General features: G+C 31.0%; 3 protein-coding genes across 3 annotated transcripts in view; all 3 read right to left on the reverse strand.

Annotated features, from left to right (window-relative positions):
* Positions 1–6,714: 6,714 nt before the first annotated feature.
* LOC139523487 (nephrin-like) lies at positions 6,715–50,292 on the reverse strand. Its single transcript, XM_071317549.1, has 10 exons — positions 50,170–50,292; positions 47,445–47,777; positions 45,800–46,069; positions 27,411–27,662; positions 18,160–18,441; positions 16,309–16,638; positions 15,542–15,835; positions 12,492–12,611; positions 12,043–12,092; positions 6,715–9,588 (listed from the first exon to the last, which is right to left on the reverse strand). The coding sequence occupies exons 1-10, from the start codon at positions 50,177–50,179 to the stop codon at positions 9,505–9,507; spliced, it is 2,025 nt and encodes a 674-aa protein (XP_071173650.1). The 5' UTR covers positions 50,180–50,292; the 3' UTR covers positions 6,715–9,504.
* A 1,663-nt stretch (positions 50,293–51,955) lies between these two features.
* On the reverse strand, positions 51,956–52,594 carry LOC139525050 (SCAN domain-containing protein 3-like). Its single transcript, XM_071320227.1, has one exon. The coding sequence runs from the start codon at positions 52,592–52,594 to the stop codon at positions 51,956–51,958; it is 639 nt and encodes a 212-aa protein (XP_071176328.1).
* An 8,681-nt stretch (positions 52,595–61,275) lies between these two features.
* LOC139523488 (neural cell adhesion molecule 1-like) overlaps positions 61,276–72,089 on the reverse strand; it is a 35,670-nt gene continuing 24,856 nt past the window's right edge. The window contains exons 4-7 of the mRNA XM_071317550.1: positions 68,382–68,684; positions 64,312–64,431; positions 62,799–62,848; positions 61,276–61,711 (exon numbers count right to left, since the gene is read on the reverse strand). Of these exons, the coding sequence (XP_071173651.1) occupies positions 61,601–61,711; positions 62,799–62,848; positions 64,312–64,431; positions 68,382–68,684 (584 nt within the window). The 3' untranslated portion in view covers positions 61,276–61,600. The remainder of the gene's footprint in view (positions 61,712–62,798; positions 62,849–64,311; positions 64,432–68,381; positions 68,685–72,089) is intronic.

Consider the following 72,089-nt stretch of genomic DNA (forward strand, 5'->3'; position numbering starts at 1 on the left):
AAATAGGTTAGGAGGTGCTTAAGTCGATACAAAACAAGATTGTTGTTTGTGACTTCTCTGCAAAGCACAATTCATTAAAGAGTAACTGTAAAGTGTGGTCAGCTCAGAATTGGAATTGAGTTGTTTCTCAGATGACTAAATGACAAAATAACAGTCACATGTGTCCTGAAATATTATTGATCATTATTAACCCTTTCCTTTTAATGCATTTTAGACCTTTACTTATCGAAAATACATTATCGAAGTTTAAATGAATACAGCATTCGCATCAATGGTCATACACATGTCATGTTGGTCCCAAATGAAAGATAATTGGTAAAATATTTCAAAAAGTTAAGTTTGAAGATAATTCGTCTTTTTTTGGTCACGTGGTATATTTCTAAAAGTCACGTGACTGTTGGAGAAAAAGTGAAAAAATACAAAATCCTTGGGCAAAATGTCGTGCAGAGACATATTGGTGGGCTAATAGGGTCATGTTTTGGTGAAAACACAATGCCTCGAGTCTGTTGAAGCCATATAAGTTATCATAATGGTATAAATAGACGCATAACGTGCTATAGGCCTTGAAATATCAATGTCCGTAACATTCAAAATAATTGAGTTTAGACGCTCTTTTTGTCCGATTTCAAACTTGGACCCTAGTAATTTGTCTAATTCGTTTTCAATCAATCAGCAACCTAAACTTTGTTTTTACAAGGAAAAATTCATTGAATTACCAATGCTAGCTTGATCTGGGACACTCTTGACCGAGCCGGATGGAGCAAAGGGGGTAAAAAAGGGTTGGGGGCAATTTTGCCCATACATTCTTTTAAAAAAAAATCGTTTCCTATTTGAAATTGAAAGTAAAGTTAAGTTACATTTAATATAGGAAATTATTTTTCCAACTCCGGCAGTGGGATTCGAACTCTCAATCTTAGCACCTTGGGATAGATCAGCGTACCCTTCGCCACTGGCATTGTAGTGAATTTATTGAAATTTAAGTACTTAAGTCTAATACTTCGGAAGAAATTAAAAATAAAAAAAAATGATATAAAAATTCTCACCCAGTTTCTTTACTTTTTGGAATTATGTGTTCAGATGATAATTTTTTGTTGCCAAATGCATGATTTTTACGCAAATCTAGGAGGAATTCACTCTTTAAACTGTCATTTTATCACTGAAATATACATGTTTCTTTATTCAAACAAAAGTGTTTTCAACTTTAGTAAACCGCAACACTTACGAAACCATGTTTTGTTACATCTATTTCAACTTTGCAAAAAAAAAATCAGAATATTTTAGCGGTTTTTGTCTCTTTTCTCATAATATCTTTAAGAAATGACTTCAGATTTTTAGCGTATTTCAAGTTTGTGATTGCGCTGCTACACTAAAAATTACATTTGCAACTAGTGTACAAGTTAGAACTATTAGTTTCATACTATTCTTCAAAAACTCACTGCACAGTTATTGAAAAAAGTCATTAATCCTCTTAAAAGAGCAGTTTCTTTGCACTTCTTTTTGAGAATATTCCTCAAAATTTGAAGAAAAATAAATGGTTTTTACAGAAAAATTACACATCAGTAAGGGGCGACTTGTTTATTAACTAATAATGATAGAGGTTTGATGCACATTAAATCGCATTGCTGGTTATCTGAGGATTAATTTGAGCCCTTAACCTCATCTGTACGATTGAACAAGTCTAAATGTCCCAAAAAAATCTTGGTTTCACCGGTAAGCTGTACCGGTGTGAAAGGGAGAGGGTTAAGGGATGTGTGTGAGAAGATTCTGCTAGAGCCTTAGTGAAATTTACTAAAAGAATACATCGTGAATCCTTATTTATAGATTTCCAATTCAATAGTAAAATTCAAATGAAATTTTTATTATTATTTTTCAACCCCCCTTTTTCGTTCTTTATTTTATTAACTTGAATTGTGTGATACATGTATAGTGCAAAATAACTGATAAGATGAACTTTGAAAATCCCAATTGCCATGCATTTTTGAATGTAAAATTTTATCTATTTAAAATATTCTTATTTATTATAACTAGTTTAAATGTTTATACCAAATAGCTACTTTCTGCTGATAACTTTTTCATCCTTACAAAAAGTCATGAAACTGATTATTCTTTTGTCTATGTTATATACACCTGAAATTATATTTCATATTCTGCACAAAAACAATGTTATTTAAGTGTACACCAGTTTTATCACAAAGGAGGCAGAAAAATTATCACTGTAGCTAGCAAGATATTTGAACCGACCCAAACTGTGTAATGTTTATATTACTGATAAAACTACAAATTTGACAAAATATCATTTAATGAATAATGACAGCCACTTAGGTTTTATGTTGTTTTTGTCTAAACAATAGTTTTGTAAAACTGTTCAATTTGAGGGCTGTGTGTAGGAGTGTATACACATTATCAAATACTTAGTTGCGTGGGCACTAATCACCTACTGCTGTAATATTTTGGATACCATTAGGTACATGGTATGTTCAATTATACATTATGAGCGGAAACAGGTTCTTAACGAACTAAGCATTGACATTCACCTTGAATATGCATTTTTTTGAGAAATAGAACGACTGTAATGAAATCTTAATTACGTCTATTTCAACTGTCATCGAATTGATATCTTATCGTATCACTGTTTTTGTATAGCACCTGATTTCACTCCCAGTTTTTAGTGCAGTTCGTGTTGTTTCTTATTTATTATTTATAACTGTTGAGGTAAATGTCCTTTGTTTTTATGCGTCTTTGTTTACTTCTTGGTTTTGATTGTTATTGTCTTATAAGGTAAGATATTTAAAGATATTTTTATTCCAATTAATGAGCCCATGAAAGCAATTGTTTAAATAATTGACAAAATAAATTTGGTAATAGTTATTATATAGATATGAAGATTATAACGATCTTAATTCTAAAATCTGAGATCACAAGCAGGCTATAACAATAAGCATCCAATCACATCACTTCTAACTTGACTTCCACCACCTCCCAAGGGTCCTTCAATCAAAGACCATAACAGTTACTACTAAACGACATATTCTTAAAGCAATTTCTGTTGACCTAAATTTTGCAACAAGAAACATAAAATTCAGCCTTCAAGTAGATCCTTGAAACGAGTCCTAAATAATTATATGGCCATAATACAAATGTATAAAGTGCAAGTTTTCATTAAATCCAGAATCGTATCTCCTGAACGGTAAATGTGTCAACAAACCAACATACCAAAATTCGGAAAGATGGCACGAAATAAAATCAACTCATCCGCCTTTCATCTCCATCTTCCGATGAGAAATTCATTAAAAAATTGAGAAGTTTTAATTCTTATGAGGCAGAATCATAGAAGACCTTATCAAGAAAATTTAATATAACATAGATAAGCTACTAGTATAACATTTACTCTTTGCTATGCAGATGACGCCCTTGCATTGAAGAATTAAACGTGTGGCGACTATGTTAACTACATCTCCATGAACTTAAAATAAAGTATACCAAAGGTACTAATTCGATTTTTGTTACCTCTATCTTGACTTCAAATGATATCAATAAAATGGTGCACGTATTCAAACTCGAGCAACTGTATCTGCAAGTCAGCAAAATGATATATGTATACATATAAATGATTACCTATGCCGTATTTTTGGAATGTTTGGTTCTCATTGCTCTTCAACTTTATACTTGTTTGACTTTATTACCGTTTTGATCTGAGCGTCACTTGTGAGTCTTATGTAGACGAAATGCGCGTCTTGCGGATTAAATTATAAGCCTGATACCTTTGATAACTATATGCTACAACAATATTCGGATGATAAAATCGATTCAATTAATATTAATCAAAAAGACCTGAAAATGAATGGAATGTATAACATGTATAAAGAAAGCTCCGGATAAAGGAAATTTCCACTTAACCATTACTAACTGTTTTACTCGAATTATCTTTTAAGAAATGATATGTTTTGTTGTGATCATTCCCTTTTTTGTAATAAAATCAAATGGCTTGTGCTGTTTTGACATACAGTCTTTACAGAGAAAACAGAAATTGTTTATAGTTTTGTACAAAAGAGTTTTTTCTCTACATGTCTCACCAATGGGGATTTCAACTTTAGTATACTGCAACACTTACGAAACCATGTTTTGTTACATCTATTTCAAATTTGCAAAAAAAAAAAAAAATCAGAATATTTTAGCGGTTTTTGTCTCTTTTCTCATAATACCTTTAAGAAATGCCTTCAGATTTTAAGCGTATTTCAAGTTTGTGATTGCGCTGCTACACTAAAAATTACATTTGCAACTAGTGTACAAGTTAGAACTATTAGTTTAATACTATTCTTCAAAAACTCACTGCACAGTTATTAAAAAATGTCATTAATCCTCTTAAAAGAGCAGTTTTCTTTGCACTTCTTTTTGAGAATATTCCTCAAAATTTGAAGAAAAATAAATGTTTTTACAGAAAAATTACAAATCAGTAAGGGGCGACTTGTTTATTCACTAATAATGATAGAGGTTTGATGCACATTAAATCGCATTGCTGGTTATCTGAGGATTAATTTGAGCCCTTAACCTCATCTGTACGTCAGCAAATGGCGATTAAACAAGTCTAAATGTCCCAAAAAAATCTTGGTTTCACCGGTAAGCTGTACCGGTGTGAAAAAGAGAGGGTTAAGGGATGTGTGTGAGGAGATTCTGCTAGAGCCTTAGTGAAATTTACTAAAAGAATACATCGTGAATCCTTATTTATAGATTTCCAATTCAATAGTAAAATTTAAATGAAATTTTTATTTTTATTTTTCAACCCCCCTTTTTTGTTCTTTATTTTATTAACTTGAATTGTGTGATACATGTATAGTGCAAAATAACTGATAAGATGAACTTTGAAAATCCCAATTGTCATGCATTTTTGAATGTAAAATTTTATCTATTTAAAATGTTCTTATTTATTATAACTAGTTTAAATGTTTATACCAAATAGCTACTTTTTGCTGATAACTTTTTCATCCTTACAAAAAGTCATGAAACTGTTTATTCTTTTATCTATGTTATAAACACCTGAAATTGTATTTCATATTCTGCACAAAAACAATGCCATTTAAGTGTACACCAGTTTTATCACAAAGGAGGCAGAAATTATCACTGTAGCTAGCAAGATATTTGAACTGACCCAAACTGTGTAATGTTTATAATTTTACTGATAATACTACAAATTTGACAAAATATCATTTAATGAATATTGACAGCCCCTTAGGTTTTATGTTGTTTTTATCTAAACAGTAGTTTTGTAAAACTGTTCAATTTGAGGGCTGTGTGTAGGAGTGTATACACATTATCAAATACTTAGTTGCGTGGGCACTAATCACCTACGGCTATAATATTTTGGATACCATTAGGTACATGGTATGTTCAATTATACATTATGAGCGGAAACAGGTTCTTAACGAACTAAGCATTGACATTCACCTTGAATATGCATTATTTTGAGAAATAGGACGACTGTAATGAAATCTTAATTACGTCTATTTCTGCTGTCATCAAATTGATATCTTATCGTATCACTGTTTTTGTATAGCACCTGATTTCACTCCCAGTTTTTAGTGGAGTTCGTGTTGTTTCTTATTTCTTATTTATATCTGTTGATGTAAATGTCCTTTGTTTTTATGAGTCTTTGTTTACTTCTTGGTTTTGATTGTTATTGTCTTATAAGATAAGATATTTGAAGATATTTTTATTCCAATTAATGAGCCCATGAAAGCAATTGTTTAAATAATTGACAAAATAAATTTGGTAATAGTTATTATATAGATATGAAGATTATAACGATCTTAATTCTAAAATCTGAGATCACAAGCAGGCTATAACAATAAGCATGAATGCATTCCTTTACTATCTTATATTTTCCTGGTTTAATTACCAAAAACTTTTTACTGATAATTGATAAAAATTCTAATTAATAAGATAAAACGTGCAATAGAAGTGATGATTGCAATAATCTGAGTGATTGTTTAATCTGCAGAAGGATTCTACTTACCACATTCATGTAGTTCTTTATTACCTTTGTATTGGTAAAAAATAAGTTAAAATTCATTTGTAACATATGATAAATTGTAAAATTATGTTCAGTAGTTGTCGTTTGTTGATGGGATTGATAAGTCTTTCTCGTTTCTTCATTTTTATATAGTATAGACCGTTGGTTTTCCCGTTTAAATGGTTTTACATTAGTAATTTTTGGGGCCATTTATAGCTTGCTGTTCGGTGTGAGCCAATGTTTCGTGTTGAAGATCTTAATTTGCTCTATAATGGTTTACTTTTACAAGTTGTGACCTAGAAGGCGAGTTGTTCATGTATCACAATTTCTTATATCTATTATAAACTTAAAATGTATTCTTAGTGTGATTACTCTTTCCTTATGGACTATGTGTTGGTCATAGAGTGTAAGAGTTTGATCAAAATAGGAATATTCAAATAAATACGTTCTATTTTCGGAACACACTGTTTCTATATTTACTGTGCTGGTGTGTAGATGGAGTGGTAGTAATTATTCTTCCAGGAAACAGTTATGTATGATATCAGTAGTACTTATTTTACTGTTTGTATAGAAAATGAGTTAAATTTTTATCATTAGAATTTTCAAACAGAGCTTCGTTTGTGGTATCGATGCCCTGCATCATTGTACATCTAATTTTTGAAAATTTGGAAGCCTTTTTGAATTATTTTTAAGAAAATATTTCAATGCGTTTAAAAATGTTTATTGTAAATATACACACTGATGTTATTCATTTATATAATAAAAACAATATATTGGACCCTTACATCCAATCACACCGCTTCTAACTTGACTTCCTCCACCTCCCATGGGTACACAAAAGGCCAACATAAATCTTGGAAGATATTGTACTACATATTCTTATATTGCCATATAAACATATATCTTCAGAAACAACTATCAAAATAAGGGATGATCCGTATTCAAAATACTTCACATGCAAAGTTATTTCGAATTAAAATTAAGCTGGTGATCATCAATAATGTAATAATCCCGACATGGAGTCATGAGATAACCTAAAAAAATTGTCTAATTGAAACTATTATGACAATTCAAAAACAAAGTCATGGCTTTTGGACAATCTCAATTTCAACTTTTATTTCATTTCAAATGCAAACGTATACTCTTTTGATAGGTTGTTGTCTCTTTGACAAAATCCCCATTACCATTCTTAATTTTAAATGTATAGTAAAGCGATTGCTTTACCGACGGCATCGTGACACAATTTGGGTTGCATTAACCAAATAAATATTTTCTTCATAACCCTTCGGAAATTGTAATAGTGTTACCATGCACTTAGCACTAAAACAATTATAACTTCACAGCTTAATGACAATTTAAACACCTTCTTACTACACCTTTCAATTATCAAACAACAGAAATTAGCATTACCCATTCGATTTGGGAAAAAGCGTTGTGTATATATATTGTTTTTATTTAAAAAGGAGGTGACAAAAATTGTCATATGTCCTTCAATCAAAGACCATAACTACTAAACGACATATTCTTAAAGCAATTTCTGTTGACCTAAATTTTGCAACAAGAAACAAAATATTAAGACTTCAAGTAGATCCTTGAAATGAGTCCTAAATAATTATATGGCCATAATACAAATGTATAAAGTGCTAGTTTTCATTAAATCCAGAATCGTATCTCCTGAACGGTAAATGTGTCAACAAACCAACATACCGAAATTCGGAAAGATGGCACGAAAACAAAAAATCCATCAACTCATCCGCCTTTTATCTCCATCTTTCGATGAGAAATTCATTAAAAAATTGAGAAGTTTTAATTCTTATGAGGCAGAATCATAGAAGACCTTATCAAGAAAATTTAATATAACATAGATTAGCTACTAGTATAACATTTACTCTTTGCTATGCAGATGACGCCCTTGCATTGAAGAATTTAACGTGTGGCGACTATGTTAACTACATCTCCATGAACTTAAAATAAAGTATACCAAAGGTACTAATTCGATTTTTTTTACCTCTATCTTGACTTCAAATGATATCTGCAAGTCAGCAAAATGATATATGTATACATATAAATGATTACCTATGCCGTATTTTTGGAATGTTTGGTTCTCATTGCTCTTCAACTTTATACTTGTTTGACTTTATTACCGTTTTGATCTGAGCGTCACTTGTGAGTCTTATGTAGACGAAATACGCGTCTTGCGGATTAAATTATAAGCCTGGTACCTTTGATAACTATATGCTACAACAATATTCGGATGATAAAATCGATTCAATTAATATTAATCAAAAAGACCTGAAAATGAATGGAATGTATAACATGTATAAAGAAAGCTCCGGATAAAGGAAATTTCCACTTAATCATTACTAACTGTTTTACTCGAATTATCTTTTAAGAAATGATATGTTTTGTTGTGATCATTCCCTTTTTTGTAATAAAATCAAATGGCTTGTGTTGTTTTGACATACAGTCTTTACAGAGAAAACAGAAATTGTTTATAGTTTTGTACGAAAGAGTTTTTTCTCTACATGTCTCACCAATGGGGATCAAGCAATTCAGTTGGAACGACAAATATACTACAAAAAGTACATTGGAAGATACCAAGACCTTGTTGATAAACATTCCGTATCAACTTCCCAAACAGAACACAATGATCTTGCAATAAAGATTCTAGGTACTGACGTTGATCATCATCTTAATTGCGTGTTATAGTGGTCTTTTATTTGTCCGTGTTTTTCATACTTTAACTGTTTAAACAATGTTTGGTGATGTCAAATTGACGTGGCCCCTATCATTGAGTTATTGGCCTTTGGTAAATCTTTGTGTCCTGATCTATCATTCTTTCTGGTGTGTTTTAACTATATACATTTTTGTTTTTTCTGGCTATATATATTTGTTTGCTTTAATGGTGATATATAACACAATGTTGACTTATGTTCCCTTATTTTTGACATGTTTACCTATTATATATGTTTGTTTTGTACATACATTGTCAATATGATTGATTATTTTTCGACTGTATTACATGTAAATGTTTAGCTAGCAAAAAAAAAAACAGGATTAAGCCAACATTTTCTAAACAAACAAAAAAAACGATATTTTTGTCATTGAGCTTTTTAACGAACTTTGAAAATCAAAAGTTCCAAAAATAAATGCATTTTCAAGATAAAGCTTTCTATGTATGAGAAAAAACAATGTTTAGTATTGTGAATGATATTAAATATCTAGAAACAATATATTTACTTAAAATAATGTACATACACAAAATGAATTAATGATCTTTTGTTTCAAGATTAAATGTACCTTTTAGAAATAAACTCCCTCGGACTTATTATGGTTCACAGATGAGGAGGACGCAGTACAATCAGCAGTAAAAACATACAATCTATAGAGAACTAAGATTTTACATAAAATAAATTATGTCTTTGTATTTGAGTACTAGAAGTAGTCTTTGGCATCTTTAAATTTGTTCAAGGAATTTAGTTTCAATCCTTTTACTGTTATGCAGGAGATGAAGTGATTATGATGAAGCGTTGTCCGTTATCTGCAGGATTTAATACCACCTCTTCATAAACTGAGTGCTGCTGAAAAAACATGAATATGACAAATTACAAAATATTTATTAAGGGAACAATGAAACACATATTATCTTAATTACTCAAATCTCTCAATTTGAAAGTTAATATTAACAAAGTAAGTTTGCCATCCATTGTTTTAGAAAATTAAAGGCACAGACGCTAAAATGTCTCGGCTGGTTAGCTTATCTTACTTGAACTTATGTCGAAAGTCGTTAATATGAAGTATTTCTACAAACTATAACATACACTAAAAATTATCAATAATCATTTAATATCAGATGAACCCTTTAATACAGAAATGTTTACCTCATACCATACACCACATATTATTATCTGGTTACTAATAAAATCATAGAAACAGAATTAGCTAAATAAGCAAACGGAACATTTCCAAATGAACAATAAAAAGAGATCTAGGTCCTCTTGATTATGTATACTCCAGAAAGCATGTACACTATGCAATTATTCCATAAAACAAATATAGCTGACGTATTGCATATAGTATCTATAAGCAGACGTTGATCACATATCCATGAAAATGAGGTCAGGGTCAGTTGAAACCTGCCAGTCGGACATGTAGTATGGGTGATCATTACATATATTAAATATAACGGTAGATGGTGATAGTATCGGAAAAGGACTTGACAACGAAAACTAAACACTTGATCATTGATTCATGGAATAAGATAGAGATCAAGTGAACTAAATATGTAGGACTCTCGGATTCATTAACCAAATAAAGTTATCATGTTACACATATCTAATGATAGTTCACAGGAAAAACAAAACAATAATCTTTTCAAGCTAAGTCATGAACATGGTGTTAGTACAATTGACATTTCACAGACGGAGCACCTGAGATTACATTATATGTATATACATGTACATATATCAATACATGAAATTATTGCTTTACTTTAAATAGTAACTGATTGTAAAATGACTCAACTAAAAGAAAGGAAATCATTTGATAAAATAAAATGTTCAAGAATTATGTTCACATATTGTTAAATATTTTTCGTTTCACATATATAACTTGTTAGAAATTACAGTAAATTTGAACCAAAAATTAGGTATTCTCTGAAGATAGCAATAGTTGATAGAAGGTAGCTAACTGGATTTTATTTCTGCTATGTAGAATTGCAGTTCAATACCGAAAACAATAATATAACTAGTGTGTACATGTAATTATGATATCAAGGCGTATTACAACAAAAGGATAATGGGTATCCATCTGTGACACAAAAACAGTACATGCACAGTTTAAAAACACATAAAGCAAAGGAACAGCGCTTTTATTTCTGTTCTTTATCTTAAAGTGACAGCAAGGTCGTCAACACAGAGCACATCTTTTAGTTGATATCCATTCAAAAAAAGTTTCCTTTAAAGCTTGTCTAACTTGCGCTAAGCCTCAATTAAACAAAACGTTTGCCAACAGGTCGTTTTTTATGATAATGGTTTTGTATGTTCCTTATCGTTAATGTCCCCCTTTATGTTGACACAGATGATAGGCGCTTACATCTCAATTGATACGTTCGGGCGTTCATGTTCGCGTATAGACTTTTTTTAAGAGGGACATATACTCGACACAAAATGTACTCCAGCATGTTAAAGAAATAACATAAATAATATATACTGTTCCTATCATAAAATGTTAACCTATTCAATACGTATGTGACTGAATTTAGAAGCTTTTTTTTGAATTTGTGTAATTTGTAAATTTCGCGATTGAAATATTGACTGAAGGAAAATTAACAAGGTGGTTGAAGGTTGTTGATGCATATATAACAGGATAGCATTTTGTATAAATGTGTCAACGATAACGTTTTCGCTGTGGCTAGCTAGAGTTCATTTGATGTTCATTTATAGGTTTTATTTAATAACTTTATTTTTGGATAATTACATGGATGTCCAAGATTTGAACATTGGAAATGCATGTTTATCATGGTTGTAACTGTAAGAGATTTAAAAATCGGAATGCATATTTTGTATGAAAGGCCGAGATTTAAAAATCGGATGTATATTCTACATGGATGTTCAATCTTTCAACATTGTAAGTATGAATGAGCAGTATTTGATTATTGGAATGTGTGTTTAACATGGTTGTCAGAATTTAAAAGATCGGAATTTCTACATGGATTAATGAGATTTGAACACCAGACAACTACTGTTGCCAACTGTTTTACAACATATTCGGGACGAACATATAGGAATGGGATAATCTAGAGCAATCGCGCGATGCGTATTTTATTTTCTTTGGATTAAGGTTTCTTAAATTCTTAAATCTTCGTTTGGCTAGAAATCTTTGATGCAATGAGTTTGGTATACACATTGCATTTGTAAAGTAATCGGGTATTGTTTTCTGCAAGTAACATTTTCTTTACTTTTTGAAAATACTTTGAAAGTAAAAAAAAGAATAAATAAATCAAATAAAAAAGAAATAAATCAAATTTAACCTACTCGACAAAAATCGGCGCGTTTGCTGTTCTTTGTCTCTTTCTTGTTTTGTCCTACAAAATAAATATTGTAATGAATCTAATTAATCATCATTATGTATGCTGCAAATAATCAATTACATCCTAAACTAGTTGACATTTCGTAAATCAAGAATGCCATGTTGGTATATGCACCACCCTAACAGAATAGATATAGTAGGTAACGATGTAAAATTCGTGTACAGAAAAGGATGCGATAGGGTTAGAACAGGCAACAAAAAATCTTTTAAAAAAAATGGGATTTCTGATTTGAAAACAAATTGTTCCTTCCTAATATATTCCTTCTTAGGAGAGTTTTTTTTCACGAGAACATAAACGTTTGTTCTTACAATAAATTTTCTTTAAAAAGTGCACATGTAGAAAATTTCAACTACTTAACAAACAAATCACATATCTATACATGTAGATAGTTACCTGCATACACGATTTTTTTAAATCGTGCGTAGAAAGCAGACACCAACAATATTATAATTGTGCAGCAAAAGCAGGTGGAAATGTAAGCCACTAGATTAATTGAATACGATTGCCTTGTAGCTACAAAAATAAATAATGACAAAAACAATTATAAAAAAATAAATTAAAGAATAACTAACCGAAAAATTCAATAAGAAAGTGTCCAAACAACACATTATTTAACGAATCCTTTGATTAGTTATTCTTTTTAGTAATTTGGCATATGGCTTGATCACATATGAAATTGAAGTAGAAAAAACATTTTCTTATCATTCACAATTTGTTTTGATCCGATTTTATCGACTTCTTGTCACGCCTATTGTTGTATGACGAAGAGAGAAATAACAACGTGTATTTCACATGTGAAGTTATCGGTTTGTATTTCACTTGGAGATCATTGTAATCAACAGTGAATCATAATATACATTGATGTTTAAACAGAAATAATCTCTATCTGAACATGCTAATGTTACATATAAAAAAGAACATTTTTCATTATTGAATTATCTTTCTTTGTTCAGTTGCATGTCGACGAAGAAATTTTCGTAGCCGACAATGTTACACTGGCTATCAAAAACACAAATAATAAGGTCATAACGTTATTGAATATATGTAGGACTCTAATCGATGGTGGGGTCCAGATCTATGGCACGTATGACGCCACAAACGCCATTCTACTGAATCTAGTTTTTGTGTTCTCCAAATCTATGGCAGATTTTTAAATTGCATTATAATCCAGGCCAAGGGTAAATTATAGCGTCATAATTGAAAATCGTCATATGGAATTACCCAGGACTCAAAAACTAATACATTTGAAATACTTTCTGCTTTCTTTCTTTCTTTATGGTTTATACAAACATGTGACCTTTTATCTAGGGAAGGGTCAATATGATCTGCATCGTCCATATCCCACGATGGATAAAGCAACGCTGTTTAGAAGAAAATCTTGCAAGAAAGTAATTATAGTTAATATTGTTGCTACGGTTTGATAAGTATATACAATTAGGGATGAAACCACAGGATACCAATTTGATTGAAATAGCATCAGTTAAAAGAGATTAATCATCACCCAAAGAAATATCATATAAAAAGGCAAACGGTTAAAATCTGTTCATTTACACTGCAGTTTGGTTTGTTAAAAAAAAATCTTTTTTGAATAGTTAAAAATCAAAACAAGACGCTTAATAGTTCCATGCGTCCGATGCGTTGTTTTCAATTTAAATTCAACAAGAACGCTCAAAGCGGAATATTTGAAAGCCGATGATGTATAAGGACGGAACAGGAAAAGAGCTGTTTGACCAAAAAGTACGTAAACAGTAGCCAAATTTATCTAGAATCAACTTTGCCTGAGTAACTTGAAACCTTAGTTTTCTTATAATGACTGGGTAAAACAGTTTTCATGCAGAGTAAGAAATTCTTATTTATGTTATCCTGTAGGCACATCATTCACTCGTAGAGTTTGTTTCAGTGTAATCCATTTCCTCACTTAGGAATCCTTATAGCTGCCTTTCCGATTCGGTTTACCATAATGAAAGTCCATTTCACAAATGGTTATAGATATGAACCCATTACAGACCTTTATATGTTTTCTTACTAAGGTTTTGTTTGTAAACTGGGACGGGTGCCGAATTCAGATCATGCCATAAATTTCAAATCTAGAAAATCCGCCATAGAATAGGTTTAGAAAGTAGTACATATTCAAGCCAAAATAGTTCCTACGCATAGCTGTATATTTGTCAATAAGTCAAATATTCGGGTAGTATTGGTATTAAATTCAAAGCTAGGGGCTTTTTTATCACTGTAGAAGTTTATCAAATTATAATAGAAAGGCACATTTACCCTGTTTTTCAGATCTGAAGTGCAGGTTTTTGTACTATCCAACTTCCGGGAACCTGTACTCTAATTTTTAATTAAATGTATGTTGATTTTTTTACCTCTTGTCAGGACATTGTATAGTTTTGACATGAATTGACTGCCATTTTATTTGAACTTTAGACAAAGAAGCCATTCATGCTTGAAATTGCAGAATTCAACATAGAATGCAAAAGGGCTATAAATTAATGGTTTTGTACCTATTGAAAAATTGCCATAATTTTGGATTTACACACATCTTTCATAAATTTGTTATGACATGATATGTCCCAAAGTTACATTTCATACAGAAAACATGTTTGCACGGAGAACCCTCTTCTTTAGTTGTTCACAATAAATACAAGTATGGGTAACAATTATGACCCTTATTACAAATCTAATAGGCAGATATAAACACTTCATGTTTTAACTATATATAATAAATCTATAAATGATGACGCCTCTATTGGATTCGCGATACAAGGTAACAAAATTATATACAAATGTCATGACCTTAATAATCATTTATTTGGACCTTGGTTAATAAAGTACCTATGGAATATATATATATATATATATATATATATATATATATATATATATATATATATATATATATATATATATAACTCGTCTAAACATCAACCCAACAATGTTAGATCTGTAAATTTGCTTTCGCAAATTTTTTGTTCTTCCCTCGCCGGGATTCGAACCCATGCTACTGTGATATCGTGACACCAAATCGCCTGCACTGCAGCCGTCCCGCTAGACCACACGACCACCTGGGCTCTCATTAAAAGAGCTTTCGGTGGGCATGTGTTACCTTTCCACGTCAGTTTTTTAATCTAGCGGCGTACTACAGTACATGATATATAAGGCATGAAGATGTTATTGTTACAGATCAGCTAAATTATCTATAGTAAAGGATCCTACAAATTAATGTGAGATACAGTCACAGAAAATAATTATATTCATAAGTACGTCTGAGTCAGTGACAACCCTACAACAGATGTATCCATCGGATCGCCATCAATGATGGTGATACATGGCTGTGTACATAATGTATATACAACTCGTCTAAACATCAACCCAACAATGTTAGATGCGTATGTGTTTCAAATATGATAAATACTAAGTACAAAGCATATATAAACACTTACATATTGCATGTGATTCAAGTGTTTGAATTGTCACATTGTCTGTATTATCACTCTTTCCTATGACATTTAGAGCATACATGTAAACTAAATACTTCATATTTTCTAGGAGACCTTGAACCTTTTTGTGGCGTTCATTAGATAAAATTGCAATTGTTGTCCAGTTTTGATCCATTATTGAACGATAGTTTATGGTAAAACTTTGAGGATATCTACCATTGAATCCTGCATTCCAAGTGACTTCAAAACTAACTAGTAATGGTTTAACGGTTAAATTGCTCGGTTTATCGGGTACAGCTTTAAAATATGACACATTATATTAGTAATTGCAACCATTAAAAATTAAACAATAAGGAAGTCTTAAAGTATGTTCTTATATTTTTTTCTTTGGAAATAGTGAAGATTAAATTCCTTAATAAATTTAAATTTTAAATTATCTATAATAGATGTCTTTTCGTCATGATAAGAAATCTCGTCGTATGAATTCCTGCTATTGGCTTTGAATATACTAGTTAAACCTACTGTATGAGGATGGGTGTATCTTACTTACGCCAAAATAGTATTTTCAATGCAGAATGATAGTTTTCCATAATTTCGAAGGGGTTCTCTCAGTGATTTGACTAAACATGTACTATGTTTTTGAAAAGCATACTTAATGCAGGGTTTTTCATTTAACGAAATTTTTGGTGTAAAAATGATTGGAACAAATTTAAGTTAAATAAAAATTCATCGATATGCAAACTAAATATAATATATATCAAAATACTCACTGCCTTTTAGTAAGTCATTTGAACAACTTGAATTTCCGTGCTTATTGGACAAATAAACTGTGTAAACAGTATCAAAGTCTGTGTATGTTAGATTATATATTAGCAGACCTACAGTTAATGTTGTTAGATTTACTAATACCCCGTGTATTTTAACGGGTGTACTTGTTTGATTTATCTGATATTTGTATTTTGAAGAACCCTTCAACTGGAAATGACCTTTCTGCCATGTATAATTTACAGGTGTTCTGCTATACACAATAAATGTAATCGTAACCGGTTCTGTTCTTTCCCTAATCTCTGTGTTATTTTGAGGAATACAATAGGGCTTTCCTACAAATATAGAAAACAAACATACAAAAATACACATTAAACTGTTTTTTTTTAAATTACTGCCACTTTGTTTTACAAAACCAATGAAACATTCTCCGTAAGACTTCTATCATTTGATATGTTCTTGTGATTGAACTTCTCTCCTTTGATTGTAGATTGAAAGTACTTAAATACATTTACGGAAAAGGCATGTCTTTAAAATAACTAAGTTGTTTTTGAAAATTTCTTTTTGCGTTAATTTTCAAAATGTGTATGTCATTCTGATAAATTGCCTTACTGTGTAATATTTACCAATCAATTATTAGGTTTTTTAAATTCTTTGGCTGAAAATTCCAAAAACTGATGGGTTGATAGTTATTTGTCCTTAAAAGCTACATTTGTGTATTCTACAATGATTTTCTATAAATATAGACCGATCTTTAAAAACCTCATCTTGTATTCACATGTTTTTTATCTGACATTTTCAGGAAATTTTGTTTTTAATCTAGCAGTTATGCCCTTATATACACAGTTTTAGACATAAAAAAATGGAATTTTTCAAAATCATTTGTACAGGAACAGATGGTAAATTACGTGTAAAACTTACCTTATGCAGACAAGTTGTTGATGAGAATTACGAATTCCAAATATTTTTTTAGGCCTTGCCATTATCAGTTTCTTTTTGACTAATGAGTTTGAGTGACCTTTTCGCACCTTTTGGCCTCTTTTCTATATAAATAGGTAGCATAGCGGTATTATTGATTATGTCTGGGAAAATCAATATATAATCAGGATCAAACTGGCATTATTACGAAATTGCTAGACGGAATATTTCCCAATTCATTGAATGTAAACATTCATCAGGTAAATATATTTATACGAATATGTACAAATTGTACTATTAAGTTTAAACGCAAGAAGTTCGAAGAAGAGCTTTAGAATGAACATCGTCTCATCTAATTTGAACAACAGTGAAATATAATAGATATATTATGATATTCAGGTTTCAGACAGGTTGAATAAAATGGCGTTTAATTAAATTGTTTTTTTTTGGGGGGGGGGGGTATATTGCACTCATGGACGCAATAACTGTCACATAGAAGATAGCGTACATGGTTTATTATTTTAAATGAAAGAAGTATATCAAACTCTTAAGTTTATATGTAACACGGTAGTATTTGCATTTCAGAATTAAGCTTGCTCTTATGTGTACCCTACTTAAGTAAAATTGAATGTATTTGAACAGTGTGATTGGACAAAATACAGTATCAACAGAACATACTTTCCAAAACTGAAGGATGAATCAGGTGTAGAAAAATATGAAACAATTGTACATACAGGTGAAAATGAATTTTTGAAAAGTATAGTAAAAGAACTTCAGTTCAGTGTTTATGTAGAATATTTGGCAGTGTTAGAAAGTTGTGCAAATTCTAAAATTGCCAACATTATCCACTATGGCCATGAAATACTGCCGTGCCCCCTATAGCCTTATGTTGAAAGAGTACTTGTTTAATCAAACGCTTGGTAACGTATAAGTATTACCAGGAAAATAAACATCTTTAAATCCAAGTTGCATTGTAATGTTATGTACATCGGGAATGCCATTGCTGACTTTACAAACGTAAAGGCCATCAAATGTGTAGACTGGATTATTATCATCATCATTGAAATCAAACTTAAGTAAATTTATTGCATTGTTTATCGACCTGAAACTATCTATCGACATATGTTCCCAGTTTGAAAACGTGTAATTATTCGGAAATCCAGTGGCATTACAAAGAAGTGAAGAATTTGGAAGTAGTTCGACATGCACTTCAGGGGCATCTGCAAATACAAATTATAAAACTTGCATAAACTTATAACATTTGTTTGAATCTGCTAATGTTATAACAGTTATATCAATTTAAACATGAACTAACAATATGAACATTTGTTATTATCGGTTTATAAAAGATCGCTTTATTTCATTAGTAATGTATAATAAAAAATAAGATATTTTTCTTCCGGAAGACGATGTTGTGGAATTGAAAATTGCGTCACAAAATGCGTAAAGTTTGCAATCGTTCTAAAATCCACCTTGACTGGGTTTTTTTTTTTTTTGGGGGGGGGGGGGTAATATTTTCGTCGTTTTCGTTTGTTTTCTCGGGCGTTGTCAGTTTACCTTCGACTAATGAGTAAAACATATCTTTTTATATCGTCATCTTATCTATGACTGGATTAAAAGCTTGCATGACTATCCGATTAACGTGCCTCAGTTACAGAATATATAAATTTCTCACAACGCAACAAAGTCTATTTTCATACGAAAAGTATTTTTTTTATCTTGACCGCCTTTTAGGAAACATCTACCTGATAACGAAAGAACAGGAACCAGTATCACAAAAACCTATATCAAGTTTCATTTAAGAGAAAGCTGACGAACGCTTTGCGAGAACATTATGATGATGCCATCCTCCGGGGGGTTATTTTTACAATTTTTCGGCTATCTAAGAAAACAATTTCGGATAGTGAGTTGAGATAGCGCTCTTACCACCTTTGATGTTTTTAGATAATAGTAGAATTCGCGGCAAAATCGGTAGTAATATTTATTTATGCCTTTGATAGACAACACTCGAAAAAAATACTCAGATTGATAACTGATATTTGTTGTTTATTCCTATGTTATATTTTTACACCACTGTCCGAGGTTACTGGAGGGTTGTCGCCTACAAACATATTTATCGCACCACTTTCAATGTGTGCCTATCCTAGACCTAATTGAGTGGTAATAGTTGGTTCATTCCTGTTGTTTGTTTCGTAATTTGTTTTGTTATGAATTTGGTCGTAATTTTAATCAATTTTGTTGCATATTTTTCATGTTGAGGTCTTTTCTAGCTGAATCTACGAAATGTTTCTTTTCATTGATGAAGGCTGTGCGGTTGCTTATAATTAATTATATCAACTTCATTTGAACTTTGATAGAAAATTGACTCATTACCAAACAAACCATATTTATTGATATGTATGTATAAGAACATTTAACAACATGGAATAAATCAAAATGGCAGAAGGTGGTGCTCTAACAAGAGAACAAGGGACAATTTGTCTTCCCATTTGTAAATTGTACTGTTTTTAACGGTAAAACACCTTTGGTATTGTTTTGCATGGGTAATATATTCCAACTCGTACAGTGTGCCCGTGTCTGTAGTGACGTTCTTGATTTTTTTAAGGTTATTAATGTATTAATCATGTTAATGGTTAATTATCAAGTCCTGGGTTTCGTTACTACAAATTGAATTCAAAACCTGTACTAAATGTGTCCCTGTAGAATGCTTATTTCAAACGGAGTAACATAACTTTTACGGTGAAGATGTTTCCCGAGCCCAGCAATTGAAATAACAGACTTTTAATCTAAACGTTTCCTATTCATCAAATGTAATCAACTCTTTGAATATTGTTTTCTTTTTTTTATTGGTATACATATTAATGTTGTTAACAGTAAATTGAAATTATGCTTAGTATTATTGTTATACACTGTGACATATGCACTGTTGTGTTCTATAATCTATTGGGTATCTATACTTTGGCATTGTGCCAGGTCATGTGTATCCCTGAATGTTAATGACGTCTTTACACATCATGCATTTGATGGTCGCTGTGTAGTGATTAATCATTTATTTAATGAATGGCTATTATTTCTTTGAATTTATTGAACCATAAAATTAATTTTTGACTCTTCAAATTGAATAATCCGCGAAGCGGATTATGTAAAAAGTGAAGAGTCAAAAATTAATTTTATGGTTAAAATTAATTTTTGACTCTTCAAATTGAATAATCCGCGAAGCGGATTATGTAAAAAGTGAAGAGTCAAAAATTAATTTTATGGGTCAATAAATTCAAAATAAATTATTGCCATTTATTATAAATAAATTTTCTATCAAAAAAAAGGCTCAAAGAACTTTTTATATTACTTATATTAACAATAACAACGTACGTACACACATGTTGGCGTATGAATACACAACGTCAGAGTGGGCGTGTCGCCATAAAAATTGACAAAATTGAAAATAAAACTAATACTCTTTACCAATCAGTAGAAAGTAAATACACCAAATTTATTTATTTAGTCTAAGACACATGATTTGTTTTATCATTTGTTATTGGCTTTGAACTAGTTTCAGTAACTGAGAGCACTTTCAAATCTGTACGTTGTGTCTATTTTGTTGTTATGGGTGTATAAATACGACAACCACTGAACATCAGTTTCCTGACTTAGGACAGGTGCATACAAATGCAACGGGTTTAACCGTTTTAATAGGTACCAACATCCATTTTTACCTGAAACAACAGTGTAACATCACAACATAGAAAGACAAAAATATAAAATATCAATTGAAATGGCTTAACCTAACGACATGTTAAGGGCATACGATACAGTTTTGATCCCGTATTTACATTTTGATAAAAATTTCCATATAGACTATTTTTTTACCTGATTAAATCAAATATGTAATAAAAAATATACCTTCATGTGCTACTTTTTGAGTAAAATGAGGTCGAAATTTTGTATATTTGCTCAAATTTCGGATTTGTGGCCGTATTTCCCCTTTCAAAAGAAAGACATAACTTTTTTGTTTTAAAATATAAACACAATAAACCTATTTCTCGTATCAAACATAAACTAAAAGAACTAGCCAAGGAATTTGTTTTTGTCCCGGCAGATAAAGCTGCTAATAATATTATTATTGTTTGACGTAAATTTTACATTGAGGTTCTGAAAAAGGAAATCACCAATTCACCAACATTCCAACTGACTCCATTTTCAGAAAACGAAATATGTAACAAACATAAACTTTTAGCCACCGCTTTACAAGCAGAGCCAAATTCAATGAAAGTCCCAACTATGTATTGGCTTCCGAAGCTACACAAAACCCCTTACAAATATAGATTTATTTCGTCTTCAAGCCATTGTTCAACTACTAAATTGTCTATTCTTTTTACCAGCATACTTGGTACAATTAAAAACCTGACAATAAATTGTTCAAATAAGGCCTTCGAAAATAGTGGAATAAATTACTTTTGGAGTGTCAAGAACTCGTTGGAAGTACTTGATAAATTGCATGCATATATTGGTGATTTTGAATCTGTTCAAAGTTTTGATTTTTCTACCCTGTATACCACATTGCCTCACATTCTCATTAAGAAAAAATTCACACACCTAATTAAATGGGCATTCAAAAAATCAGAATGTGAATATATATGTTCAAACTCTTTTAGGTCATTTTTTAGTAGCAATAACAAAAAAACTATGTTAATTGGACATGCTTTGATACTATAAGTATGCCCTTGAATTTTTACTAGATAACATTTTTGTTCGCTTTGGTGATTCCGTATATCCTCAGATTATCGGAATTCCAATGGGGACTAACTGTGCACCACTTATTGCGGACCTGTTTTTGTATTGTTATGAGTTACAATTTATGACAAAAATAAGCAAAGACCCATCGAAACAACATCTGATAAACAAATTTAATAATACTTTTAGATATTTGGATGATATTTTGGCTCTCAATAATGACGACTTCAGTATGTATATTAATGAAATTTATCCTGTTGAACTTACTTTAAATAAAGCTAATACTAACAATGACCACTGCCCTTTTCTCGATCTTGATATCTATATCACTAATGGAAAGCTGAATACTAAAATTTATGATAAAAGGGATGATTTTTCATTTCCTATCGTTAATTATCCGTTTTTAGATGGTGACGTTCCCTTGTCACCATCTTACGGTGTTTATATATCTCAACTTGTACGATTCGCTCGTGTATGTAACAATGTTTTAGATTTTAACGAGAGAAATTTATGTATTACTGAAAAATTATTACACCAGGGTTTTCGATATCACAAACTAGTCAAAACATTTACTAAATTTTATCATCGGTATAAAGACATCATTCGTAAATATAGCTCAACATGCAGATTTCTAATACGTTCAGGTATTTCACATCCAATTTTTTATGGTAATATTCTTTATAAAGCACAAAGGTGTCAGTATTCACCTCAGAAACTTACAAAACCTTTGAATAGACTTATTAAGAAGGGATATAATTAAGATACTGTTGTCAAGTCATTAAAGATTGCATATTTTGGCGTTAATATTGAGTCACTGATAAGGTCTTTGCATCGGAACTAAACACATTTATTCTAAAAACAGTTGTTGGCATGACACGGGTTATGTTCTTCTCATATATGTAATGATGGTATGATACTAAACCCCTAACGGGAAGGATTGTGCCTGATGTTCATATGATGAAATCATAATCTTTCAGTCAGTTTAATTGAAGTCTGGAGCTGGCATGTCAGTTAACTGCTAGTAGTCTGTTGTTATTTATGTATTATTGTCATTTTGTTTATTTTCTTTGGTTACATCTTCTGACATCAGACTCGGATTTCTCTTGAACTGAATTTTAATGTGCGTATTGTTAGGCGTTTACTTTACTACATTGGTTAGAGGTATAGGGGGAGGGTTGAGATCTCACAAACATGTTTAACCCCGCCGCATTTTTGCGCCTGTCCCAAGTCAGGAGCCTCTGGTCTTTGTTAGTCTTGTATTATTTTAATTTTAGTTTCTTGTGTACAATTTGGAAATTAGTATGGCGTTCATTATCACTGGACTAGTATATATTTGTTTAGGGGCCAGCTGAAGGACGCCTCCGGGTGCGGGAATTTCTCGCTACATTGAAGACCTGTTGGTGACCCTCTGCTGTTGTTTTTTTATTTTGTCGGGTTGTTGTCTCTTTGACACATTCCCATTTCCATTCTCAATTTTACAAATTGTTTTTTGTTAAATAATTTTTTTTTCTGTATTTTATAAGATTCTTAAAAATTTACACATTTTTTATTCAGAAATACCTCGTATTTATCAAATGTTCATGAATGTAGAAAAAAACATCATTTTTGGCTGTATATTTATCAACTTTATAAAAATTGCACTATTTACGTTTTCATGAAAATTGGCACACATAATCTTCTCGCGTGAACAAACCAAATGGCATTTTAAAAAAGAGGGGTCCATGAACTCGTTTTCAAGTTAGATAAGTTTGAATGCAGAAAATCAGTCCAAAACTGAATCTGTTCCCAATAAGTCATAGTTTGACGTCGCGAAAATAACAATTTACGTCAGCAACGTCATTACCTCCCCTGTAACTGTATCGTATACCCTTAACACGGTCAAGTGAACATACACTGAACGAATAAATTTGATCGATGACACAATGTAAATACAAAATCAATAAAATCGGGAGTGAGATGTTAAACAATATCACCAAGACAACCATAACCTTGCATAAAATGCCACCAGATAAAATAAAGTACATAAGTAAATGAAAACAATGTTGTTTTAAGTTATACAGTAATAGAGAATAGAATTAATTATTACATGTACTAGATAAATAATTTTGTTATTCATAGTACGAGAACAGAAGTGAAAATTAAAGTAATACCAAGAACTTATCAAAGTACATGTTGTAGGTGTAAATTAAAAATAAAGAGACGACATATAACACTAAAAAGTAAACATTAAATAACGAAATAGAATTTCAAATTGTATCAACAGGTCAAAAATAGGTCGCCGTGCGGCCTTCATTAATGAGCAAAGCCGCAAAGTCAGTTATAGAAGACCCCGAAATGACATATGAAAAACAATTCAAACGGGAAAACTAACGGCCTAAAATCAACTAAAACACGTCGCGGTATTTTCACGTCATTACCAGTCAAAGAGGACAAGGCACCACCCGCAAAGTAAATAGGGATTAATATAAGTTGCAATAACTTGTTTCACAATCCACTATAAATAAATATGTCTAAGCTAAAGAGGACTGTGCAATGCTATACACAAAGGTATTGAAAGGCAGTTGGGAAGTAAGAGGTTAACCTCTATATAGAAATCAACGTGGAAGTTTTAATTTGCTGATGACAAAATCGATATTTGTGCCAAATTCAAAGATCCAATGACAACATTGGTAAATTAACCTTTACTAATTAGTTTCGAGGTTCGATGAGTTCACATAGTGATTTCCGCGTAATTAGTTCAATATTACCGTAACATTTATGTGATGTGAAAAAACGTTTTTAATAAGTTTTCTACTGGTACAGTCTAATTTACTAATCAAGTCCTTGTATCTACGAAAGAGTTTGGTAAACAATTAAACTTGATACGCCCGTTGCTCTTTTAACTTGTCTTTTATGCTTTAAATGAATTTAAACTTGTCTTTTATGCTTTAAATGAATTTATATGATCAACTAGAAATATATATAGAAATCAAAAGGGATGTTACATTAATATATTCACCAAAGTTTCATAAAATCCCCCTTTTTTAAGTATAAAAATTCATTACTTAAGAAAACGTAAAATCTAAAATTTATAAAAATGGAAAGGGAACTCATGTCAATAGATATAAACAATTTATCAAAGTTGCATAAAATTTTGTGAAAGTGTTAGTTATTGTCCCAAAATTGGAAAATCCTCCCTTTTTTAATTCATAACACGGAAATGTAAAATCTAAAATTTATAAAAATTGAAAGGGAGCTTGCATCAATAAATATAAACAATTCACCAAAGTTTCATGGACATTGGTGAAAGCCTTTTTGAGTTATTATCCGAAGTGTTGAAAATCCCCCTTTTTTATGAATAAAGCCCCATAAATCCAAAACTTAAAATCTGAAATTTATAAAAATTAAAAGGGAGCTTACACCAGTAGATATAAACAATTCACCAAAGTTTCATGGACATTGGTGAAAGCCTTTTTGAGTTATTGTCCGAAGTGTTGAAAATCCCCTTTTTTTATGAATAAAGCCCCATAAATTCAAAACTTAAAATCTGAAATTTATAAAAATTGAAAGGGAGCTTACATCAATAGATATAAACAATTCACCAAAGTTTCATGAACATTGGTGAAAGCCTTTTTGAGTTATTGTCCGAAGTGTTGAAAATCCCCCCTTTTTTTATGAATAAAGCCCCATAAATCCAAATCTTAAAATCTGAAATTAAAAAAAAAACGAAAGGGAGCTTACGTCAATAGATATAAACAATTCACTTAAGTTTCATCGAAATTGGTGAAAGTGTTTTTGAGTTATTGTCCGAAGTGTGGACGACGGATGGACGGACGGACAACGGTATACCATAATACGTCCCGTCTAAAAGACGGGCGTATAAAAATTATATATGTCAACAGAATTAAAAGGACCATCAAGGTTGCACTTTGTAAATACAGCTGTTTCTCAAACCACGCCTCTTTTGGGGAGATTTAGAATATTCATAGATAACTAATTTTGATACATACTGGTTCCGAGTTCTGATCTGTTGGTTGTATCTCATAGACACATAACTTGGGAATATTACCAGTAAATATACATGTGAATATTGTTATATTGAAATTTGTGGTATCCCTACGAAGTCGAGGTAAGGGTAGTTAAGACATTTAGTGTACGTTTAAACTCGGGGTTCGGGGCCTATAAACGTTGAAAATATGCCGCACAGCCCTATATTTTGACCTTTGACCTTTCAAAAAAATAGAAGGGCAAATGAACTTTAAATTTAAGGATATGATTTTTTCAAAACTTGATAATAAAATTGGTACAGTTTTAGTCGTACAGGGAGTTCCTATGGGAAAATGCATTGTCAATATTTACAGAAATGCAACCTTAAAAGCAGGTATTTTGTTTTAAAGCTTCATTGCAAGAGTTAATAACGAGCTATTATGTGTATGTAAGGGTTTAGGGTTTTATTGTTCGCTTCAGTGTTCCTATTCTTTTGTTCGTTTGTTTTCCTCTTATATTTCATGTGTTTCCTCGGATTTGGTTTGTGACCCATGTTTTTTTTTTTCTCTATATCGATTTATGACCTTTGAACACCGGGATACTACGGTTGCCTTCGTTTATTATTTGCATCAATTAAGAAATAGTTGATGCAAGCTACACTTTATTGTAGTTTTAACATGGGTATGCATTATATTATATACGTGATTATTTTTACCCTAGCGATAGACTACAACAAAGTATAGATTGCATCAATTATTTCGATTTTGATAAGTACAAGAAAGGTAATTTCTATGTCCGATCTGATTAAGTGTAGAAGGCTCTTCCGTGACTCTCCCTTTTTTGTTTGTAAACAAGCAAACGACTGGCAATGTGATTTTTCATGAGGAAGGAGTTTTGAACAGCCAGCATTAACGGATGTCGTGTCTAGGTCAAATATGTCAATTTCTAATTGCTCATTACAGTCATGATAAATGAATTAGTAACAACATTAGCATCATTTGAGAGTTTGGAAATGAAATTAAATGCATGCCAAATTGATAAAATTCAATATTATGCAGTATAGTAGTCAATATACGCATACGTAAACAAATAATATTGGATTTAGAGCATGGGTTTATCCACAAAGAGAAAGAAGCAAGTCATATTAGAATGAACGACAATGGGTTTGACAAGACGTTGACAATGTGATTATATTATAAACTATAACATGTATAATATAAAAAAAATATTATGATATCGGTTTTTGAAATATGAAGAATTATTTTTCAAACCTCGAAAATTCGAATAAAACTTTTACCGTTGCTTTAAACTAAATGTTCTAATGATAAAGCAACGTGAAATAAGACCAAATAGTAAATTTCATACTTGGTATCGTTTCTTTTTTTTATCCTATTACAAAAGTCATCATAATGTATCTAATGGTAAATTAATCGTTTCTTTTGTTGACTAGTGTAAAGTTGCAAAAGACAAAATTTAAGAGATAAAGACTTACACTGGACACTTAGCTTTATTTCATCAACACCATATCCAATTGCATTTTTGACCTTGCACTGATAGACTCCATCTTCTCTTCTTGATATATTATGTATGTAATATTCAAAGTCACGTTGTATGATTATGTCATTGTGTGTCCATATAATAACACTTGGAGCTGGGTTAGATTCATATACACAGGTTAGTCTAACTTGATCAGATTCTCTCAACAATGAAGATTGGATCATATTTACTTTCATTTTAGGCGAATCTGAAATAAGCATTTCTATTTTACCAAAACTATTTGAGAACTTGAGAAAGAGGGCGAATTCTAAATATTTAATGGTATTATTTCAGCAGTGTATACTAAGGTTCCCTTTCTTCAAATTATATGATGTAGCATGAAATGAATTTAGAATCGTCTACTCTACGTCAATAGAAATTGATTTTTGATTTTTAGGGACGACACCGTTAACAAAAGTGTTTTTTATTCATACTATGTTATCAAGTATTACAATTAGCTTTTACAGTTTGCAAGGGTGGTATTGAAGATGAATTTCATTTCTTTATTGAAAGTTAAGCGTTAAAATTTAATACAAATATACTCCAGTGTAATTTAACTATTTTAATTTTGGAAATACCACTTCCCCCACTTTAGTAGCAATATACCAACTTCACCTGCATACAGGATATACATTCTCAAATTTATTCGGTATTCGAAAGCTTGCAGTTCCTACTCAAGACTGTTTTTAACGTCACCAGAGTCTGAACAGAAAGTTGATGAATCAATTTGAAAATAAAATATTTTGTCCAATGAAATACATAAAGGCATATATAAAAACTCCGTCAGAAAAAAAAAACATAATGTTTTTTATGCTTTCCTCCTTCAACCCAAACAAACAACGAGAGGTTTACCTTTCACTTGAATGAATCGGCGAGTATCTCATGTATTTAACATTTATTGGACCATTTGGGCAATGCATAAATGAAAAGAGAAACAAGAAGTTGAATTGCAATATTTTTACTTATTCAGAGTAAAAATGTTTCTCATACAAAAATAAACAATATATAATATATACATATACATTTCCAACAAGATAATAACAGAGACATATAATGTATTATATGTCTCTGATAATAATGAATGCAAAACATAAAACGATAATAAAATAATACAGAATACAATAGCTTGGCCTAGGAAGGGGTCAACTAAGCCAAGCCATATAAAGATATAAAATGATAAATGTAACACATGCTACATAAGCATACAAAAAAGAAGATGGTAGCCAACAAACTTAATAAACTGGCGCTGTCTTGAGTTTAATGGATGTGACATCTTTAAATTATATAGAGAACGTTTGAGGGTAGATGGTCTAGTAACCAATTGCCAAACTGGCGACAGAATTGCGATAGTCGCGCCACTTAGTAAACCCTTACCTAGAACACTACTTATAGGCAAATACAAAGCTTTAGTTTTACATCAAGGGCAAGACAATCATACAGGACAATATGAAATATCTTGCAATAAATGCCTTCAGAAGGGACACAAATATGCACAATGTCCTAACGATTGGGTGTGTCGTCAATGCCATAAAGAGGGACACCGGCAGGCAGAGTGTGATTCTCCTCTTAGTGAAGTTGATGATACACATGACCAAAATTCTGATGGCGATGAAACTGGAGTAGATAATCAAGAGCCACAATCCAAATCTGTACCGCAACCAGACGAAAACACAGTCAGCCAAATATCTATGATTCCACTAGAAAAAAAACAAACATCCACAAACATAAATACCAGTGTAGACGAAAGTGAAAAAGAAAAAAAAACAACTGCAGAAGAGACACTAGGTGAAAAAAATAAAGGGCCTAAAAAGAAAGTCGGGATAAGAAACCCAAGAAAAAATGCACCACAAGGAGGTATTAGCCAATATTTCCATGGAACACCTGGTACTGTACACCCTGAAAATCATACGCCTACAAATAAGACCGACAAAAGAAATGCGACGACCCCCACAGATGAATACCAAAAACGTACAGGTCCTGCACAAAAGACAAGTAAAAAGTAGTGCAAGACTGTATCATATTATAGTTGTATCAAAATTTATGCATTATAATATTTAAAAAACAAATGTACAAAATGTATATAATTTTTATTATTTTTATTATAATTATTGAAAAAAAACAAAAACATGAATGTGATGTGATTACAGATTGCATACATCCAAAAAGAAATGACAAATTGAAAGTCAAAGAAATGTTTGTTGTGAAAAAGGAAATTATTCCTATATGGTATATATATGCTATAAAAAGCACAATAGAATCTTCTTTTTCTGACAGAATCATAATTCTTAATATGAAGTTGATAATTAATCATTTTTTCCAATACTTATTATTCCTTGTGAAAATAATTAAAATATTCACTGAAAACGCATTTGTTATCAAATGTGATAGCACGTATCGCAAATCTTCGCTATGTGCAAGATGTATAGCAAGGGAAAGTCCAATTCTATTTTTAGCCAACCACTGGCCATATATAGTAACACGTGTTCACACAGTTCTAGTATTCCAATGTAAATCCATGAATAATACGTGCAGATTTAAAGTTTCCAAAACACATGGATTACGTATTTTTACACATCCACTATCACATAAATTTTCTACCAGGTCAATTAAGAACTGCATGTGGCATTTAAATTCCTCACAGGTGAAATTGGGTCAACCTATTTTTAAAGGCAAGGTCGAACACCGACTGAAAATAGACAATAAAACAACAATTAGTACAATGTCACAATATTATGAGATACACATCAATAGCATAGTTTACAGTTTGTATATGGATTGCTTACATAATGAAATATGTTTTATTAAATTAACAAGTATATGTAGAAGGTGTATAATATATGGATTTACAAAAATGCTTATTGACTTTGAATATATTATTATTATGTTGTTAACATTAGATTTGGGTAAACATTGCATTATTATTAAAACACTTATGACAAATAATGAGTGAAACTGTACATATATGTTCATTGAATTGTCAGGGACTAGGATCAAAAGATAAAAGACAAAGACTTCATATGTGGATGAAGCATCAACATTGTAATATTTTATTTATACAAGAAAGCCATTTCACTGTTAATTTAGAGAAAGATTTGAATGAAGAATTCAAAGGTGATATATATAATAGCTATGGTAATTCACAATCAAGAGGGGTGTCAATTTATATTAATGAGCAAATAGAATATAAATTTATTGATAAATTTCAAGATAAAGAAGGGAGAATAATTTTGCTTAATGTAGAAATTAAAGATAGCATTTATACTTTAGTGAATATTTATGCTCCAAATTTACCAAAGAACAGAAATGTTTTTTTCAAAAAAGTAAAGGATATGATATCAGAGAATAGCTTAGGGATGGTAATTGTTGGTGGAGATATGAATGATACACTATCAATTATTGACAGAAAAAAATACAGCGCAAATAAAAAAACACAAAAACCAGTTAACAGTTTAAAAAATCTAATTAAAACACTAAAGTTGATAGACATTTGGAGAGAGACACATAGTAACAATACACAATTTACATGGAGACGCAAAAACAATATAAATGAAGCCTCTCGCATAGATCTCTTTCTTATATGCCCAGAAATAAGATCACATATATACTCAGCAGATATAAGACCTGCACTTATATCTCACACAGACCACCAAGCTATATCACTAAAGTTGAAAGGGAGATCACAATTAAAAGGGAAAGGATATTTTAAAATTAATAACAGCATTTTGGATAATATTGAATATAAAAACATAATAAATGGCCTAATTCATAAATATAAAAACAATCCAAAACTTACCAAAAATATTGGACACCATTGGGACTTATTCAAAATTGAGGTCAAAGAATACACCATTGAATACTGTAAAAGAAAAGCAAAACAGAATATAAGTGAAATACATGTATTGGAAAATAAAATTAAAAAATTAAATGAAAACATTAATAAACATTGTAAAGATGAGGTAATAAAGCATTTTCATGAAGAATTAATTAACAATGAGAATAAATTAAAGAAGATATATGAAATAAAAACAAAAGGAGCTCAAATCAGGTCACGAATTCAATGGGTAGAAGAAGGGGAAAAAAATACTAAATTCTTTTTAGGTTTAGAAAAAGCTAGACAAACAAGAAAAACTATAACTGCACTAAGAGATAAAGAAGGAGTGATACAAACTGACTCATCCAAAATTTTACAATTAGAGACAGAATTCTATAAAGATATTTATAAAAGTACAAATCCAGATATAAAATCTATAAATGATTATATTAATGATACAAATATTGATCATAAATTAACAACAAAAGAGAGTGATATTATGGAAGGAAAATTAACTATAGATGAATGTACAGATTCACTATTTAAGATGAAATTGAACAAAGCACCTGGAATTGATGGTTTAAGCGTAGAATTTTATAGAACATTTTGGGAAGAATTAAAAGAATTCATTGTATCCACATTTAATTTTTCATATAAAAAAGGGGAGTTAACAACTTCTCAGAAATTAGGAGTTATCTCTCTTATCCATAAAAAAAATGATCCACTGAGTTTAGATAACTATAGACCAATTACTTTATTAAATATTGATACAAAATTAATAGCATATTCATTAGCTCAGCGCATTAAAAATGTCTTACCAAAAATTATCCATGAAGATCAAAATGGGTATGTTAAAAATAGATATATAGGTTATAATATTAGACAGATCCAGGATATAATTGATTATGCAGAAAAATTTAATATAGAAGGAGCATTATTATTTTTAGACTTTTCAAAAGCATTCGACTCTTTAGAATGGGATTTCATGTTCTCAGCATTAAAAAAATTTGGCTTTCAAGATTCTATGCTCAAATGGATAAAAACTATGTATACAGATATTAAAAGCTCAGTGATCAATAATGGGTGGATATCTGAACCCCTCAACATTTTTCGAGGGATTAGACAAGGATGTCCGTGCAGTGCTTTAATTTTCGTTATTGCTGTCGAGATATTAGCATGTAGAATAAGACAAGACAATAATATTAAAGGATTTGAAATCAAAATAGATGGGAAAACACATTCTTTAAAAATCAGTCAACTTGCAGATGACACCACACTTTTTTTAAAAACAAAACAAGACATTTCAAAAGTATTAAACATGATTGAAATTTTTGGCACTTTGTCAGGGCTTAAATTAAACAGATCAAAAACAGAAGGAATTTGGTTAGGAAAACACAAACATTGCAAAGAAAAATATGAAAATATCAACTTTACAAACAAACCAGTGAAATGTTTAGGAATTTTTTTCGGTTGTAACAAAAATGAATGCCAAAAACTAAATGCAGAAAAACAAATAGAAAAGTCTGAAAAGATCATAAAAAATTGGGAGAAAAGACATTTAACAATGATCGGTAAAATAACAGTTATCAAATCATTGATCATACCAAACATTACCTTTTTAGCGTCTGTTTCACATATTGAAAAAGAATATATTGTTAAATTTAAAAAAATTATCTATAATTTTTTATGGAAAAGCAAAAGAGAAAAGGTTAAACGCACAGTACTAAGTTTTTGTGAACTAGATGGGGGTTTAAAAATGATTAATATAGATAAATATATAGAATCTATCAAAATTGGGTGGATCAAAAGGTTAATTAATGGAGATTTAAAAAATTGGAAAATTATTCCACTTTTTTATTTTAATAAGTTTGGAAAAGATTTCCTTATCTTTCACATGAATATTGATAACACTGACTCTATTCCAGAGTTAAAGGAGCTGCCAAAATTTTATTTCAACATTGTAAAAGCATGGATAAATAATAAAAAAGTACAACAGCCAAAAAACTTTAGATCTATACGTCAAGAAGTTATTTGGGGAAATCGTTTCTTAAAGATAAAAAATAAATGCCTTTTATTCCAAAACTGGATAAATAGTAATTTTATCTTTATTAATGACATCATTGATGAAAATGGTAATATAGAAGAAAATTTTATTTTACAAAAGCTTAAAATAAAAAGTAACTGGATGTCAGAATTTTACCAATTAAAGAAAGCTTTTCCAAGAGAATGGTTAAAGATTTTAAAACAGGAAAACTCAAAGAAAACTAAAGTAAAAACGCCCTATGCAATACATATTATTGATAATTGCAATAAAAAAGAAAAATTAGAAAATGTAGATACCAGAAAAATTTATAATATATTAATTGAGAATGAAATTGAAATACCTGTTGGTTTTTATAAATGGAAGACAAAGCTTAACCTTGTATACATTAAGAGTCTTTCATGTAATATGTTAAAGTTTGTTCATTATTTTTTAAAAGATAATAAATACAAAGTGTTCCGTTGGAAATTGCTACACTTTATTTTACCTTGTAAAGTTTTATTGAAAAAGTGGAAGATATGCGATATTTCAAATTGTCATTATTGCAACACCACAGAGGATTATGATCACATGTTTCTAACATGTCACTATCTTGATAATTTCTGGAGAAAAGTAAAAACACTCTTAGAAAAACTGAATATTAATAATAATATTCTAACATTAAAAAATTTAGTTTGGGGTTATAAAATAAATGATGAACAATACTATGAAATTAATTATTTGATTACAATTATAATGTTTTGTATATACAAGGCAAACTATATGTCTGAACAGAAAACAAAATCTTTAGATGTATATACTGTATTTAAAACAGAATTCATGTACAGCTACAAAATGCAGGCAACTAGTAAACATACTAAGAATAAATGTCTACTTGATAAAGTTGTCAAATTGTTGTAATAATTTTTATGTTTGCAAATGTATAATCTAGCAAAAAATAAGAATAGAAAAAGATAAATAATTTAAAATGTCCAGATCAGGAACTGATTTCGAGAAATAATTTCACCTTTCACCGATAAGCGTGGAGATAACGGTATTGCTCTCCACTTTTTTATCGTTAAAAAAATGGGGAAAAAATTAATTACATTCTATTTTTATCAGAATCGATACACATATATTGTAATATTTGTTCATACATACCTGTGAATTGCTTATATTAATCATAAATCATTATTAAAACTGGTATTTCCAAACCAGGAAGAGATATCAATTCAATAATAGGAAACCGATAACGGCAAGTGTGAATTATTTCCGGAAACTTTTTATTTCTAAACAGACTAGATATACATATTGATAAATTAGAATTTCATATATAATTATTTATTTTACGGTTGAAAATGAATTATATACACTATAGTCTAGATAAATTGTACTTTATCATTGTTACACAGAGAGAAATGATATTAAAATGCAGATACTCTTCACTAGGAGGCTGGACTAGTGGAGTCAATTGTTAACAGCAAGCAATATATTGTTGAATAAAAAAAAAAAAAAAAAAAAACTGGCGTTATTACCAAAATACATTTGTAATCGACCAAAAATATATATGAACATCTAACCAATATCTTAAATAAAAAGCTAAAGGTGTTGAAAAGGGGAAGGAGGATGGGAAAGTTTATAAAATCTCAAAATAAAAATCTTGTTTACAAAACTATCGATCTGTAGATAAGCAAGAAAGTGTAATAAGATACATAGTGAAGAAACTAACCAATGGGCATCCAGTCAAAAGAGCGTAATGCAGGGGTTCCCCAAAGGATTATGAAAATAATCAAAAAGAAATGAATTAATGGTTTTCGTCGTTTGCATAAAATAAGTTATTAAAATAACTTGCCTTTATGCTTTCCTCCTTCAACCCAAACAAACAACGAGAGGTTTACCTTTCACTTGAATGAATCGGCGAGTATCTCATGTATTTAACATTTATTGGACCATTTGGGCAATGCATAAATGAAAAGAGAAACAAGAAGTTGAATTGCAATATTTTTACTTATTCAGAGTAAAAATGTTTCTCATACAAAAATAAACAATATATAATATATACATATACATTTCCAACAAGATAATAACAGAGACATATAATGTATTATATGTCTCTGATAATAATGAATGCAAAACATAAAACGATAATAAAATAATACAGAATACAATAGCTTGACCTAGGAAGGGGTCAACTAAGCCACCAGGAAAGATGCAATAAAATAAATCTTTCCTACCCCACAAAGGCCAAGCACTTGGCAAAATTCAGAACTGTTCGTCATATTTGATGTTTAACAAGCTATTAATGCCTTCACAAGATGTTCAATTTCTCATATTAGCTATATTAGTTCAAGCTATCTTTGTAACTAACAGTGAAAATACTGAATGTGATTAAGAATATTTGAAAAACCTATAAATAAGTTGCAGTACAGTACCAGCCCAAGCAAGTTCTGCAAAATAACAATGAGACAATGTCCTTGTCAACAATCTTTTCAGTGATTATATATATATATTACAATATCAAACTTCAATAAAAGACTGTTTTTACCTAAACAAAACAACTAAATGAGCAAGACATATAAGCAAATATCTGAATGAGAGATTAAATCAAGCATTCATTTTGTAATAATGACTTAACGGCCCAAGCAGTTAAGTTTAGGTAAACTAGCATGATATCCTACTACTATGACACATTCATATTTTGTGCACAAAAATAATTTTTATGAAAGGCTTACTTTAAGTAGAACTTTTGAAAACAAAAACAAAAAGTTCTAAAACTAACTACCGGCCCATGCAGGTAATTATATTAGAAATGTCAAAACATTGTCTATTGGAGTCTCTTTTAAAGCATTTTATCATTGCAGCATAACTGTAACTCAGACCAGCATCTCTCAGCTGTACAAATTTTTAAAGCTATATTCCTTATATTTTGATCTATTGTCCATATGAAACATGTATGATCAAATATATGTGTTATGTATATCTGAAAATGAAATTCTTCTTACCAAAATATGGTTTATAAGAAAAGGTTCATTTTAAAAAATGTATGCAAACATCAAATTCTGTTGACCAAATACAGGGTTTATATTGAATGCATAACTGAGCATCAACTTTATTTGACCAAATACATGTTCTATGAAAAGTAAAGTCTATCAATAAATATATGGTATTTTATTGGAGTTCATCTATTAACTAAATACATGTCTTTTGATCTAAAAACAACATCTATTGAACAAAATCAACAAATACATGGTTTACATCAAATTTATATGTACAATGTATATTATTACTATATATCTAAAAATCATATTGTATTGATGTTTACATATAAAATATAAATACTATTTAACAAATACATTGTCTACATAAATTGTACACTCTTTAAATAAAAAAATGGTTTACATAAAATGTATAGATATCTTAAATTCATTTTCTATTAAACAAAACATGATTCAATAAAAAGGTCATGCTTGTATCGAAACATCATAATATATTGAACAAATGCAATGTCTACCTAAAATGTATATATCTAAAAATCATATTCTAATGAACAATACCAGGTTAAAGTAAACTGGTCATGTTTAATTTTAAAAATCATATTCTATACACAAATGTTAGGTCACATAAACTTAATATACATTTAATCATATTCTATTGAACAAAAAATACATACACATAATTTATATAACTTAAAATTATATTCTATTGGCCAAAATAAGGTCTAAAAGTTATATATATTGACCAAATTAAGGGTCTGTTATTAACTCTATCGACCAAATACTTGTACATGGTCTTAGAGTAATATACATGATATATATTGACCAAAATCATGATTTGTTACCAACAGCTTTTGACCAAATACATGGTCTGTAAATAATATATAAACCAAATACATGATCTGTTATCAACATCTATTAACCAAATACATGATCTCTGTAACACATACTTAATGACCAAATACATGGTCTGTTACAAATATCTTATGACCAAAACCATGGTCGTATGTGACATATAATGACCTAAATCATGGTTTGTTACATCATTCAAATGACCAAAAGCATGGTCTATACATAACATATAATGACCAAATACATTGTATGTTACTAAAATTTATTGACCAAAACCATGTTCTACGTAACATATAATGACCAAAACCATGATCTGTTACTATAATATATAATATAAATGACACAAAACCATGGTCTAAACTAAACAATTAATGACCAAAACCATGGTCTGTTACTAATATCTATTGACCAAATACATGGTCTAAAAGTAATATCTATTGACCAAATACATGGTCTAAAAGTAATATCTATTGACCAAAACCATGGTCTACGTAACATATAATGACCAAATATATAGTCTGTTACTATAATAATATCAAACGACCAAAACCATGGTCTCTACGTAACATATAATGACCAAATACATGGTCTGTTTCTATAATAATATCAAATGACCAAAACCATGGTCTACGTAACATATAATGACCAAATACATGGTCTGTTACTATAATAATATCAAATGACCAAAACCATGGTCTACGTAACATATAATGACCAAATACATGGTCTGTTACTATAATATAAATTATAAAACGACCAAAACCATGGTCTACGTAACATATAATGACCAAATACATGGTCTGTGACTATAATAATATCAAATGACCAAACCCATGGTCTACGTAACATATAATGACCAAATACATGGTCTATTACTATAATAATATCAAACGACCGAAACCATGTCTATGTAACATATAATGATAAAAACTATGGTCTTTTACTAATATCTATTGACCAAAACTATGGTCTATGTAACATATAATGACCATATACATGGTCTTTTACTATAATATACAATACCAATTGACCAAAACCATGGTCTACGTAACATATTATGACAAAAATAAAAAACATGGTCTGTTACTATAATAATATCAAATGACCAAAACCATGGTCTACGTAACATATAATGACCAAATACATGGTCTGTTACTATAATATATAATACCAATTGACCAAAACCATGGTCTACGTAACATATAATGACAAAAATAAAAAACATGGTCTGTTACTATAATAATATCAAATGACCAAAAACATGGTCTACGTAACAATAATGACCAAATACATGGTCTGTTACTATAATATATAATACCAAACAACCAAAACCATTGTCTACGTCACATATAATGACCAAATACATGGTCTGTTACTAATATCTATTGACCAAAACCATGGTCTACGTAATATATAATTACCAAATACATGGTCTGTTACTATAATATAATATCAAACGATCAAAAACTATGGTCTCATGTAACATATAATGACCAAATACATGGTCTGTTACTATAATATACATGTATAATATCAAACGACCAAACCATGGTCTCTACGTAACATATAATGACCAATTACATGGTCTATTACTATAATAATATAAAAAACGACCGAAACCATGTCTATGTAACATATAATGATAAAAACTATGGTTTTTTACTAATATCTATTGACCGAAACTATGGTCTATGTAACATATAATGACCATATACATGGTCTTTTACTATAATATACAATGTATAATATAAAATGACCAAAAACGAAACATACATGTATAATAACAATATTAAAACACACACAGTATTAAATGTATGTATCAAATAAAAAAAAAAAAAAAAAAAAAAAATCTATTTAATAAAGATAGATTCTGTTCATAAAAAGTACATATCTTTATAAATCAATTCATATTCTTTTGAACAAATACATATCATACATAACAATCTTATTCTATTAAACAAAACATAGTCAGTTACCAACCTCATGGACCTAATACATGGTTAATATACTGTATTATAATATACATATACATGTATTGACCAAAACCGTGGTCTGTTACTAACATCTATTGACCAAATACATGGTTTAAAAGTAATATAAATTGGTCTTTTACCAACATGCAACATTGTATTTAGTTTACATAAATTGTATGTATCTAAAAATCAAATTTTAATGAACAAATACATGTATAATGTGTACATCAAATATACATGTATATATATCTAATAATAAATAAAATTCATATTCTATTGAATGAATAAATGATCTAAATAAAAAGTATATACATATTGTATTTATAAAAAATGTTCTTTGAGAATAAATACATTAAATTAAATTGAATAAAATGTATAAATATAAAAATCACATTCTATTGAAAATAAACATGTTCAACCTAATCTACAATGTATATAAATTATATATATCTAACATGCAAAACTAGAATATTCTATTGACATTGTAGTACATGTAAATATAAATTGATTATATCTAAAAATTCTATTCCATCTAGCGATATGTACATGTACATGTATATTATCAACAGTGGGATGAAACACCTATCAATCAATCTTTTATGAACATCAATTTACAAATACAGTGTACATACGCTATATAAATCTATTATGTCTATGAAACAAGTATCATGAGTATATAATATTTAAACAACAAATATTGAACAAGTGCAGCTTTAATTAATATACAATGTTTATCTAAATTAAATATATATGCCAATTTATGTTCTATAAAGGAATATATATATATGAACATGATGAACATGGTCTAAATAGATACAGTGTTTAATTAAACATCAACTGATTAACTAAATATTTTGTTTTTAAAAAATTATGTTTTTAAAATTCAAATATATAAACCTTATTAAACAAATACATTTAACATGTTTAACATAACAACACATGTATGAACCATTGATGCTTCTTCAATAAAATAACCCAAATATACAGTAAGTGTCCCTGTAGTTTTATTCATTCTTTTTAACCAAATATATTGTATGACAATACATGTACATGTATATACATTTTGTATAGTTAAATTGTATTCTTTTCTCCTTGACTTTTCAATCTGTACTGAATCAGGGGTTGTTCATGAAAATAGCTCTCACACAAACAAAATTTACAAAATTATAATTTATTTTATAAATCTCACATCAAATCTACATGCTTATGCATGTATGTGGTTTTAAGATTGCATCGCACATGCCATTACTTTCATTTTCAAATTGATCACTGATGGTTTAAACTGTATAATGTAGGCTGCATTATTTTGCAACTTGTCCACTGTGCCTCCACCAATACCATTACATTCCCACTAAGTTGCACTGAATTAAAGCCAGGTTTAACATTCAATTATTGGGTAAAGCTTGATGATGAGAACGAACAAACGAAACGTCCTCTGGATAAAGTTTGTACATGTTTAAAATCTACCAATGTCATTACACACTCATCTACATGTACATGTACGTGACGCATAATTCCGGTTAGGTTGTAACTTCAAGTCATTTGTTAAAGCTTGAGTGAGACAGGTAATAAAGCTGTTATTTAGTATCAATACATTCGATAAAACACCAATTTATAGGACGATGAGAAACGAACAGACAACACTCTTTCAAAATAAAGTTGGAATAAATCCACCAATGCCATTTCACACTATATATCTACCACTACGTTGTGCTGAATTAAAGCAAATGTTGTAGCTTTGGGTAATTTGTTAAAGCTTTAGTGAGACGTAAAATCATATTTTTTGTTTCTTGTATTATCCATACCTTACAAAAAATGTCGGTTAATAGAACGACTACTATAGAGCGAACCAACGAAACATCTTCTGAATACAGTTTGTATAAAATCCACCAATGCCATTACATATTATAGCTACGTGACGCGTAATTAAACACAGGTTATAACTTTGGTTCATTTGAAAAAGCTTGAGTGAGACGTGAAATAAAACTGTGTATTAGTATCAAAACATTAGGTACGATGTCAATATATAGGGAAAACGGTAGTATTTAATTTTCCCAGCATTAGGTTGGCCTTTTGTGTACCCAAGGCAGGTGAAGGAAGTCAAATTAGGAGCGCTGTGATTGGATGTAAGGGTACAATATATTTTTTTATTTATCTATGAATAACTGCAGTGTGTATATTTACAATATAAATTTTAAAACCTATTGAAATATTTTCTTGAGAATTATTCGAAAAGACTTGCAAAATTTCATAAATTTGGTGCAAAATGACGGTGGGCATGGATAACATAAACAAGCTCCGTTGGAAGTTGGTCATGATACTATTTGGCTTTAATTTTTAAAACAGAGAAATAGAGTACTAACACAACATATAACTGTTTTATCCAGGTTTTTATCTTAAAAAGTGGTAAATTTAGAAAATGTTAACATTGTCGCCTATGGCAGAATAAATAGTACCGTTTTCCCTATACTGAAGATAGCAAGGGAAATCAAAGTCACTCAAAATTCAATTCTTTTATACTATTTTGAAGCTTTTGATTAGTACATTTGATTTTTATCACAAAGAATAGAAATTTTTCACTGAGAACAATACTGTGTTGAGAAAAGTGCTGAGTCATCATGATAGGTCAAATTGATTGGTAATGATATAAAACTTTATTCTAGGATGTCAATATTAACTATATTGTGTAAAATGCACCATATTATAGTTCTTTTGTATTTGATTTCACCTTTCGCAATGATTTTTTCAATTGGAAACACCAGAATTCAAGTCGCGACAAATATTTTTTACTGAAATGTTTGCCTTTTTTGCTGCGTAATTCCCTAAATGTATAATTTGGGTATTTCTGTAAACATAATCTATTAAAATGGGAAATTGTCTGGTTTAGTTTGTACTGTTTATGGAATTAGGCAATATTTGGTCACATTGAAAGCATTTTCAGTGTTAGAATTGTTCATCTAAGAAAAAAAGAGGCCCACTTGATGCTAAATTTACATAGAATTTATACTCTCCTGTGTAAAGAATTGGTCACATTCTTGATAATGCATGCAGCAAGTATTTCAAAAGTGCTTCATTTTGTATTTTCTTTCTTTTATTATATCAGACATAAATAATTTTTCATTTTCTACTGTTTGAAAGGACTTTTGTTGGAAATTAATACTCCCAAGGGACATAATTCAGCTTTTTCATTGATTAATACAGGCAACAAAGGCAACTTTACAGCTGAGTAGTTTGCATATTTAATGTTTAAAGTGTCTAATATCTTTGTTTTCATCATCTCAAGACAGAATAATAGATTTTATAACAAGCTCTAAAAATTTTAACCACAATATGGCATATACTAAAGCATGGAATGGAGATTAGTATGAAAAATCTTGAATTTGTGCATTTCTTGTAAATATTTGATAAAATGAATACAAATTGAATGGAACTGTCCATTTTATCTGTTTAAATGGAACTCTTTATCATTCTTTTTAAATAAGATCAGATATGATTGGATACAGGTTGTTTATTAAGACTTTTCTGAAAGAAGTATAGAATGGGGTAAACCAGCATGTAGGGGTGGGGACATAAAATGATCTATATTTCTTTAAGTACTGGGGACATACAATTATTTATTATAGTCAAGGTTTTCACAATAGCCCAGTATTGCATTAATAATGTCATAAGAATTCTTTATATCTTTATGTCGCAGTATAGGGAAAACGGTAGTATTTAATTTTCCCAGCATTAGGTTGGCCTTTTGTGTACCCAAGGCAGGTGAAGGAAGTCAAATTAGGAGCGCTGTGATTGGATGTAAGGGTACAATATATTTTTTATTTATCTATGAATAACTGCAGTGTGTATATTTACAATATAAGTTTTAAAACCTATTGAAATATTTTCTAGAGAATTATTCGAAAAGACTTGCAAAATTTCATAAATTTGGTGCAAAATGACGGTGGGCATGGATAACATAAACAAGCTCCGTTGGAAGTTGGTCATGATACTATTTGGCTTTAATTTCTAAAACAGAGTAATAAAGTACTAACACAACATATAACTGTTTTATCCAGGTTTTTATCTTAAAAAGTGGTAAATTTAGAAAATGTTAACATTGTCGCCTATGGCAGAATAAATAGTACCGTTTTCCCTATACTGAAGATAGCAAGGGAAATCAAAGTCACTCAAAATTCAATTCTTTTATACTATTTTGAAGCTTTTGATTAGTACATTTGATTTTTATCACAAAGAATAGAAATTTTTCACTGAGAACAATACTGTGTTGAGAAAAGTGCTGAGTCATCATGATAGGTCAAATTGATTGGTAATGATATAAAACTTTATTCTAGGATGTCAATATTAACTATATTGTGTAAAATGCACCATATTATAGTTCTTTTGTATTTGATTTCACCTTTCGCAATGATTTTTTCAATTGGAAACACCAGAATTCAAGTCGCAACAAATATTTTTTACTGAAATGTTTGCCTTTTTTGCTGCGTAATTCCCTAAATGTATAATTTGGGTATTTCTGTAAACATAATCTATTAAAATGGGAAATTGTCTGGTTTAGTTTGTACTGTTTATGGAATTAGGCAATATTTGGTCACATTGAAAGCATTTTCAGTGTTAGAATTGTTCATCTAAGAAAAAAAGAGGCCCACTTGATGCTAAATTTACATAGAATTTATACTCTCCTGTGTAAAGAATTGGTCACATTCTTGATAATGCATGCAGCAAGTATTTCAAAAGTGCTTCATTTTGTATTTTCTTTCTTTTATTATATCAGACATAAATAATTTTTCATTATCTACTGTTTGAAAGGACTTTTGTTGGAAATTAATACTCCCAAGGGACATAATTCAGCTTTTTCATTGATTAATACAGGCAACAAAGGCAACTTTACAGCTGAGTAGTTTGCATATTTAATGTTTAAAGTGTCTAATATCTTTGTTTTCATCATCTCAAGACAGAATAATAGATTTTATAACAAGCTCTAAAAATTTTAACCACAATATGGCATATACTAAAGCATGGAATGGAGATTAGTATGAAAAATCTTGAATTTGTGCATTTCTTGTAAATTTTTGATAAAATGAATACAAATTGAATGGAACTGTCCATTTTATCTGTTTAAATGGAACTATTTATCATTCTTTTTAAATAAGATCAGATATGATTGGATACAGGTTGTTTATTAAGACTTTTCTGAAAGAAGTAGAGAATGGGGTAAACCAGCATGTAGGGGTGGGGACATAAAATGATCTATATTTCTTTAAGTACTGGGGACATACAATTATTTATTATAGTCAAGGTTTTCACAATAGCCCAGTATTGCATTAATAATGTCATAAGAATTCTTTATATCTTTATGTCACAGTATAGGGAAAACGGTAGTATTTAATTTTCCCAGCATTAGGTTGGCCTTTTGTGTACCCAAGGCAGGTGAAGGAAGTCAAATTAGGAGCGCTGTGATTGGATGTAAGGGTACAATATATTTTTTATTTATCTTTGAATAACTGCAGTGTGTATATTTACAATATAAATTTTAAAACCTATTGAAATATTTTCTAGAGAATTATTCGAAAAAACTTGCAAAATTTCATAAATTTGGTGCAAAATGACGGTGGGCATGGTTAACATAAACAAGCTCCGTTGGAAGTTGGTCATGATACTATTTGGCTTTAATTTCTAAAACAGAGTAATAAAGTACTAACACAACATATAACTGTTTGTTTTATCCAGGTTTTTATCTTAAAAAGTGGTAAATTTAGAAAATGTTAACATTGTCGCCTATGGCAGAATAAATAGTACCGTTTTCCCTTTGGGACGACGAGAACGAACATACAAATCAACTTCCGCATAAAGCTTGAATAAATTCCGACTTACAACAATAGTGTTAAAAGTTCAAAAACTCAAGTGCTTAAAAGATTTATCGTATATATCATCATGATCATTGTTGTGGAATACACTATTACATAATGTTCCTATTATGTGTACGATATGTTTACATATTCATAATCTATGTTCGTGCACATAAAATATCCAAGATGGCGATCGAGAGAGCTGCATCATCACTACATTCGTGCATTCATCAGTTCAAAAGGAATAATATTCACGAACGAATGCTTAAATAAAATTTACCTAGTTCCTTGCTTACACATATTCAAACATTATATCGGTATAAAAGTCCGAATATCTAATGAAAAATTTATAAAATCTCAAAATAAAAATCTTGTTTACAAAACTATCGATTTATAAAATCTCAAAATAAAAATCTTGTTTACAAAACTATCGATCTGTAGATAAGCAAGAAAGTGTAATAAGATACATAGTGAAGAAAATAACCAATGGGCATCCAGTCAAAAGAGCGTAATGCAGGGTATCCCCAAAGGATTATGAAAATAATCAAAAAGAAATGAATTAATGGTTTTCGTCGTTTGCATAAAATAAGTTATTAAAATAACTTGCCTATATATTTAAGTAAACACAATCAGGTTATGATAATTTTTTAGCATGTGATCACATGTATGAATAGGTCAATCAATTTTTAGTTGTTACATTAAACTGTCAATGCAAACGATATAAAAATGTGACTACGTTATAATATTATTTATAAATGTGTGCATTTTTTATATAGACTGAGTCATTTGTATAACTTATAATCACGATGATAATGTGTTGGCTCTTGAAAAACCAAGGTGTAATACTTACATGTAACGTTGAACTGAATGACGCTTTCAAATGACATGTTGATACAATGAACGAGGCCTCTGCATGACTGGTTTTGTCCATTAAGATCCAATGTTAACAATACTGTCAGATTTAAGATATTCGTATCTTTTGCATGTTGAATAGTTCCATTTGAAATCCAAGAAATCGTCTTAAATCCTGGAACATTACTTGGAAACAGGCATGATAGAGTGATAGTACTTCCTTCTGGTCTGGTAATAACTTTGCTTTCATTTGGAATTATAGAAATGTCTACAATATATAAACAAAAAAAAATGCATTCTTTGTTTAAATGACACACCATTAGCTTTATTGCGAATCAAATATAACTTTCCCTCATAGTCATCTCCTCTAGATTGAGGTTTGTAAACTCTCTTTTGCTCTATTTTGAATAAGTACAATATATTGTTATGTAAAGTTTCTGCAGTGGGACCTTTGAATTTCTTCTAAGAGAAATGTATCGCTTATTAATTACAACAAAATGCCTTGGGTGTTTATGATGAGGTAATAAATTTGATTAGCTTGCTTGCAAGCTGAACCGTGAAGTCATTATAAAGTAAGTTATACTACCCTTCTTTCAGAGTAGATTGTTCTGACAGATCGCCAATCTATCTGTCTGAAAGACTAGGCTTCTCCAAGTGGAAGGTTATATACCTAACCTAATAATGACTGCACGGTTCAGCTAGCAAGCAAGGTGACCAAAAATATTACCTTTATTTAGTCCACATTCAAGGCATTTTGCTGTAATTTACCTGAGAAATTTTGTTATCGTCTTAACATATGAAAATACATGTACCTGCTCAAAAACATGCATGTGATATTGTATTATTCAATATCAATAATATATTTCAATCTTGCATACCCACCGTGTTGCAATCCTCGGAATTCGGATCCCTTCGCGGATTTTTGGATCGGAATACTCGATGTATGCGATTTATTGTCTAACTCGACACATCATTATATCGAAAATTGAAATAATAGAATTAGACAAGCATTAGGCGTGCTTTTGTCATCTTATTATTATGATATTTTCTTTGATAAAGTCTAGTCACATGCTGCAAAAAAGTAATAGTTTCTGACGAATGCTATTATTATGATATTTTCTTTTCTAAAGTCTAGTCACATGCTGCAAAAAGCAATAGTTTATGACGAATGCTATATGTACTTGTCAAAATCATTTCGGCACACTTAACGGTTCGGTAGTTATTCATTATATATAAATGTCACGTTTACTTATTTTATGTTCGCAATTGAAACAGAATAGAAGCAGAAAACAATGCTAAATGAGAACATACATTCTATTTATCTATTGTGATCCAGATTTTACTTCCCCATACACTGCTGGATGTCTCGTATAATTCTTTTTTGGATTCGGATCCTATGCAGATTTCGGATCTGGGTACATTATACCCGATGTGTTGCAATTGCTCGAAATTGCCAGTGAATAAGAATGTTATTCTAAAGAACGTATGAAAAATGTTTTCTTTCAGTTGATGGTTTTTTAAACTGTAATCGGTAAATATACATTTGCAAACTACTGTAACAGTTTACAAAATATATGAATCAATTTATTCGTTAATTATTCATAAAGAAAATAGATACTCGGTATAATAAACGACGTACTTACCTTCTAAATGTAAAAGTGTGCAATTTTCAATAGATTTATATTGATAAATATATTCGCAACAATATTTATCTTCGTCAGCCTTCATCAAATTTGATATTTGTAAATTGAACCTATTTCCTCGAAGACCTTCAACAATTTTGAATCGTTTGTCAGATTTATAAATGATGTTACCATCAGACAAGGATACACCTTGAAGTGACCAGCTAGGCACACTGTCAAAATTATGCATGTGACATTCAAGAACAATTGTGCTCCCAACACTAGAAAACACATTCGTAATAGTTCCATTTTTCTTGGCGCATGTGTTACCGTCATTTGCTGCTATCAATACAACTGAAATATTAAAAAAAAACTTTGAAAAGAAATCAGTCAAGCCAAATTCAATTAAAATGAATCCAATGCTTCAAAAGTATATAAAAAATGTAGGTAAGCCCAGGAAAATAAAATTTACGACATTATAGAGGGGGGCAAGGGGTTTAACTGTTATGCTGTTATGGGGAAATTTGATTCTTTGTTATCTGTTATTTTGAAAATATATTTACTGTTAGCTGTTATTGCATAATTCTTTGTTAGCTGTTATTGGGCTTTTAGTTTTTTTGTTATCTGTTATTGTGATAATGTATTTGCTGTTAACTGTTATTGAAAACTGGAATGTTAGCATTTTTTTTTTTGACAGTCAATATTCGGTATAAATTGAAGATCATTGGACATTGGGGTCTACCACTACTAATATGTTTGTCCCGTATTCAGAGAAGGATTCCATTAACATATACCCATCACAGAAGTGAGGTCCATGACAATTCAAGTATATCTTATGATTATCCTTTGTAATAAATTCCATTTTTTATGAATGTGTATTTAGAATTATCTTAATTTTTGTATGAGAATAATGTTCCTTGTTTCCCGTACGAACATATTAAATTAAAACAATTCTTAATATGACATAAAGGAAAACATATGGGCAGGAATATCTGACAAGGATCTGAATTAAGGACTAGGTCCTAACAACCACTCGACCGTTTATATAATATGGTACATACATGTAGACTCAGCTCTGTTATTCTTTTCAAAGCAGAACCAAATGCATTGTACAATGAAAATTCCAACCATGTAATTGAGTCCGAAGCTGCACATAACTCATTACAAACAAAGATTTATTTCGTTTCAAGCCATTGTTTCCCTACTAAACTATGTATTCTACTTACGAGTACACTTGGTACAATCAAAAACCTCAGCTGATAAAAAAATTGTTCAAATAAGGCCTTTGAAAATAGTGGAATAAATTGCTTTTGGAGTGTCAAAATTCGTTCGAAGTACTTGATAAATTGCATGCTTATAATTGGTGCTTTAGATTTTTCTACCCTATATACCACTTTGCCTCATAGTCTTATTAAGAAAAATTCACACACCTCCTTAAATGGTCATTTAGAAAAAGTCAGATTATTCAAACTCTTTTAGGTCATTTTTGTATTAGCAAGAAAGGGAGCTTCAGTCAATATATATAAACAATACACCAACATTTCATGAGAACTGATGAAAGCATTTTTGAGTTATTTTTGAAAACATGAAAACACCACCTTTTTCTAATGAATAAAATCCCTTAACTCAATAATATAAAATCTAAAATTAATAAAAATCGAAAGCAGGGGCGGATCCAGCCATTTTAAAAAAGGGGGGTCCCAACCCAGGATAAAGGGGGGGTCAACTATATGTCCCCATTCAAATGCATTGATCGGCCGAAAAAAAGGGGGGTTCCAACCCACGAACCCCCCCTCTGGATCCGCCACTGGACAGGGAGTTTACAACAACAGATATAAACATTTCAGGTAAGTTTCATGAGAACTGCTGAAAACATTTTTGTGTTAAAGTCTGAAAACTGGAAAATCCCCCCTTTTTAATTAATAAAACTCGGAAGCGTAAAATCTAAAATTTATATAAATTGAAAGTGACCTTATGTTAATAGATATAAACAATTCACCAAAATTCCTTGCTTTGTGAAAGCATTTTTGAGATATTATCAGAAAACTGAAAAAAAACCACCAATTTTATTGAATAAAAACCCATTACCCAGAAACTTAAAATCTAAAATTTATAAAAAAAATTAACAAAAAGGGAGCTCACGTCAATAGATATAAGACCCCATATAAACAATTTTCCGAAGTTTAATGCAAATTGGTTAAAGAGTTTTTGAGTTAATGTCCGACATGTTGACAACAGACGGACAACAGTATACCATAATTACGTTCCGTAACGAGCGCATAAAAAAATATTATAATATATTAGTAGTAATTTAAACACATTCTAGATACATAAATTAATACTAAAAACATAGTCATAGAAAATGGAATGCATTACAAAGGATTATATCCGTAATAAGAAATACTGATTTGTCAAAGACCGAATTATTTTAATATTTCATTTACTGTTATCTGTTTTTGTCCATTTTAATTCCTTGTTATTTGTTATGAGCCAAATGAATTTGCTGTTTTGCTGTATTAAGACCCCCCTTGTCCCCCCATTATACTATAGGTGAATGTAATATGTCCCCACCAAGTAATTCTGCTGCATATCTAGAAATATACATTTTTTAAAATATGTGAAATTAAATTAAGTCCATAATACAAAACGCAATGCTTTATATATTTATAGTCATGTGAAATCTCAAATTAAAAAAACATGATGCATATGTTTTTTATAACAAAATGGATAGTTGTCATTATTAAACTTATGTACATTTACTTTTTTCTGAAGAACATTCTTTGATTTGTCCATATTTAGAAGAAGTTTACTTTTTTTAATGGCATGCTTTAAGGAAGCAATTCGCCGACATATTTTCCGTTTTCAAAGTGACCTAAGCGTGACCATCCTCGTAAAAATCCGGTGATTGAAACAATTTAAAATGTCGTAATCAGCGACAAGAGGGTGATTAGAAAATAAATGAAATTGGTTCATTTATAAACAAATCATAAATCCTTTATTATAGTCTACTTTTATAACGATGAAATTCATGACCTAGAAATCATATAGCAGACATCAGTGTAATGTGTTGCGTAAATTGTTTGTCAATTCATATACACAAAATAAAGAGGGGGCAAGGGTTTTAGCTGTTATGCTGTTATGGGGCATTTTAATTCTTTGTTATCTGTTATTCTGAGCAAATATGTGCTGTTAGCTGTTATTGTCTTATTCTTTGTTATCTGTTATTGTGATAATATATTTGCTGTTAACTGTTAATGAAAATTGGAATGTTAGCATTTTTTGACAGCCAACATTCGGTAGAATTTGAAGATCATTGGACATTGGAGTCTACCACTACTAATATGTTGGTCCCGTATTCGGAGAAGGATTCCATTAATATATATACCCATCACAGAAGTGAGGTCCAGGACAATTCCAGTATATCTATAATCTTATGATTATACTTTGTAATACATTCCATTTGTTTTGGAACATTTATTTAGAATTATCTTATTTTTTTTGTATGAGGATAATATTTCTTGTTTCCCGTACGAACATATTAAATTTGAACAATTCTTAATATGACAAACAGGAAAACATATGGCCAGGAATATCTGACAAGGATCTCAATTAAGGACTAGGTCCTTACAATCAGTTAACCTTTTATATTATATGGTACATAGACTCAGCTCTTTTCAAAGCAGAACCAAATACATTGTACAATTAAAATTCCCACCATGTACTGGGTTCCGACGCTGCACATAACTTATTACAAATAAAGATTTATTTCGTCTTTAAGCCATTGTTCCCCTACTAAACTATGTATTCTACTTACTAGTAGACTTGGTACAATCAAAAACCTGATAAAAAATTGTTCAAATAAGGCCTTTGAAAATAGTGGAATAAATTACTTTTGGAGTGTCAGAATTGGTTCGAGGTACTTGATAAATTGTATGCTTATAATTGGTGCTTTTGATTTGTCTACCCTATATATATGTTACAGTGAATTTGTATAATCAGTGATTATGTAGAATCCCTAAAATTTTCAGGGATTATGTAGAATCACTGGTTAGTTTAGGGATTATATATCATCACTGAAAATTATGTCAGGGATTATGCATAATAACTGAAATGAAGAATTAGTTTCATTTATAAAGAAAATAAATTAAATTAAATAATTTATTCTATAGAATCATATTAATACATAATTATTCACATACATTTTTAAATGTTTAGCACAATATGTTAAAAAATTATATTAAAATGTTAGGCACAATGTAATAAAATGTCAAACACAATGTAATAAAATGATCAGCACAATATAGTAATATATTAAAATGTTAGGCACTATAAACAATATTTTAAAATGTCAGGCACAATATTTAAAAACAATCATTTATTTTTACAAACTAAATTTGGATGGCACCGACTATTGCACTCTTGTCCTGCTTTTCTACATGCACATCTGTTGGTTTCACATCTGTTTTTACCGCAACATCCACATTTTAAAAAACCCTGTCCTTCACATATTGAATCGGATTTTACAGCACGTCTTAAGGAAATAAAATTTTCAGTACACACATCTGAAGGTACCAAAAAAGGGAATCAGCAACCTCGAACTGGGTTCTTGTATATGATCCGAGCAGGATACCATGTTTTGTGGCCAAGCGATATCCTTTTTCAGTCTTTTGATGAACGATGGCCATGATGTTTTTTGTGTCTCCCTTTCCTCTGTCAACATGCGGGATTGGTATCAAAACATTACAACCAATGTCAGCCTCCTCTAAAACTTTGTTCGATCTGTTGATCATTCGTTCTGCCTGTTTTTCTGTACACATAGTTGCATTAGTTCTCTCGGTTTGTATTTCTTGTTCATTTGTACACAAAAAGCACAAAACAGTAACTGTTGTCCCATAACCTTCTTCGCCATTTGCTTTACCACAAATAACACGCACTGTTGATGTACAATTTGAACATGAATGTGCATTTGACGCTGGCTTTTGACAAACAATACATGTGATTTCGTCGCTATCAATTGGAATATTTATATTATTGATTTCCATGCCTTCTTCGTTGTCACGAAATCCTGTGTTGGTAATATCTTTCAGATCATCCTCTGTATTTAAGAGCGAAATTATTTCATCTGGCAAGGAGGATGTTGTTAGGTCAACCTTTGCCTCTACTCCAAACATTGCTTTATACGGTGTGCGTTTAATGCCAGAGTGGTAGCTTAGATTTTTTTGAAATTGGACAAATTTAATTCCAACATGCCAATCTTTAACACCATCCCGCATCCATGTAATTTAAATATCTTTGATATCAGCATTTGCACGTTCGACACTTCCTTGACTTTGAGGGTGTCTTGGCTCCCCGTGAACGATTTTACACTCTGGCCATAAATCTTTTTATTGAGAAATAATACTCGCAGTAAATTCAACACCATTGTCACTTTGTAAAATGTTAGGGGCACCAAAAAGAAGAAATATATCAAGATACGATTCATAACATATGATTTGTTTTGTCAGGCAAGGATAAAACTAAGAAAGATAAAAGTTTGTTCAGGTGTTTGTGCTTCATTTAGACTTGAAAAGAGAATAACGGACGACTATATTAAAGAGTTTGTTTTCATATAATGTATTGAACTTGCGAATATATCTCACCTCACACGTTTTGATCGGGCCAGTGAAACCTAGTTTAATACGGTTTTATTCATTGAAGTTTGCATACATAGTTTTTATTTAAAAAAAAAAACAAACAAATAAAGTAAGATCTATTAATAAATTGGACTGAATAGACAAAACTAATTATTTTGCATTTTAACGTAATGTAGGAAAATGACTAAATTACCAAATCAGAAACAAAAAGAACATTTACCGGATGAATATTGTGAAGGACCTTATGCATCTAAGTCTGTCCGATTAGAAGTTCTGAAACCAGCTGTTTAAAAAGCTAATTGTTGGAAGAGTTTACTTACTGTTTTCTAAGGTCTGATCTTTACGAATCTATTTCATGATTACTGACAGATCAAAAACATCAAGTATATATAGCATGAAGTTATGATTCATTGGTCAGTTATAAATGAGGTCTGTATGGCATTTTGATTGCGTGATTTATTAAATAAGAAATCGTTATTTTGAAAAGTTGACAAAAAAGTATAAGTTTACCCCCTAATTTTATAAAACTATCATTTGGTGTTATTTAGAAGCTATTTTTTTTTTATCTAAAATAAATAATTATATAATGTAACGCCATCAAATCCGTCCGTTTCCATTGCAATTTTGTAACTGTTAATTGTATATATCCGTCTGAGTACTGTTTAACTATCATTCAAGTTGAACATATTTTAAGGGAGCTACCATTTGATTTTTATGGGGGGCTAGGATGAAATTTGAAAAAAAAGGCAGGACAGAAGTTTTGAGTAAAAAAAAGGCAGGATGAGACAATTGCCCCCCAAAAAAGTCAGGACGACAATTTAGGTAAAAAAAAGTCAGGATAAACTAAAAAAAAAAAAAGCAGGACCAAACAGAGTGAAAAATAAAAAGGCAGGACAGAGATTACAGCTAAAAAAATGCAGGACAAAATTTTTATTCCTAGGTCCCCCCCCCCCCCTCCCCCGCACCACCACCCCCGCCATAAAAATCAAATGGTAGCTCCCTTAGACTCGTCCAGTTCAGGGGAATTAGGTTTTTGCAAGTGCTTTTTATACTTTTCATATATTTTTGCCGGTTTGTAAGTCAGTAAAAGTTCAATGATTAAGTTAATATTGACATTAAAAGACCTCCTCACAAAAAGGGCTGTTCAAATCACCTCGCCCTTCGGGCTCGGGGATATGAACACCCCTTTTTGTTCGGAGGTCTTTTAATATCAATATTAAATTATCATTGAACTTTTTCTATTACAAACATGGTATCGTCCGGGTTGATTCTGAAAAAGAATGACCTGTCGTTCTGAGAGCAAATAACTCCTTATAGGTATATAATTAACAATAATAAGTAAAATATCACATTATTCGCAGGAAAATATAAAATCAAATTTGTTTTCTTCACTCATTGAATTAAAACTGTGAACAATACCAGAAATTTCATTAAACATTTTGAACCTAGTTTTATTATTTTCTGAACGTTATGATATGTTGTTTATATGACAATCATTTGAATGACTTATACTTTGTAGTCTTGTCTCAAATTATATTTAAAATGTTATGCTATAACCACATGTATATCGAAAAAAAGCGAAAAGGCGAAATTGCGACATCGGGAAAACGGGAAAACGCGAAATCACGAAATCGCGAAAAAAGGTGATATCGCGAAGTCGAAAACGCGAAACGCGAAGTCGAAAACGTGAAATCGGAAAGAAAAAATATTTCGCCTTTTCACTTTTTCGACTTCTCGATTTTGCGTTTTCGCGTTTTTACCCTATAGAATATGATAGGCGAAAACGCGAAAACGCGAAATGGCCTTAACCGGTCACCATAAATCTGAGATACTAGACAAACAATACAATTTACCTCACACTTTTTTTAGTGATGGATTTATAATCGAATTTTTCTTTGAGTAAAGACCAGTGGCAAATATTTCTGTGTACGATTAATCGATTCGGGAAGACCTTTTCAAATGAATTATGTGTTCTGCAATGATGATGCTTTGAGTCTTGATAAGGGGTTGATAAAGCCTCGTAAATTGTCTTTATAACAAAGGTTAGACAAATATTTCTGTACAGAACTTTAACTTTTAATTATTGTTATAAATATCAATTTTATTCAAAAAACGTTTCTTCCTTAAATATACATGGTTAAAATTGTGTTTTAAATGCCTAGTTTTGTGTACACTTAACCTACACAAGGCCTACATTTACATTGACTATCGACTGCATGTAGACAAAACATGATTTACACTACATGTAAACATTAAGTTTTATCAATGAGAACGTAATTGTGTTTATTTTACATGTGAGTTACACTAACACACCACCGAGTTTTGGTCAATGTGAACACGGCAAGTAATGAGTTACAGATTGAATATAAATGCGTTTTAAAATATTGGCATTGATATCATTCACCACATATAACACTGATACATACATATCTGTGTTTTGTTGTTGCTTTATACATGTTAAATCTAAAAATTGCATAGAAGGATCAGTTGGGAAATGAACTTTAAAGACAAAAACATGATGTTAACTTCCCCTTAATACAGCATAAGACCAGCATGACTACACATGAAGTAAATTGTTGCTAGAAAAAGCAAATAATCCTTTTTATCCTTTATCAGATATCACTGAATTAATAGGAGTACTTCATGGAAGGACAGACATGTTTTTGATATTATTGCAAGATGAAAGTATCAGATTGTATATAGTCTGATATATCGTTGAACGATTTTGTATTCTGTTTCACTCAACCTCTAGAATAAATAGTATTAAAAAAACGTTGAAGCTAAGTTTTGATTGCTGATATAATTGATGTTGTAAAAACACCTACTATATAATTAGGTATCAAATAGAGCGAAGTCAGGTCCATTTCTTTATCATTCATTGAAGTTCCAAAGGTACATATAACAGATATTTTGTGATCAAGGATTGCCTCCTTGGCAAGTGTTGTGGGAGTATATGTTTAGTTTCCAAGTGAATTTTCAAACTCATTTAATTATCAAACAGTTTATGTATTGTGATTGATACACGAAAACGATGTCGTTTGGTGCTTAATCTGCGAACGCAAAACATAATTGGACCTTTGCTTTGCAACATTTAGGGCTGGGCCAGTCATATGTGTACCGTAAATGCTGACCTGTTCTCAACCTGGGAACAGGAGCAGCAGCAGGCTGATGAGTTTTGAGAGGATATTGAGAGGAGAATTCTTGAGGTTTCAGAGGAGGTGGATGCCCTATCTGAGGATTGTGGTGAGGTAAGACACAGGTTGGAGAGTGATGATGAGACTCTGCAGATGTTTGGCGCAAACTTGGAAAGTGAGGGTCGAAATCATTTCACAAAAAATATTTCAGTTGACATTTCCTTAGATTTAAAATGAAAATGCATAAGATAAAAATAATTTGAAAGTCAAACCGAACCTTTGATTTCCTTGTGTTGAGCGATTTTAACAGAAATGATGTGTATTGTGAATTGTGTATTGTTAATCTTATTTGTTTGAAAATTTTAGGTTATATGCTCAAACTTTAATTTTCGCAATCAACATGAAGCTCTACTTATGCCAGTATTTTGTTTGATAGAATTCGACAGTTGAGTGTATGATTTCTTGTTTTTTCCCATGTGTATCGTTTTTTAAATCTGAAAGTTAGTGTGAAACAAAACTAAGTTATGGTTATTGACCAAGCACGTCGGTATATACGATTTAATCTGCACGGCTGTGGTGGCCCTAATTAACCCGAACGACGTAGAAGCATGCTGAATAAATCGTATTTACCGATTTGTTTGGCCAATAACTGTTTTAACACATGACGCAGTCAATTTACATGAACGTTTTAGAAACGTTGCAAAATATGTTGTATTATATATATTATCATCTCTGTAACTATGTTGTTAAGTAAATGAGAATAAAGATCTATCTAGAAATGTTGACGATATTCCGCGATCCAAGGATCCTAGAAAAGTTTCTTCAAGGGTACAGAAAGGGGGAAATACGACTTTGGTAAGTTTTGAATTGACAACTTTTTTAATATTCAGACCTTATATTCTAAAATTGTGATTTAATGGTAGATTTTTTTTTATCATTTCTGTTAAATTTATTCCTAATTTTTATTTAATTAGTGACGATTAAGACTTTGACAAATTATGTATTTTCAATCGGTGTATGAAAAAAAATCATAATTGAAAGGGTTATTGAGTTTGGATTAATTGCTTTTGAATTTCTTTCCCTCAATGAAACGCTTACAGAAAGACGAACCGAGGAAGATGTTATATTACCTAAATTTAAAATGTTAAATAAATAGAAAATACGTTTTTCTATCCAATCGTTTACTCCCACAACCCCACAAATTTCTTTATTATCTACTGTAATAATTTTTAAGACACGTCGATCTATTTGAAGTCTGATTGATCTCAAGCTAATCCCCACTGTTTTGAAAAAAACTTAAATATGATTATCATTAAATTTGACCTAAAAAAAAGGTCACTTTATAGGAATAGATATTCAAAAAGTCGTTATAAATTCCATTTAGTAAAAAACTAATCCAAATCAGATTTCTGTAATTCGAATATTCTTAGAAACATCTTTTTAAGCAGAAATAACCAAAAAATGTTTTAACTATCTTTCTGACTTTAAAACACTGATTTAAGATTTACGTTGTTCATAAAATATGATGAAATATTTTATGTCCCAGCTGAGATAAAAAAAAAGGGGGGGAATGAGGAACCTTTCTTTTTTCCTATTTTAAAACTACGATGTTTGCACAAAGCTCAACTTTGTCGTTATTTTAAGGCAGATGGTGGATTCGGGTTGGGGCGAATAAGTCGTTCACCCTTGGATTTGACAAAGTATCGTGTTTAAGCATGAAATCGTCAATATTGGTTTCAGTCTCGCTACACTCGGTGAATATTGTTTTTCTTAATTTTAACGAATAACGCCCCTTTCAAAATACAGGAACAGCCCTAAAGGTAAAAATAGATTTGAACTGTGCAGTATATCTGAGGTAGTTAATGCACCCCTTTTATCCAGATTATAGCACAGTAAGAACAAAGAGATTTTACTCATGTCATGTGTTAATTTTAAGATAATTGACGATGAATATAGTCTTTGAATAAGATTCATTTAAATATCAAAATTGTTTATTGTATATCTTATAGGCAGTTGTCTGTATGGCAGTCAGCATTTGGCAAGAACTTTGTGATTATACTGAAAATTTAGATAAAAGGCAATTGTTTTGACAATTGATAGATGAATCTCAAAATAAAGAATGTGGTTGCTTGCCGCTTAATGTTATAAAGCTTGAATATCCAAGACTAGAATGAATAAAACAACAAATAAAATAATTAATATATTTGACACAGATATATAAGAATATAATGAATAACCACTACATGCAGTGTATATAATATAAAAACAAAATAACCGCTTTTACAATTGTTGTATATTTAAAATTTTAAATGCCAACTCTCGTATACGTAAAACAAACCGTAAAACCATTCATACATACATTTTGTAGTATGTTTACTCCTTATATTTTGACGCTCCAAAGTTACTTTTAAAATGGAATGTAACACGAAAGAATGGATAAGAATATTCATACCAAAACTCTTGTTAGTTCACATACGACAATAATATAAAACAAAATATGGTATCAAAATGTGTTCATGATTTATTTTGTAAGGCCACATCAATTTGATTCATTGTTCGACGGACCCGCCCGCACCTATTATTTTTTTTCAAAACAGAATTTTTTTATTTTTTTTATATTCCCGCTTCCCGCATCCGGAAATGTAATCATGTCTATTTCCCGCACCGATTTTTTTTTTTGTAAATATTATAAAAAGATATCAACTTTGGTTTCTTTCCCCCTTACTTATATTCCCTATGTTCGTTGTTAGAATAAAGTACAAAGAACTTCTGAAGGATTTGCCTTCAACTGCAATTATATTATATGCTGGCAAAACAAAACTATCTATAGCCGCTGCATGTTTATGCACCTATTCTGATTGATTCAGGGCCTGTCGTTCAGCAGTTATCGTTTGATGATGTTGTTCATTGGTATTTTCCTGTTTGGATATATAAATTAGATCGTTGGTTTTCCTGTTCGAATTGTGTACGCTTATAATTTTTAGCTTGCTGTTTGGTCTGTATCAAAGCCCTGTGTAAAAGGCCGTACTTTGACCTGTGTTTGTTATTGTCAGGTTGCGAACAACCCTCCCTCAGACAAGGGGTCATTTTACTGATGTAGAAAAGAAAATAGAAATACCAAGGATTTGTATAGTTCTTCTATACAAAACCTTTGAAAACTTAGAATTTTGTACTCAAAAAGAGGAGAATTACATAATATTTTAAACAACCTTTTCTAAAAGAGGGGTCCACTTATTTTGAATATTATTAAACTGTTAAAGTAAATGTGTTAATTTAACATGGTTAAAGTCCAGGAATATTACAAATTTCTTGGACATGTTTTGAACATTTAAAACTAGATAGATATATAGTTCTTTGAGAAAATATGAGCCCTTTTGTACAAACGAATATATTATAACTTATATTGATCCCTCATAAAACATGTAAAAGGGATATTTATAACATTAAAGGGTTGCCCCCAAACTGATTATGACTTGGATTGAGAATTGTCTCATTGTCAGTCACACATACATAGACCAGATTTAATTATTTCTTGGTGAACAGGGAAAAAATACTTCAGAAATTAAAGAAATGTAAAAGTATAAGTTATAAATCAAGCTTTAATATTGTCAAAACCTGCTATTTTATGTTTACAAAAAAAAATATAATCGCTCGCCTTTACTTTTCAAGCTTCGCCTCAAAAATTTGCAAATTAAATATTTTTTTATTAAAATTTTCAAATCGCTCGCTCGCCCCAAATTTTGGAGTCCAAAAATCCGTAGAACAAGAAATTAAATTGGTGTGGCCTAAAAATCAACATGTGTTTTCGTCTCGTAGCCTACGCTTCATTAATCGTTCCTGATGAAGATAAATCCAGAAAAGCGTGTCGGACGCATGAAATTATTTAACGTATGATTTTCAATTTATTTTCTCTCGGTTTTATTTTCCTTTGAGCCATGATATAAATGAAAATGTGGTATGATTGCCAATGAGAAAATTCTCCACATTCAACAAGAGACAAAGTTACACAGAAATTAACAACTAGAGGTCACCATACAGCCTTCAACAATGAGCAAAGCCCATACTGCATAGCCAGCTATAAAAGGCCTGTCTGTTTATCTTGCTATGGCGGTGAGGTTTTGTTTAAATGATAAAATCCACAAATCATTAATTCATTGTCATTAGAAAACATTATCGTATAAAACCAGATAATATCTTAAAAAAAGATTTTCTTTCGTGGCACAACTGAACAGAATGTTCATCCATATATATACTGAGCCAAAAAAATTTAGCAACACTTTTTTTTTCAATTTTTGTTTTGTTGTTTCTTGAATTATTTTCTTTAAACATCATTGATATAATCCTTAGTTTTATTTGTAATTTTAAACAGTCTTACATTTTTCTGGATGATTGATTTCGCGCCATTTCAGCTTGGCACGCGTAATTGATGTTTTACCTTCTGTACCTGTACTTTTTAAACAAAATTCAAATTTTTTTTCACTTACGTTCAGAAACACACCATTGGTAAGAAAAACACATAAACGTTTGAAAACATTGCATGGGGCGTCAACCAGGCCTCCCCGAAAACGACCGTCGGAAGGCTCTTGGAATGGTTGATGCCAGAATAAACGTTTCTGATGTCGTGGGTCGATTAAATGTGCATAAGTCAACAGTTTAGAGACTCACAAACAGATATCGACAAATTGCAACTGCACAGGATAGGTCAATATGTTGTAAACCAAAAAAACTATCTTGAAGGGAGGAGTGCTACTTTCGCTTTACATCAACACGTGACAAGTTTTTTTCCGGCCATAAGAGTAGTGCATTGATTAAGGGCAGCTGCTGGTGTGCCTGTCAATCCTTCATTGATGCACTTAGGGCATGGCCGAGAAATTGATTTTGAATAACACTATACTCATTTTCGCATTTTGACCCTCCCGAGTTCCATACCAAGAAAATCCTAACGAATGTGAGTGATAAACATTCATGCTGCTTCTGACATGTCATAATTTTATTTTTTTATTATTAAAATCATATGTTGTTACAATTTTGTAATAAAATAAAAATTCATGTTTTTGTTGCTTAACTTTTTTGGCTCAGTATATATGCTCATAGTGTCTAAAAATAATAACAATCAGGATTCGATCTCTCTAGGCGTGGATCAATTTGAGTCTAGCGGCTTTCGTCCATCTAAAGGGACTTTTCAAGACTTGGACGTTGTTGTTGGTAATGTTGGTTGCTAATTTTGTTGATGAAGTTTTATATATATGTAATTTTATGTACGTCGTTATCTTCGTGTTTATGTAATCACATCGATGGTGAATTGTAGCAATTGGTAATTATAGTACGATCTTTCAAAGTGTATACAATAACATGTTTTATTATTTGAAAAAGGATAAGGGACTTAGTTTCACTTTTAGATACACAGTGTTTAACCAGACGTATTCGCATCGTCATCCACGGTTACAGTACGTATGATGAACCGTTTTCCATTTTGTGCCGGATTCAAAATCACTTCTTCATAAACTGCAACATGTCTTTGCTGAAAAATAAAAAAAAGTATTCAATAATATGCAATTGTAAAAACATTTCGATGACCTTCTTATCCTGATAATAAAGAAACCAAATGACGAAACAATGATCACTATCCTATTACGGTGCAACCTGCCTTATCCGACACCAGAGTATTTCAACAAACTGATTTAAATGACGCAATTTCATGGTCCCAAAATATGCCTATCCTTGTTAAAAAAAACTTGATTTATCCGACACTCTGCTGAATCCGACATGTTCCCCCTCCCCTCCCCCAGTGTGTCGGATAAAACAGGTTACACTACTACTAACTAGTATTTAGATATCAATGTTCGCATGAAGCACTGTTTTAAATTAGCATTCTGTCAACACACATTTATTTCATGTGAACGGTATCATGCACAGGTTTATCTGAGGTTCTATTTAACCTGACACAAATTGACGTATCGAAAATTTTCTGTATCAGATCTTCTACAATGTATGTACTTGATTTTTTTTAACACGTTTTATAGATGTGTAGTACAAATTAGCAGTTTTGTATACAATTGTGTTACATGTTTCTAATTTAAATTTTTTTCAATATCAGTTGGGAAAATAAGAGAGTTTAATTTTGATTATAACATTATTAACTGATGTTTGTTTTAATTGAAGATTGTGGTTGCATATAACTTGTCGGGATATGGTTACCAACATTTGATGTTGTCACTTCATGACATGACCCCAAAAATCTATTCAAACCTTCCTTTTTTGGTATGGAACCTTATATAACAATTTCAGAAAGATCCATACACTTACACACAAGTTATAGTCTATAAACCCTTTTCTGGTCCCTAATTCATAAACAGTTGGGACCATAACCCCCACAATTAATCCCAACCTTCCTTTAGTAAATATAAACATTGTCTTAAAATTTATTGATTTTTGTTCACTTATACTAAAGTTAATATCCGGAAACCATCTGTCTTCGGAGGACACTGACGACGACGACAACGACGACGACGATGACACCGTGATACCACTATACGACTATTTTTGTTAGTTGAAAAATATTGTAAAGAACAAATTTGAAAGCAAATTATACTAACTAAAAAAATTACCTGACAATATGTCTTTCGTTTGCTGTTCTCCGTTTGTGTTTTCATTTGTCCTTGAAAAGACAAAAAAACATATTTATTTATTCTCTCTGGCTTTGAAATGAAATTTAGATAACCCTAAAACTATCACATAGTTTTTCATTATTACCTTGAAATAAAAAAAAAAACAACTTAATAACAACTTAATAAGGAGAGCATAATATACCGTAAAATTTGTCTATTCCTCTTGCTGGTACGGTCAATGTTTCAAACTAAAAATCGCTTTTTTGAAAAAAAAATGTGCAAATGATTTACGAAACAAGATTTGTCAAAGCGACACGAATGGCCCCGTCCCAAAAAGTTGAAAAATCTGCAATTTCAATATAAACACATGTGGACACAAACATGATGGTAGTCTCACATATCAAACATCAGCTCAAAATCTGGAGGGGAATAGCGAAAAAAATCCGTATAACTGTGATTTCCAATAATTTATCAAAGCCCGTAATTTCAGCGAAAATAAGCGGAGCGGAACGAAACTTAAGCTTGACCTATAACTCATCATGGTTAACTCACATACTAAAATTCAGCCCAATATCTGAAGGCGTTAAGAAAAAAAGTCCATATAACTTTGATTTTCAATAATTTCTCAAAGTCCAAAGCCCGTAATTTCGGCAAAAATATCTGAAGGCGTTTAGAAAAAAACTCCTTATAATGGTTTGTTGCGGAATGACGGAATTACGGAATGACGGAATGACGGAAAGACGGAATTTCAGAATTTCGGACAAGGGTAAAACTATATGGCACCGACAACGTTGCGGGGCCATAAAAAATTGAAATTTTTAGATGCTATTACTAAACACGTCTTAAAAATATCGACGATTAGACATATTCCAAATCCTTGCCTAAGTTCTATGCATTATGCATATGACATTATATATATGGTACACAAATATATTATTTAAAATCAATCCTTTTGCTATGCACATATTTTTTAGGTACATGTAACATCTATAGGCAAGAAATAAGACCGCAACCGGAACTAAGTCTCGTGACTGAAACGGGAAATTGAAGTCAAGGTTAAAGGACATCTATTCGATAGTCATAATACTAATCGCAAACAAACCAAATTACAAATATAAATTAGCCATATTGTATAGTTACTATCATGAAAAATACCTAACCATAATGACTAACTATAGACTATCGGATTGAAAATTCAATTCAATGCAGTATGACATAACAAAACTACTAATATTATTGCTACAAAATATGCACTTAGTACAGATATTGTTGAGCAATCCTCCAAAGTAAAAGAGAAACAACCCTCCTCTATAAAATTGCTAAAGTAGTGCAATGAAATTTGAGTTAAAGTCGTTAAGACATATGTCGAACTGACATTTACTCATCACATTTATTCAAAAATACATTGTTGGCGTTCCATGTTTAGACACTGAAAAAATCAGACTATTCTAGGATACAGCATCTTACTATATATATCAAGTCTCATACATTTTGGCTGTAAATACAAAATTACCTTTGAAAGCAAAATCACGAAGTCGCATGTAAAAGGCTGATGACAGTAGCAGGATAACGACACAGCAAAAACAAACAGCAATGTAAACAGGCAATGTTACTGAGTAAGACTGTCTTGTAGCTACAAAATCAATTACGCATTGAAGTAAATGTATCTTAATTCTCTGTAATACAATCATATAATGATGTGAATGTGATATAATAAAAAGTTTTGTTGAAATATATATATAAGAAAGCCAAAAGAAAACCCATTGTTACCGTGTGTTAAATGTAAGTGCAAATAAACTCAAAATATTGGATTTATCAAAACTATCTTAGACGACTCTGTTTTATACCAAACGAAATATATCAATTACACCCCTTTTCTTTCTTTTTATATCTAATGCTTGTAACAAAGTTGCGAACGATACCATAGGTGCACCATTCAAACCCCATTAAATATCGAGGTTGATCACAGGTGTTTCATAGGGGTGTTGCTAAACGGCGGAAACGGAAAGCGGAACGGAATACGGAACGGTAATGGAAAACAGAAACAGAAAGAGTTAACATCTTTTCTTATGTTTATATTATCTACATACTAGGCATGTTTTATATACTAGTAGTACAGTTTCATTTTATCGAGATAACTATTTAATAAATCGAGATAACGATATAATAATCCGATATCTCGATATAAAAAATCGAGATAGTGATATAACAATTTCGTTTCCGAGATAACGATATATTTTTTTTTATCGAGATCTCGGTAAAACGGTAATGTTTTATCGTGGTCTCGAATTAAAAAAAAATATTTTCTTATTTTTTGTGTGTACCCTTACGGCTTCCGTAGTCCTCGACACTAAATAAGATGAGAAGTAATAAAAAATTGGTAAAATGCTTTTCAATTTTGTTTAATTGCCTTGAATCCGGATTAGTGATGTTATGTATCTTATTACGTCGTTCTGCATTGGTGATTTTAGCTGTATCGTTTCTTGTATAATGGGAAGAAAACGTAAAAGAAACCCAATGGAACAATGATGTATGGACAACAACCGATAAGGAAACCCGTGATCTAGAATAGAATATTGAATACATTTTATCTTTATGAAAAATTACAAAATCACTCAATACAAAGCCTTTCTCATCCGATTACAAAACTGAAGCTGTTGCTCCGGAAGGGTAATCAGATCCAGCTTCACATGTGATACCCGTTGACAAAGACATAAATAATATTCATTCACACTAAAGGAATTTTGAAATTTTACTTTTATTTATATTGGTAGTTTTTAAATTTTGAAGCTATGTCAAGACACTAAAAACTCATTCTTCTCGGTTCTTTTTTATGACGGAAATGCTACTTTATTTTACACTACGCATCTTATCGTTTGGATGTGTCTACTAGCCAGACACCCGATTATGCAAGATATCATTGATATCATTTACTAAAAATATATACTTTCCCAGAACAGTTCCTTGAGATACCACATATTCAACGACCTTTTGAACCCGTTTTATTTTTTCCAAGTTTACAACGCTGGCAGTAGTTTATATAAGTTTCACGGCAACGTGTCCTTGTCGATTTTTTTTTTGGCGCAATCATTAGACTTTACAACTGCGAAATTTAACTAAAAGCATTGATCATATAAAAATGTAGCCGGTTACGCACTATGTTGGAACATACTATGTGTAAGAGTATCTAGCAGAGAGGAAGCACATTTTAGAAACTAAGCGCAAATTCTCAATTGTCTGCTGTTGTTCATTCACCACGTAATAAGCTGGTTTTGATGATTGTTGCAAAGTTGGTGATTAGTGATATAATAGCTGTTAATTCATTTTATCTTTTAATCATTATATGGCTTATTTCTTCTGGCCCTCATACTTTTGATGTATTTAGTCCATCCCCTCATTTTTCTCACCCTTACTTATAATGTCTTTATATTTTGAAGATAACGGTTTATTTAGTTGATGTCTTCTTAGTTGATACAATTATAGTGAGTTGTTCGTTCAGTGTTTCTGCTTTGTCATGGTCGTTTTCTCCTGGTATACCTGCTTTAGTATTTAGTGGTGCTATACTATTTTTTTATGTGACATGGCCCTATACCAGTGAGCTTTTATTGTCATTTGGCGTCCGTCGTCCGTTTTCGTCTTTGTTAACTTTTCCAAAAATCTTCTCTGATACTACCGGGTCAAATGTTAGCAAAGACATGCTTTAGGAAGTCGTCTGAGAGTTTTGGTAAATCTTGGCAACACTTATCATTTGTTTATCTAGTTTTTAAAGTGTGTTGGATACCCTGCCTGCTTGCCAAGATAGCCGAAATGGCTAAAATTAAAACATAGTAGGGATAAAATGCAAGTGATGTCTATTGAAAACCGCTATGAATAGCGAATATCTGATGTCAAAAACATGTCAAGTTATAATGTTGAGCTCTACATAATGTATATTCGCGTAAAAACGAGAAAATGATTTCTTATAGGAGTTATCGCCCTTATTTGACAAAGTTCATCGCTTTCAATGTTCGCCTTTTATATTGAAGTATATAATGAATACATAGAAACTTTTAATAGCAAAAATTATCGGCAAGACAAGATCTATAAAAGGAGGTAAAAAAAGTGAAATCACAATTTAAATACTGAACTCCGAGGAAAATTCAAAACGAACAGTCCCTAATCAAAAATCAAAAATCGTTAGTCGACTCGTTATAGAAGTTTTCGCTCGTAATGATTTTACCAATCTTTGATGTTTTACTGATTATCTTGAAAACTTTAAGCGATAGCTAGAAACTTTTAAAACAAAATTGATCAGCAAAACAAGATCTACACACAAGTCAAAATTTGCGTTATAGTAAAAAGACTGTTTAAAGTAATATTTGCCCGTAAATGACGACTTTATTTATCTCTAGTGTTTTTGGTAAAAACTTACAAAAGATAGAGATATTTTCGTCATGAACTATTCAATTCTATAATGTTGGAAAATTCCTATTGTTTATGATGCACATATACCTAGAAGAATGCCACATTATCTTTATAGCCTCTTGTTGTTTTAGCTGTTATGTATTTCCAAAACGTATTGCTATTTTCTTTGACATCTAGCTCCTATATATTCTATTATTAACATAAATGTTGTCTGACTTCGTTACTTCAGTCGTTCTTAACTTTCGTAGTTCTTTCTATCCCCCTGAAATTCCGTCCAAACAAATATGTCTTTCCGTTTCCGTTCCGTTTTCCGTTTCCGCCGTTTAGCAACACCCGTTTAAAAGATGAAGCCAATCTTACTACATCTAATTTGTAGAAGTTTTGTGATGAGTGTCATTATACTATATCACAACAAAGGAAAAGATATCCGTGGTTAGCAGTAAAATAGCACATCATGGTATGCTGAAATGTTTGAAGGAATGACTTCAATTTTTACACTCGGAACTCTTTCTTAAGTATACATGTATGTACATGTATAGCATCATTATAAGAAACAACTCTCAAACAAATGAAATTTTGATGTTTACAAAAGCTTTAAAATAGTGTATAAACTGAGAGATTATACCGTACTCTATATGCAACCGCTGCATAATTTTGATACAAAATAAAAACCTTAATAATTGTTTATACTCTATAAAAAGTAAAATAACAAAAGCTCCAAGCTTCTATGAAGCCGCTGCATTATTTCGGCAACAACATTTTAAGTTTATAAATTAGCAGCTGAAACAACCGTCCCTCATTATTAAATTCTAGATATCATAGACACTAAACTGCATTAAATTTATTGATTAATTGATTGAGCTGCATATGATAAATTTTATAGTCTGCAATTACAGACAAACTGTAGAACTGCACTCTTAATATCGAAATAAGGTAAATGTGATGATTTTTGTTATCGTTTTTTTTTATATTCCTTAAATGTAAAAAGAAATTACTCAACGGATGAATTTGTCTAAATGTTTTGAATTTTAATACTGCCATGACAAAATGTGTCATACTTTGATATTCTGTGTAATGGTTTCCGTTTGTCAAATTATATGTAATGAATGCATATGAATCATGCACTCATGTCAAGTATTGCAGAATAAAACAATGAATGATACAAGAGGAAACACTTACACATTACATTTGATTCAAGTGTTTGAATTGTCACATTGAGTGTGTCATCACTCTTTCCTATATCGTTTCGTGCATACATATAAACAATATACTCCATATTTGCATGGAGACCTTGAACTACATTCAGGTGTCCTTCATCCGACAGGTGTTCAACAGTTACTGTTGTCCAATTTTTGTCAAGCAATGACCGGTATGTGATTATAAAATGTTGACAAAAGTAACCACTATTTCCAGGCATCCAACTGACTTGAAATCCGCCTATCAATGCATATACTTGAAACTTCTCAGGTTTAGCTGGCACACCTATATTTTAAAAGAATAAATGGGAAATGTCATTTTTGATTTTTCTTGTGTCTCGCTTGTCGTTTTTGTCGAGCCTGCAACTTTTGTTGCAGAAAGCTCGACATAGGGATAGTGATCCGGCGGCGGCGGCGGCGGCGGTGTTAGCTAACTTCTTAAAAGCTTTATATTTTAGAAGGTGGAAGACCTGGATGCTTCATACTTTGTATATAGATACCTCATGTTACGAAGTTTCCGTCAGTCACATGTCCAATGTCCTTGACCTCATTTTCATGGTTCAGTGACCACTTGAAAAAAAAGTTAAGATTTTTTGTAATGTTGAATTCTCTCTTATTATAAGTAATAGGATAACTATATTTGATATGTGCGTACCTTGAAAGGTCCTCATGTCTGTCAGACAGTTTTCACTTGACCTCGACCTCATTTCATGGATCAGTGAACAAGGTTAAATTTTGGTGGTCAAGTCCATATCTCAGATACTACAAGCAATAGGGCTAGTATATTCGGTGTATGGAAGGACTGTAAGGTGTACATGTCCAACTGGCAGGTGTCATCTGACCTTGGCCTCATTTTCATGGTTCAGTGGTTATAGTTAAATTTTTGTGTTTTGGTCTGTTTTTCTCATACTATATGCAATAGGTCTACTATATTTGTTGTATGGAATGATTGTAAGGTGTACCTATCTAGCGGGCAGATGTCATGTGACCTTGACCTCATTTTCATGGTTCAGTGGTCAAAGTTAAGTTTTTGAGTTTTGGTCTTTTTATCTAATACTATATGCCGTAGGTCATCTATATTTGGTGTATGGAAATATTTTATGATCTTTATGTCAGTCGCGCAGGTTTTATTTGACCGTGACCTCATTTTCACGGTTCATTGCACAGTGTTAAGTTTCTGTGTTTTGGTCTATTTTTCTTAAACTATAAGTAATAGGTCAACTATATATGTTGTATAGAAGCATTGTTAGCTGTACATGTCTGCCTGGCATGGTTCATCTGACCTTGACCTCATTTTCGAGGTTCATTGGTCTTTGTTTAGTTATCTTGGTTAATGTTAAGTTTATGTGACAGTTGTATTAAAGCTTAGCTTTATACTTAGGACTATCAACATAATATCAATGATTAGTATAGAAGGCGAGACATTTCAGCGTGTGCACTCTTGTTGTGATTATCATGGGTTTTTTACCAGATGGTGAGATTGCGTACAACCTTATAATGCAAAGTGCTGAAACTTAAAGCTCTGCTGTTGTGCATATCAAAATTTACATTGAAACCTTCAAAATTAAAAAAACAATTTGGAATACAACACGTTTATGAATCGACTATTTGCCTAGAGAATGGAAATGGGGCATGTGTCAAAGAGACAATAACCCGACCAAAGAGTACAGCTAAAGGCCACGAATTGGTCTTCAACACTGAAAGTCGGAGTCAAACTTAAGATGGTCCCTAAACAAAATGTGTACTAGTTCAATTAAAATGGACGTCATATTTAAACTCTATAACATATAAATGAACTAAAATTAAAAATCTTACAAGACTAACAAAGGCCAGAGATTTCTGAGTTGTGATATATTCAAAAATGCGACGGGATTAAATATGTTTTGTGAGCTTTCAAATCTCCTCTTTACATATACCTCGTTTCGATGTAAAAAAAAACCAAATACAAATTAGTACGCACAATAAAACTCAGTTTAAAAGAAGTTCGAGTACGATGTCTGAATAAGCAACAGACGAAACTAATCAAAATGACAATGATACATAGATGAACAGAGGACTACTAGCAGTTACTAACATGCCAGCTCCAGACCTTAATTAAACTGATTGAAATATGTCCTCATCATAGGAAAATCTAGCACGACCCCCCCCCCCCCCCCCCCTTCCCCCTTCCCCGTTAGGACTTTAGTATCATACAATCATAAAACATTTCTAAAATTTAACGGTTTGGTTAGCTTTTGAGGTGAATACCGACATTTCTATGCTTCGTATAAAATATATTACCATAAAAGATCGGATTAGAAATACCTGATCGTTTAACATTGTGTCGAGCGGCTGATATTTTACGATACCTTTACGAAGAAAACCCGATTATCTGTTTATCGTTCTATATTTTTGGTCTTTTACCTCTTCCTAGGACAGTTTTACGCTTGACGAAAGCAAGCTTGATAACGTCTCCTCTCGCATTGTGACGTCACAGATAACTTCTCCTCTTACATTGTGACTTCGCTGATAACGCCTGGTCTCGTTTTGAAGTCTTGATACGAAAAGTACAGAGCGACAGAGCAGGGTGATATAATTATCGATAATCATATTTATTGATCAGTAAAACAGAGATATCACCATCTCAAAATAGATAATTAACAATAGGAAAGAATATCTTTTATCATAGATTTAAACGGCATATATATATCACCATCTCAAAATAGATATTAACAATAGAACATAATATCTTTTATCATAGATTTAAAGGGCAGTGTTTATTCTCGGTATAATCTTTATTCAAAGTCAGTTCAGCCAGATACATATACAATATTAGGTCAATGTCAGAAAAATATAAACTTTTTTGTATAAAGCTGAGAAACTGGGGAAGGGCGAGGTTCTACGCAGATTTGACTCAGAACTTGCTAATTATTGGTAATATGAATTACGTAGAAGGTGTAACACCACTAATTCAGGCCCGGCCAGAAAGCACATACCAGAAAGTAGTACATATTTAACACAAAATAGTTCCTACGCATGAGTGTAACTTTCAAAATATGTAGAATATTTAGGTATTGTTGGTATCAAATGAAAGCTGAAGGACTGGTGATCATTGTAAAACACTTTTGGACTTTTGATTTTGAATATTAAAAAAAATGCACCAAATTTTAAAAAGAGGGTACATTTTGTCTGTTTGTCAGATCTGAAGTACCTGTTTTGGTACATCCAAAGTTTCGGGAACCAGTTCTTTCTTATATGCAATTAAAGGTATGTTGATTTTTTCAGTACAAGACACCATAAAGTGTTGCTTTGAAATGCAATGATTGCCACTTTATTTGAACTTAAAACAAAAGAGGTGTGCCTACTTGAAACGGAGGAATTTAACATAGAAAGCAATGGGACCATGAATTAGTGGTGTACTTCCTATTACAGAGAATCATCAGAAATCCAATTTTTAGAAGTTGTACCTATTCCAATGAAAATAAGTCAAATTTGATGTTAGTAATCATGTTTAATCATCTTTTTTTGGTGAAACATCCTGTTTATGGGAAATTTAAGCTCTTGAATTGGCATACACAAGTATTTTAGCCTTTTATGGTCATACAACATGCATGCAGTTAAGACTTGACTCCAAGTTCTTATTTTTGCATTTTTTGTGATTGAAATCAATAAAACATGTATTTTATGACTTGTATATGGTATAAAATAGCTC

Source organism: Mytilus edulis, chromosome 5 (genome assembly GCF_963676685.1).
Source record: "Mytilus edulis chromosome 5, xbMytEdul2.2, whole genome shotgun sequence".
NCBI lineage: Eukaryota > Metazoa > Mollusca > Bivalvia > Mytilida > Mytilidae > Mytilus > Mytilus edulis.

What these genes read in the sequence shown, in the direction of transcription:
- LOC139525050 (XM_071320227.1), bottom strand. Translation starts at nt 52,594, where the DNA reads ATGTTTGGAGTAGAGGCAAAGGTTGACCTAACAACATCCTCCTTGCCA.
- LOC139523487 (XM_071317549.1), bottom strand. An exon ending in CACACTTTTACATTTAGAAG is followed by an intron (nt 46,070 to 47,444) that starts GTAAGTACGTCG and finishes TATATATTGTAG; the next exon opens with ACATTTCTATAATTCCAAAT. An exon ending in AATAAAGCTAAGTGTCCAGT is followed by an intron (nt 18,442 to 27,410) that starts GTAAGTCTTTAT and finishes TTGTATTTGCAG; the next exon opens with ATGCCCCTGAAGTGCATGTC.